Below are 72089 nucleotides of genomic sequence, written 5' to 3' on the forward strand. Positions count from 1 at the left end.
TCTGTTCCATGTGCGTGACATGACAGCGGAGAGACGGTTCAGTTGTCCAGGAGGACTGTAGACATTGGTGACTAGCTCATTGAAGCTTTGGAAGGCATATCCCGACACCTGGCCACCATGGCGGAGTCCTTGGATGCGATAGCCAGGAACACTGCTGCCACAGCCCTCCCAGTGTTCCCAGAGCGCAGCACTCCACCCCTGAATTCCGCACCACCACTACAAACGACAGATGCGAACAAGGACCATCAGAGAATGTTGCCCCCTCGGCACATCCCACTCCTGTACCCGTCCAACCAACGCATCTGCCTTAAACGCCCCCAATGAGGCACCGCCTGACGAGCTCCTTGGCCAGGTGCTGTGGAGCGAGGAGGGGAAGGGATAGAGGTGGGGAGAAGAAAGAAAGGGGGGAAGGAAAGTGAGGTGCATGTGCGCAGGTGATGGCTGTTTTATATCTCCATCTGGGTGTATGCAATTTGTTGCAATGTATGGGGGCTGGGGACCCCGCTCCTGCTTTGCCTTTGTATTCTGTGTTGCTGGACATGTTGACCATGTGATTTATGTCAATGGTGGAAAAAGTGGGATGTGGGCGGGGGTTGGGTGTTATCGGCTGTGTTACTTATGATTTCAGACTAATGTTGGTATTAAACTTTTGTAATTGAACATAACCTTGTTGCGTATTGTCTCAGATAGCTGGACCGTTACACACTGGTGATTCCTTACCGTGAAGGGGTTAAATACAACTTAACATCAATCAATGTAAACTTTAACTGGCACCAAGTTGATGGGCACCATTGATGTTTGAGCTGCACACACACAGCAGTGTGTCAGCATTGTCACTCACATCAGTGCTCTTTCAGGCAAATCTTTCTGATATCAGCTCCTCACGTAAGAGTGGGATTTAACAAATGCCAACCACACCACTGCTGTCCGTCCCGGTTAGTTCCACTTTTGGTGAGCGATTTTTTGAGCAGGCGATATTCTGGGCGACATGTGTGCGAGGTAGTGAAATTGATGGTGGGCGATCTCCATGGTCGCTAGTTTGGGTAAAATGACCAAAAACAGTCGCTGGGCGTTATTATTGAATCTTGGCGTTAAGTCCATGAGGAAAGAAACGCTGGGCGATAATATGGGTGTTGAAATCGGCAATTCTGCTGATTCCGCCCAAAACAAGTTGGCGGGCGGTAATATTTTTTCTCGGCGTTAAGCACATTGGGAAAGTAACGCTCGGCGATAAGTCTCCAAAAATGCTGGTCAGTTTCCATTTTGTGCCAAAATGGGCGATATCTCGGCCTTATACGTCATTTCAGCAGTTAAATGGGCTTTAAGTGGGTGTTAAGCAGGCAAAAAAAGTGGAGGTTCTAGCCCATGGTCACCATTACTAATCCTAGCTTTTAGAAACATAGAAACAAAGAAAATAGGTGCAGGAGTAGGCCATTTGGCTCTTCGAGCCTGCACCACCATTCAATAAGATCATGGTTGATCATTCCCTCAGTCCCCCTTTCCTGCTTTCTCGCCATACCCCTTGATCCCCTTAGCCATAAGAGCCATATCTAAGTCCCTCTTGAATATATCCAATGAACTAGCATCAACAACTCTCTGCGGCAGGGAATTCCATCGGTTAGCAACTCTCTGAGTGAAGAAGTTTCTCCTCATCTCAGTCCTAAATGGCCTACCCCTTATCCTAAGACTATATCCCCTGGTTCTGGACTTGCCCAACATCGGGAACATTCTTCCCGCATCTAACCTGTCCAGTTCCGTCAGAATCTTATATGTTTCTATGAGATCCCCTCTCATCCTTCTAAACACCAGTGAATAAAGACCCAGTTGATCCAGTCTCTCCTCATATGATAGTCCAGCCATCCCTGGAGTCAGTCTGGTGAACCTTCGCTGCACTCCCTCAATAGCAAGAACGTCCTTCCTCAGATTAGGAGACAAAAACTGAACACAATATTCCAGATGAGGCTATGTACAACTGCAGTCAGAATTTTTAATTCCAGATTTATTTAATTAACTGAATTTAATTTCCCACAGCTTCCATGGTGGGATTTGAACGCACATCTTTAAATTACTAGTCCAATGACATAACCACTATGCTACTGTACCCCCAGTTGGTGAGTGTTGTGTATGGAGAAAGAGTCAGACTGAACACTGTGAGCTCAAAGTAAAGTGTGATCGTAGTCTTTTATTGCAGGTCTCCAGAGTGCCTCTCCAACCTGTGAAGCCTCCTTAAATACCTGTGCTCCCAAGGGATTATGGGATCCCTTGGGATTTCAGGGGATGAGCCCTCTGGTGGCTATACAGAGTAAATACAAGTCCACATATATAACAACACTCCCCCCCAAAGTCAACAGTGTAACTATTTACAATGTGAGTCGATCTGGGGCCCTTCTTGCCCTGGTTGATCGTCTTGGTGTGAAAGCTGGTGTTGTTGAATCATTTGTTGGGCACTCGCTGGGCTGCTGTGCAGTTGGCCTTGCTGGGCTGCCTGGTGTGTTGGGCCCTGCAGGGCTGCTGTGGATGATGGGCTCTGCTTCGTGGTCAACCGTGGTGCCGGTTGCCACTGGTGTGTATGTTGGAGGATCAAAAAAGGTGGGGTCCGTGAATCTGAGTTTGATTTGGTCAAGTGTTTCTGGTGAATGAGTCCATTTGAAAGTTTGACCCGAAACACCCTGCTCCCCTCTTTGGCCATGACAGTGCCGGGAAGCCACTTGGGACCTTGTCCATAATTTAATACAAATACAGGATCATTGAATTCAATCTCGCAGGACACATTTGCGCTATCATGGTATGCACTTTGTTGAGGCCGCCTGCTCTCTACCTGTTCATGTAGATCAGGGTGAACTATAGAGAGCCTTGTCTTAAGTGCTCTTTTCATGAGTAGTTCAGCAGGTGGGATCCCAGTGAGTGAGTGGGGTTTTGTACGGTAGCTAAGCAGGACTCGGGATAGGCGAGTCTGCAGTGAGCCTTCAGTTACCCTCTTCAAGCCTTGCTTGATGGTTTGCACTGCTCTCTCTGCCTGACCTTTGATAGCTGGTTTAAACGGGGCAGATGTGACATGTTTGATCCCGTTACAGATTATGAATTCTTTGAAATCAGCACTGGTAAAACATGGCCCGTTGTCGCTCACCAGGACAATGGGTAAGTCGTGAGTGGCAAACATGGCCCGCAGGCTTTCAGTAGTGGCAGTGGACGTGCTAGCCGACATTATCTCACATTCTATCCACTTGGCGTGTGCATCTACAACCACAAGGAACATTTTACCCAAGAACGGGCCTGCATAGTCGACGTGTACCCTCGACCACGATTTGGAGGGCCAAGACCATAAACTTAGCGGCGCCTCCCTGGGTACATTGCTTAACTGCGATCATGTATTACATCTGTGAACGCAGGACTCTAAGTCCGTATCGATACCAGGCCACCACACGTGGGATCTGGTTATCACTTTCATCATTTCGATGCCTGGGTGGGTACCGTGGAGGTCATTGACGAAGGTGTTTCTGCCCTTCTTGGGGACCACTACTTGATTGCCCCACAGAAAGCAGTCTGCCTATATGGACATTACATCTTTGCGCCGCTGGAATGGCTTTATCTCTTCCTGCATTTCTACTGGGACATTGGACCAGCTCCCATGAAGCACACAGCTTTTGATTCGAGATAATAAGGGGTCCTGACTTGTCCAGGCTTTGATCTGCTGGGCAGTGACGGGTGATTGCTCACTCTCAAATGCTTCCATAACCATGGCTAGATCTGTGGGCTGCGCCATTTCCACCCCCGTTGTGGGCAATGACAGCCTACTGCGAGCATCGGCGTAGTTTTCGGTGCCTGGTCAGTGGCGGATGGCGTAGTTGTATGTGGACAACGTGAGCGCCCATCTCTGGATGCGGGCCGATGCATTGGTATTTATCCCTTTACTCTCGGGAAACAGGGATATAAGTGGCTTATGGTCAGTTTCTAATTCGAATTTTAGCCCAAACAGGTATTGATGCATTTTCTTTACCACATAAACACACGCTAACGTTTCTTTTTCAAACATGCTGTCGGCTTTCTCAGTCTTATACAGACTCCTGGATGCATAAGCAACCGGTTGCAGTTTCCCAAAATCATTAGCTTGTTGCAATACACACCTGACGCCATATGACAATGCATCACCTGCTAATATCAAACGCTCACATGGATCATACAACACAAGCAATTTGTTTGAGCATAACAATTTTCTTGCTTTTTCAAAGGTATTTTCTTGGCTTTTGCCCCAAACCCATTCGCCCCCTTTTCGTAGCAAGAAATGTAGTGGTTCTAGCTGAGACCTGGTAAGAAGTTACCAAAGTAGTTCAAGAGTCCCAGAAATGACCGCAGCTCCGTCACGTTCTGTGGCCTTGGTGCATTCTCGATTGCCTCCGTCTTTGCATTGGTGGGCGTTATGCTGTCCGCCGCAATCCTCCTTCCCAAGAACTCCACTTCAGGCACCAGGAAAACGCACTTTGAGTGTTTTAACCTGAGCCCCACGCGGTTGAGTCGATTAAGAACCTCCTCCAGGTTCTGCAGGTGCTCGACTGTGTCCCGACCTGTGATGAATAATTCGTCCTGGAAGACTACGGTGTGCGGGACCGACTTCAGTAATCTTTCCATGTTTCTCTGGAATATCACCTCTGCTGATTGGATTCTAAATGGGCATCTGTTATAAACAAGAAGACCTTTTTGCGTGTTGATGCAGATGAGGCCCTTCGATGATTCCTCCAGTTCCTGCATCATGTAGGCTGAAGTCAGATCCAACTTCGTGAACATCTTTCCTCCCGCCAGCGTTGCAAAGAAGTCATCGGCCTTTGGTAGTGGGTATTGGTCCTGCAGGGAGAAACGATTGATAGTTACTTTGTAATCGCCACAGATTCTGACTGTGCTGTCTCCCTTGAGGACTGGAACGATAGGACTGGGCCACTCGCTGAACTCGATCGGTGAAATGATGCCCTCTCTTTGCAGCCGGTCTAGCTCGATCTCTACCCATTCTCTCATCATGTACGGGACTACTCTCACCTTGTGATGGATGGGTCGTGCCCCCAGAATTAGGTGGATCTGCACTTTTGCTCCTTGGAATTTCCCAATGCCTGGTTCGAACAGCGAAGGAAATTTGTTTAAGACCTGGGCACATGAAGTGTCGTCAGCGGGCGATAGCGCTCGGATGTCGTCCCAGTTCCAGCGTATCTTTCCCAGCCAGTTCCTGCCGAGCAGCGTGGGACCATCACCCGGTACCAGCCAGAGTGGTAGCTTGTGCACTGCTCCATCATGGGAGATCTTTATGGTAGCACTGCAGATGACAGGAATCAGTTCTTTTGTGTAAGTTCTTACTTGCGTGCGAGCTGGAGTTAAGACTGGTCTTGAGGCCTTGTTGCACCACAACCTTTCGAAACACTTTTTGCCCATGATGGACCGGCTCGCGCCCGTGTCCAGCTCCATTGACACCGGGAGCCCATTTAGTTCAACATTCAGCTTTAACGGGGCACAATTCGTGGTGAATGTGTGCACCCCATGTACCTTAGCCTCCTCGATCTGAGGCTCTGGTTCATCGTGATCCTCCGTGGATCTGTCCTCCTTTGCAACAGGTTTAACAGGCTTTTCAGCTTGCCTGCACACTCGTTGGAGGTGTCCCATTGTTCCACAGCCCTTGCAAATGTACCCTTTGAATCGGCATGAATTGAAACGATGATCACCCCCGCAGCGCCAACAAGGTGTTAATGGCCTTGCATTCATCACCCTTGATGGTGGACTCTGAGACATCTGCGGACGTGCAGCTGCAGGCATGTGTGACCTGCCCTGTACGTTACTATTCGAAAACAACATCACTTTGTTCATAGTACTTGTAGCAGCACTTGTGTGCTGAGAGATTTGCTTTGTATTGTTACTGGTGGCAATGAACGCCTGGGCTATCGCTATGGCCTTACTCAAGATTGGGGGTCTCTACAGTCAAAAGTTTGTGAAATATGGTTTCGTGGCCAATGCTAAGTACAAAAAATTCTCTGAGCATGTGCTCCAAATGTCCTTCAAATTCGCAATGTCCTGCAAGGCATCTTAGCTCGGCGACATAACTCGCCACTTCCTGGCCTTCAAACTTTTTGTAGGTGTAGAACTGGAATCTCACCATCAGAACGCTTTTCTTTGGGTTCAAATGCTCTCGGACCAGTGTGCACAAATCATCATACGATTTCTCCGTGGGTTTCGCTGGAGTGAGCAGATTCTTCATGAGGCCATATGTTGGTGCCCCACAGACGGTGAGGAGGATCGCCCTTCATTTGGCAGCATTCTCTTCCCCATCTAGCTCGTTGGCCACGAAGCATTGGTCGAGTCACTCCACAAAAGTTTCCCAATCATCTCCCTCCAAGAATTTCTCCAGGATGCCCATTGTTCTCTGCATCTTTGTGTTCACTATCTGCATCTCGTCACCAGTTGTTGTGTATGGAGAAAGAGTCAGACTGAACACTGTGAGCTCAAATTAAAGTGAGACTTTAGTCTTTTATTGCAGGTCTCCAGAGTGCCTCTCCAACCTGTGAAGCCTCCTTAAATACCTGTGCTCCAGGTATTTAAGGCATCCAGGGGATGAGCCCTCTGGTGGCTGTACAGAGTAAATACAAGTCCACATATATAACAGTGACTGCATGTGATTATGTGCACTAGTGGTTATTTATATATGTGTATTTAAACATATGTATGTATAATTCTATGGCGGAATTTTACTGGTGATGAGAGGACAGGATCGGAAGCGGGTAAGCTGTCAAATTTGAAATGATTGATAGCGGGTTGGGACCCCGCTGTCAACCCACCTCCACGCTAATCTCCCAGGTGTCGGGTCTGTCAGCGCTGAGCAGACCCGACACCAAGCAGGGTGGGGAAGGCAATTTAGATTATTAAGAGCTTGTTAACAGGTCATAGAGTGCATAAGGGACGGGTTCCTTGAGCAGTATGTAATGGAGCGAACCAGGGAGCAGGCTATCTTAGATCTGGTCCTGTGTAATGAGACAGGATTAATAAACAATCTCCTAGTAAACGAACCCCTTGGAATAAATGATCATAGCATGGTTGAATTTCAAATTCAGATGGAGGGTGAGAAAGTTGGATATCAAACCGGCCTACCAAGCTTAAATAAAGGAGACTACAAAGGTATGAGGGCAGAGTTGGCTAAAGTGGACTGGGAAAATAGATTAAAGTGTAGGACGGTTAATTATTTAAGGGGATACAGGGTATTTCATAACTCTCAAGAAAAATATATTCCAGTGAGGAGGAAAGAGTGTAAAAGAACAGATAACCATCCGTTGATAACTAAAGGAATAAAGGATGGTATCCAATTAAAAACAAGGGCATACAAAGTGGCCAAAACTACTGGGAGGACAGAAGATTGGGAAGCTTTTAAAAGCCAGCAAATAATGACTAAGAAATGATTAAGAAAGGGAAGATAGACTATGGGCTAGATTTTACACTTTTGTGCATATTGCCCAAAAATGGGTGTTATTTCCGGTGTGGGCAGTAAAAATGAGTTTTCAGCTCACTGGCATCTCGCCCATTCTCAAAACACTAGTTTCCATTTTTGAAATTGGGCATTACCGCGAGCAATATGAAATGGGCAACAGCGTTAAATCTCTCTGACCTTCCGCCGTAAAGTGTCGCCGTCCTTAGCAATGGCATGGCAACGCTCGATTCCCGTGATTCAGAAGGTTAAGGTCATCATGACATGTGCAGAAGAGGAGACAGAGAGAGAGGGAGCTGAGAGGGACTGAAACCGTGTGTGGCTGTGGTGTGTACTTGTTTGGCTGTTGTGGGAGGCACAAGGGAAATTCACCAGCAGCAAAAAGCCTTTAAGCACCAAGAACATAGTTGGCACCTAGTTTTTGTCCAACAAATAAGATTTAACATGGAAGGGATGGAGGAGGCCCTGGAGCTGGTAGCCAGGCACACTGGTGGCAGAGGGCTCCCAGTGATCCCGGTGCATGGCATTGCACCCCAAGTTGCCGCACCCCTATTGACAACCACATATGAGAGCCAGGAGCAAAATCTTACTTCTGGCCCGGAGCATGTTCTCACCTCGGGACCATTCTCCCCCGTATCCGTTCAAGCAGCGGTTCGGCCGTCATCCCACCCACCCCCCGCAATGAAGCATCGCCTGAGGAGCTCCTCAGCTAGGCGGCTTGGAGTCAGGAGGGGAAGGAGAAGGGGTAGAGATGGGGAGGAGAAGCACGGGGGCGGCGGCGGGGGCTGGAAAGGGTTGGTTTTTACAGAAATACTGAAGATTTCAGACAAATGTTTGGTTTTGTTAGATCTCTTAATTTCCAATGAAATACGAACTCCGATTGCAGTTTTAATGTAACTTTATTCTGGCAGCAGCAACAAGCTTCTGGCTTTAAGCCAGGCCTTTGTCCTTCTGAGACCACATGGCTAAAATGGCTATACTTATACCTTGTTCAATTTACAGAAAAGAACTCTCCTTCTTTGACCTTATTGGCTCAATTGATAGTCTGTTAACCTTTAATTGGCTCGCTACCCAAGGTCCTAAAATGTCAAGTTGATTGATGACTTAATGCAATGTGGTCTGTGTTTTCTCAAAACTGCAGCCAGGCTGCAGAGCTTGAATTCTCTATCAATCCCCCCTTTGATTCTTTCACAAACTGAAGCATAAAACATCAGGTATCACTGGTTAAACATTCTACAAAATAATTTCATACATGTTAATAGAGTTTCCTTCTAAAATTTGTTGATGTGTTTCGCCACATGTCCGGACTAGTAGCTTCCACACAAATTTACACCAATCCGAGTTCCATCGTGGCCACAATGGAAGTCTGGTTTTAGTAGGTTAATTAACCTTATTCCAATTTAATCCAAATCAATATCTTAATTCAACCAGTAACCAACCTTCCCTTAAGCATAACATACCCCTGTGCCACATACAGACGGTCTGCTGGGACCTGCAAGGTGTCTCACATGTGGCACAGTAGCTACAGCCACCTGGTTGCAACAACATTTAATCAACATAAACGAACAATATAAAAGTAAAACAATTACAACAAATAGAATTAAACCTTCGACCAATGAAGTTCCCATTGAACCTAGCCATAACAGACCAAAGTCGTGAGCGACTCCAAAAGCATAACGCGAATCTGTGTAGACATTAGCTGTCTGTCCTTCTGCTATTCGACATGCTTCTGACAGGGCCCGTAACTCAGCCTGTTGTGCTGACGTTCCTGAGGGTAAACATCCTTTTGCCACTACCTCATATAAGGTTGTAACTGCCCATCCTGCTTTTCTAGTACCATTGTCAACAAAGGAGGAACCATCTGTAAACACGATGAGATCTGGGTTGTGCAGAGGCTCCTCTGCTGCTAAGGCTGCTTCTTCTGTTTCTTTTAAAATCTCCACGCAGTCATGCTCTTCATATTCTCCGCTCTCTTGTTCTCTCGATTCTGACATCGGGAGCATAGTTGCGGGATTAACCGGGCTGGCCCGGACGATATGGAGATTAGGAGCTTCCAAAACTGCTGTCCAGCGGGTCCATCTAGCTGCCGTCACCTGAGACATTCTATTCATAGACAGCAAAGCGTGTACGGTGTGGGGACACTTGACAATCAGCTTTTGGTCGAGGGCAAGACCCGCAGTGATCATTACCGCTCGACATGTAGCTTCCATGGCCCTTAGGCAACTTCCCCATCTGAGGGCTACCGCATCCAGTTTTGCCGAATAATAGCCAATAGGTCTTTGCCGATCCCCATGTTCTTGTGTCAGTATAGCTGTCATATATCCTTCTTTCTCATGGACAAACAGGGTAAATGGCTTACCACTGCCGGGGATTCCCAGAGCCGGTGCCGAACACAAAGCCTTTTTCAAACTCAGAAAGGCCTCTTGCTGTTCCTTAGTGAGAGTGATGGCTTCTTTAGAGGCACGTTTCCCCTTTAAGGTATCATTCAATGGCTGAGAAAGCTGTGTGAAGGAGTCAATCCAATTTATGTTAAAGTTACACAATCCTAAAAAAGACCTTAGTTCCTGAATAGTGGTGGGTTTTTTTAGCAGCCCGAATGGCTGCAGTTCTATCTTGGGTAAGTTCTCTCTTTCCTTGTGAAATCTTTTGTCCCAGGTATACAACCTCTTCTTGGAATATTTGTGCTTTGCCGATGCTGGCTTTATGTCCTTTCAGCCAAAGGTGGTCCAGCAAAGCTCTTAAATCTTGTTCATGCTGTTCTTCCGTGTTTGAAGCTAGCAGGATATCATCTACATATTGGATGTCAGTGGATGACAGGGGAGGTAATTCTCGCAAATAGCTTTGTAAAGCCATGTGGAATACCGTAGGGCTGTTGTGGAAACCCTGCGGTAACCGGGTCCAAGTATACTGTTGTCCTTGGACAGTGAAAGAAAACCACTGTCGAACCACCGATGCCAGAGACACCGACCAAAATCCGTTGGCCATATCCATAACCGAGAAATATTTATGTTCCGGTTTGAGGGCATTAAAAGTGGTGGAGGGATCTGCGACCAAAGGAGCTTTTTGATCAATACACTGGTTAGCTTTCCTATAATCGACAGTCAAACGCCAAGTCTCATTAGATTTCTGTACCGGCCACACGGGGCTATTGGAGGAGCTATGCGTTTTAATAAGCACCCCTTGTTTCTCCAATTGCTGAATAACCGGTAAGATTCCCGCGATGGCAGTTGGACTGACGGGATACTGTTTAGTGCATGGAGGCTTGGTCCTGGTAAATGACGCAGGCTCCATCTGGAGTAGGCCACAATCGTTCTTATCTTTAGCCCATATCGGGTGTTCCTTCAATTCTTCTTTCTTCAAAGTTCTAATTGACCATGTCACCTGACCATCCTCGAAATGCAACGATGAATCTACTTGGATTAGAACGTCCATTCCCAAAAGGGGTTGATCTACTGGGCCTATCCAGACTGGCATGTGGACCCAGCCCTATAAGTACCGGTGTTGTCCTTTTAATTTCCATTTTATGGCCCCCAACTCCATAGGCTGTACGTGCCCTACCATCCAATGACAAAAAGTCTCCATATTGTAGGGGTAAGCATGTTAATTCCGACCCTGTGTCTAAAAGACAGTCCACATCCGTATCGCCCACCCTCACAGTTATATATAGCCCATCTCCCCTTTGTTGTATTAGTGCGAGGAGGTGGACCAGGGTGGGCTCTAATCGTTTTTTGCTATCCCAAGTAACTCCTTCTGTTGTTGTATTGTCAGTCGCTTAAATGCTTCTATGATGTCGTTATCTTGTGACAAGCCTGGTTTGTTGGCTGAATTGTATCCCTGGCTGCGTCCTCTTCCCCGGCCATGACCTTGCTGTTTTGCCCTGCACGTCTTGGCCCAGTGACCTTCTTTCCCACAATAATGACATTTTCCGGGTAATTTTCCGAATGACTGTTTATCGGAATCCTGGGATTTCCATCCCACAGCCTGCAGAGCTCAGACTTTAGCTCCCCTATCCCGATCTAATTGGTTACATCGATCCACCAATGCTGCAAAGGTAGTTCCTCTACCTTCCCAGTCCGGTCACACTATCTTAAGCATTTTGGACAGTTCTGGCTTTAGACCTGCCACGAAAGCTGCTTTCAGGGGTCCAAACACTTGTTCATCCATTTCCTCATCCGTATTATTCATACCCGAATGTTCTAGCCACGTGCATCTAAACCGCTCGTCATACTCCAGGACCTCCTCTGTTCCTTTCTGTTGGCAGGCTGATTTTTCCCCAGTCTGTCTTAGCTGGACTGAAGGCTTGCAGCCAGTGTTTAATCACCTCCCATCCTGCGTTTAATTCTTGCTCATCCTGCCCCAAAGCTTCTTCTACCTTGTCGTGCAATTTTCTTCCTTGTGTTTTTGGCACCATTATGGTCAAAATTTGCACTCCGTCCCAGGGATGAAGTTGATATTTATTTCTTAAGCGGTCAAATTGGTCCCACGTTTTCACTCCCCCTTTCTTTGGATTGGGCAACTCCTTGGACCATTTATCAATTTTCTCTGGGTCTGCCGGATCATGAACTAAATATTGTGCATACACCCTTTTCTTCGTTTTTTTGGTTCCGCCCTCATCCGCAGTCTCTTCTGATTTGACTACAACTCATCTTTTTTTAAATGGGGCAAAGCGCACCCTGTATCGTCGGAGGGTTCAGAATCCGTATCTATTCCTCGGTCGTGTCTTCAGGTTTGCGCTTTTAATTTATCCAAACATGGGTACCCTGGGAATTGACCGATACATTTTCCTTTTCCATTCTTTAATTTCACCTTTAAGATCTTTAACTTCCGCTTCCGATTTTTCAAGTTCAAGTCTTGTCTGTCGCAGCTGTGCACAAACAGCTTGCAATTGGTCCTTTGTACTGGTCAGTTCTCGATCATGTTGGGAACGCATTATAATTTCATTCCGCTTTCAGATCTGTCCCATAACAGCTAGGGACCATCTAGTTCGCTCTTTATTTTTCATACGGGTCGTTTTTCCCCAGACCCTTTTAATCTCGTCCAAGGACCATTGTCCTTTGGAGGTTCTGTATTTTTGTTCGATCTTAATACAGGTTTTAGATAAGTTGAATTGTTGCTCTATGTATTCTTTCAACTGTTCGAGGATTTCATCTATCGAAACCTCAGGTGGCGCCCGCCCGCCTTTAACAGTTGTAGGCAATTCTTTGCTCTTATCTCCTGCTGCCATAATACTGATTTCTTTACTGGGGTCCCGAGTCATATGCTTTCCAGCTGAATTAACTAACACACCGCTGAAGTTAGACGTCTATGGGACCTCGAGCCGACTACCAACTGGAGGGCTCGCAAACCGGAGGCTTTCGGAATTGCGTAGAAGGAGAGGCGAATTTAGACTTTTGACCGAGGACTTTTATAAAGAGGAGTCCTTACCTCAGTATGTAGGTCCGATGTCCAAAATTCAATTTCTTCCCTCAGCGATCCGGTTCATGATGCCAAAATTGTTAGATCTCTTAATTTCCAATGAAATACGAACTCCGATTGTAGTTTTAATGTAACTTTATTCTGGCAGCAGCAACAAGCTTCTGGCTTTAAGCCAGCCCTTTGTCCTTCTGAGACCACATGGCCAAAATGGCTGTACTTACGCCTGGTTCAATTTACAGAAAATAATTCACCTTCTTTGGCCTTATTGGCTCAATTGATCGTCTGTTAACCTTTAATTGGCTCGCTACCCAAGGTCCTAAAATGTCAAGTTGATTGATGACTTGATGCAATGTGGTCTGTGTTTTCTCAAAACTGCAGCCAGGCTGCAGAGCTTGAATTCTCTATCAGGTTTAAATGTTTTTTATTTAACAAAACCTTGTTGCGCATTGGCTCAGATAGCTGCACCATTACACGCTGGTGATTCGTTAACATCAAAGAGTATAATTACACTTAACTTCAATAAACTTTAACTTTATCTGTCACCAAGGTGATGCCCGCCATTGATGTATCACCTGCACACCCAGCAGTGTGTCAGCCTTGTAAATACCACAAACGTTCTTTCAGGCAAAGCACTCATTGATGAGCTCCTTATGTAAGGCTCTTCCAGCTCACATACCACCATGGGCCCTTTCATGCAGTCTACAGGGGGGCAGGGGCATGGCTTCAGCAGTAGCCTGATTGTCTGGGCCGATGTCAGTGTCTGCCTCCTCGTCCTCCTCTTCCTCTCTGTGTTGAGGTGGACTGTCAGACTCTTCAAGCAATTCTTGTCCCCTCCTGATAGCCAAGTTGTGCAGCATGGAGCACACCACCAGGAATTGAGCTACCTGCTCAGGTAGTATTGGAGGTCGCCTCCTGAGTGGTCCAGGCATCTTAAGTGCTCCAATGGTTTTCTCCATGATATTGCGAGTGGCTCTGTGGTTCTCATTGTATCGCCTCTCGGCTTCGGTGTGGGTGTCAATTAGGGGGTCTTCAGCCAGGTGGCGAGGCCATATCTTTTGTCACCAAGCAGCCAGCATTGACCTTGTGGCTGATTGTTAAACAAGTCAAATACAGTGCTCTCTCGCAGGATGCGAGCATCATGGAAGCCGCCTGGAAATTTAGCATTTACTGCCATAATTATTTGCTGGTGGTCGACAACAAGTTGGACATTCAGGAAGCAGAATCCCTTGCGGTTCTTGAAAACCTCTGCATCCTGAAAAGGTGCCCGCATCGCGATGTGCATACAGTCTTTTGCTCCCTGCACCTTGGGAAAGTTTGCAATTCTGGAGAAACCTAGAGCCCTCTCACTCTGTGCCTCCCTGGTCATAGGGAAGCTGATCAAGTCCCTCCTGCATGTGTACAGGGCTTCAGTGACCTGTCTAATGCAGTAATGTGTGGCATGCTGAGACAGACCGCAAATGTCGCCAGCTGTGGCCTGAAAAGAACCCGACACGTAGAACGACAGTGCCGCAGTGATTTTGACCTCAATGGACAGTGCAGTACTGATGGTGCTGGCAGGCTGCAGATCTCTCCTTATGAACTGGCATATCTCAGTGATAACCTCTTTGTGGAAGCGCAGTCTCTGAAGGCAGGTGGCGTCAGGCAAGTCGAGGTAAGACCGCTTGTCTCTGTACTTGTGGGGGATGTAACATCTGGTCCTCGTCATCAGTCTGGCACGTGTTACATTGGTCACATAATGCTGTGGAGCGTACCTTCTGCCATCTCAAGTCTGCAGCATGTAATTGGTCATCAAGAGAGGGGGAGAAAGGACAGGCCCCATTGCAATAGCTCTCTGTTTTCCACCGGTCACAAAGATTGAATGTCCCGACTGTTATATTTGTAAACTTGTATCTACCTTGTACAGACACCAGAGGGCTCATCCCATGGACTCCAAAGGGATCCCACAATCCCTTGGGAGCACAGGTACTTAAGGAGGCCTCACAGGCTGGAGAGGCACTCTGGAGACCTGCAATAAAAGACTATGGTCACACTTTACTTTGAGCTCACAGTATCCAGTCAGACTCTTTATTCGTACATAACAACTGGCGATGAGATATAGATGATGAACCCAACGATGCAGAGAACAGTGGGCATCCTGGAGAAATTCTCGGAGGGAGATGATTGGGAAGCCTTTGTGGAGAGACTCGACCTATCCTTTGTGGCCAATGAGCTGGAAGGAGAAGCGAATGCTGCCAAACAAAGGGCGATTCTCCTCATCGTCAGCGGGGCACCAATGTATGGCCTCATGAAAAATCTGCTTGCTCCAACGAAACCCACAGAGAAATCATATGATGATTTGTGCACACTGGTCCGGGAGCATCTGAACCCAAAGGAAAGCACTCTGATGGCGAGGTACCGGTTCTACACCTACAAAAGGTCCGAAGGCCAGAAAGTGGCGTGTTATGTCACCAAGCTAAGATGCCTTGTCGGACATTGCGAATTTGAAGGACATTTGAAGCACATGCTCAGAGACCTTTTCATACTTGGCATTGGCCATGAAGTGATACTTCGCAAACTTTTGACTGTAGAGACCCCAACCTTGAATAAGGCCATAGCGATAGCCCAGGCATTCATTGCCACCAGTGACAATACTAAGCAAATCTCTCAGAACATGAGTTCTGCTACAAGTACTGTGAACAAAGTGATGTTGTTTTCAAATCGCAACGTACAGGGCAGGCCTCACATGCCTGCAGTTGCACATCCACAGATGTCTCAGAGTCCACCATCAAGGGTGATGAATGTAAGGCCATTAACACCTTGTTGGCGCTGCGGGGGTGATCATTGTTTCCATTCATGCCGCTTCAAAGGGTCCATTTGTAAGGACAATGGGACATCTCCAACGTATGTGCAGGCAAGCTGCAATCACTGTTAATCCTGCAAACCACCATGTTGCAGAGGAGGACAGATCCACGGCGGATCACGATGAATCAGAGCCTCAGACCGAGGAGACAGAGGTATATGGGGTGCACACATTCACCACAAAGTGTCCCCCCGATAATGCTGAATGTTGAACTAAATGGACTCCCTGCGTCAATGGAGCTGGACACGGGTGCGAGCCAGTCCATTATGAGCAAAAAGACTTTCGAAAAATTGTGGTGCAGCAAGACCTCAAGGCCAGTCTTGACTCCCATTCACACGAAACTGAGAACTTACACAAAGGAACTGATTCCCGTAATCGGCAGTGCTACTGTAAAGGTCTCCTACAATGGAGCGGTGCACAAGCTACCATTTTGGGTGGTACCAGGTGATGGTCGCACGCTGCTCAACAGGAGCTGGCTAGGAAAGATACGCTGGAACTGGGATGACATCCGAGCGCTCTCGTCCGCTGACGACACTTCGTGTGCCCAGGTCTTGAACAAGTTCATTTCACTGTTCGAACCAGGCATCGGGAAATTCCAAGGAGCAAAAGTGCAGATCCATCTAATTCCAGGGGCGCGACCCATCCATCACAAGGTAAGAGCAGTACCGTACATGATAAGAGAAAGGATCGAGATCGAGCAAGACCGGCTGCAAAGAGAGGGCATCATTTCGCCGATCGAATTCAATGAGTGGGCCAGTCCAATTGTTCCAGTCCTCAAGGGAGACGGCACCGTCAGAATCTGTGGTGATTACAAAGTAACTCTCAATCGTTTCTCCCTGCAGGATCAATACCCACTATCAAAGGCTGACAACCTTTTTGCTACGCTGGTGGGAGGAAAGATGTTCACGAAGGTGGACTTGACCTCGGCCTACATGACGCAGGAGCTGGAGGAATCATCGAAGGGCGTCACCTGCATCAACACGCACAAAGGTCTCTTCATTTATAACAGATGGCCGTTTGGTATTTGATCAGCCAAGACGATATTCCAGAGAAACATGGAAAGCTTACTGAAGTCGGTCCTGAGCACGGTGGTCTTCCAGGGCGACATCTTAGTTACAGGTCGGGACACAGTCGAGCATCTGCAGAACCTGGAGGAGGTTCTTAATCGACTCAACCACGTGGGGCTCAGGTTAAAACGCTCGAAGTGAGTTTTCCTGGCACCTGAAGTGGAGTTCCTGGGGAGAAGAATCGCAGTGGATGGCATCAGGCCCACCAATTCGAAGACGGAGGCAATCGAGAACGCACCGAGGCCACAGAACGTGACGGAGCTGCGGTCGTTTCTGGGACTCCTGAACTACTTTGATAACTTCTTACCGGGTCTCAGCACACTGTTAGAACCACTGCATGTCTTACTGTGTAAAGGAGACGAATGGGTATGGGGCAACAGCCAAGAAAATGCCTTTGTAAAAGCTAGAAAACTGTTATATATCAAATTGCTTGTGTTGTATGATCCATGTAAGCGTTTGGTACTAGCATGTGATGCGTCATCGTATGGCGCTGGGTGTGTATTGCAACAAGCTAATAATTCTGGGAAAATGCAACCAGTTGCTTATGCATCCAGAAGCCTGTTTAAGGCTAAGAGAGAGCCGACAGCATGATTGAAAAAGAAGTGTTAGCGTGTGTCTATGGGGTAAAGAAAATGCATCAACATCTGTTTGAATGCATTTAAATTGGAAACTGACCATAAAACACGAATATCCCTGTTTTCCGAGAGTAAGGGGATAAATACGAATGCATCGGCCTGCATCCAGAGATGGGCGCTCACGTTGTCCGCATACAACTACGCCATCCACCACAGGTCAGGCACAGAGAACTGTGCCGATGCTCTCAGTAGGCTGCCATTGCCCACCACGGGGGTGGAAATGGCGTAACCCACAGATTTAGTCATGGTTATGGAAGCATTTTAGAGTGAGCAATCACCCGTCACAGCCCGACAGATTAGAACCTGGACGAGCCAGGACCCCTGACTGTCCTTCATAAAAAATTGTGTGCTTCACGGGAGCTGGTCCACTGTCCCAGTGGAAATGCAGGAAGAGATAAAGCCGTACCAGTGGCGCAAAGATGAAATGTCTATACAGGCAGACTGCCTTCTGTGGGGCAATCGGGTAGTGGTCCCCAAGAACGGCAGGGACACTTTCATCAGTGACCTCCACAGAACACACCCAGGCATCGTAATTGTTAGGCATGGAGAAAGAGTCAGACTGAACACTATGAGCTCAAAGTAAAGGACAAAGGGTGTTAAAAAAACAAGCCTGAAGGCTTTGTGTCTTAATGCAAGGAGTATCCATAATAAGGTGGATGAATTAACTGTGCAAATAGATGTTAACAAATATGATGTGATTGGGATTACGGAGACGTGGCTCCAGGATGATCAGGGCTGGGAACTCAACATCCAGGGATATTCAACATTCAGGAAAGATAGAATAAAAGGAAAAGGAGGTGGGGTAGCATTGCTGGTTAAGGAGGAAATTAAGGCAATAGTTTGGAAGGACATTAGCTTGGATGATGTGGAATCTATATGGGTAGAGCTGCAGAACACCAAAGGGCAAAAAACGTTAGTGGGAGTTGTGCACAGACCTCCAAACAGTAGTAGTGATGTTGGGGAGGGCATCAAACATGAAATTAGGGGTGCATGCAATAAAGGTGCAACAGTTATAATGGGTGACTTTTACATGACATAGATTGGGTTAACCAAACTGGAAGCAATACGGTGGAGGAGGATTTCCTGGAGTGCATAAGGGATGGTTTTCTAGACCAATATGTTGAGGAACCAACTAGGGGGGAGGCCATCTTAGACTGGGTGTTGTGTAATGAGAGAGGATTAATTAGCAATCTCGTTGTGCGAGGCCCCTTGGGTAAGAGTGACCATAATATGGTGGAATTCTGCATTAGGATGGAGAATGAAACAGTTAATTCAGAGACCATGGTCCAGAACTTAAAGAAGGGTAACTTTGAAGATATGAGGCGTGAATTGGCTAGGATAGATTGGCGAATGATACTTAAGGGGTTGACTGTGGTTGGGCAATGGCAGACATTTAGAGACCGCATGGATGAACTACAACAATTGTACATTCCTGTCTGGCGTAAAAATAAAAAAGGGAAGGTGGCTCAACCGTGGCTATCAAGGGAAATCAGGGATAGTATTAAAGCCAAGGAAGTGGCATACAAATTGGCCAGAAATAGCAGCGAACCCCGGGACTGGGAGAGATTTAGAACTCAGCAGAGGAGGACAAAGGGTTTGATTAGGGCAGGGAAAATGAAGTACGAGAAGAAGCTTGCAGGGAACATTAAGACGGATTGCAAAAGTTTCCATAGATATGTAAAGAGAAAAAGATTAGTAAAGACAAACGTAGGTCCCCTGCAGTCAGAATCAGGGGAAGTCATAACGGGGAACAAAGAAATGGCGGACCAATTGAACAAGTACTTTGGTTCGGTATTCACGAAGGAGGACACAACAACCTTCCGGATATAAAAGGGGTCGGAGGGTCTAGTAAGGAGGAGGAACTGAGGGAAATCCTTGTGTTGGGGAAATTGATAGAATTGAAGGCCGATAAATCCCCAGGGCCTGATGGGCTGCATCCCAGAGTACTTAAGGAGGTGGCCTTGGAAATAACGGATGCATTGACAGTCATTTTCCAACATTCCATTGACTCTGGATCAGTTCCTATCGAGTGGAGGGTAGCCAATGTAACCCCATTTTTTAAAAAAGGAGGGAGAGATAACAGGGAATTATAGACCGGTCAGCTTGACATCGGTAGTGGGTAAAATGATGGAATCAATTATTAAGGATGTCATAGCAGTGCATTTGGAAAGAGGTGACATGATTGGTCCAAGTCAGCATGGATTTGTGAAAGGGAAATCATGCTTGACAAATCTTCTGGAATTTTTTGAGGATGTTTCCAGTAGAGTGGACAAGTGAGAACCAGTTGATGTGGTATATTTGGACTTTCAGAAGGCTTTCGACAAGGTCCCACACAAGAGATTAATGTGCAAAGTTAAAGCACATGGGATTGGGGGTAGTGTGCTGACATGGATTGAGAACTGGTAGTCAGACAGGAAGCAAAGAGTAGGAGTAAATGGGGACTTTTCAGAATGGCAGGCAGTGACTAGTGGGGTACCGCAAGGTTCTGTGCTGGGGCCCCAGCTGTTTACACTGTACATTAATGATTTAGACGAGGGGATTAAATGTAGTATCTCCAAATTTGCGGATGACACTAAGTTGGGTGGCAGTGTGAGCTGCGAGGAGGATGCTATGAGGCTACAGAGCGACTTGGATAGGTTAGGTGAGTGGGAAAATGCATGGTAGATGAAGTATAATGTGGATAAATGTGAAGTTATCCACTTTGGTGGTAAAAACAGAGAGACAGACTATTATCTGAATGGTGACAGATTAGGAAAAGGGGAGGTGCAAAGAGACCTGGGTGTCATGGTACATCAGTCATTGAAGGTTGGCATGCAGGAACAGCAGGCGGTTAAGAAAGCAAATGGCATGTTGGTCTTCATAGCGAGGGGATTTGAGTACAGGGGCAGGGAGGTGTTGCAACAGTTGTACAGGGCCTTGGTGAGGCCACACCTGGAGTATTGTGTACAGTTATGGTCGCCTAACCTGAGGAAGGACATTTTTGCTATTGAGGGAGTGCAGCGGAGGTTCACCAGACTGATTCCCGGGATGGCGGGACTGACCTATCAAGAAAGACTGGATCAACTGGGCTTATATTCACTGGAGTTCAGAAAAATGAGAGGGGACCTCATAGAAATGTTTAAAATTCTGACGGGGTTAGACAGGTTAGATGCAGGAAGAATTATCCCAATGTTGGGGAAGTCCAGAACCAGGGGACACAGTCTAAGGATAAGGGGTAAGCCGTTTAGGACTGAGATGAGGAGGAATTTCTTCACCCAGAGAGTGGTGAACCTGTGGAATTCTCTACCACAGAAAGTTGTTGAGGCCAATTCACTAAATATATTCAAAAAGGAGTTAGATGAAGTCCTTACTACTAGGGGGATCAAGGAGTATGGTGAGAAAGCAGGAATGCGGTACTGGAGTTGCATGTTCAGCCATGAACTCATTGAATGGCGGTGCAGGCTAGAAGGGCCGAATGGCCTACTCCTGCACCTATTTTCTATGTTTCTATGGGCCCCAGTTTCCACATGATTCGCACCTGATTTTTAGGAGCAACTGGTGGAGAACGGACTATTTTAGAAATCGCAATTCTCCACATTTTTTTTTCTGCAGTTCCAGTCAGGTAGAACAGTTCTAGTTTAGAACAGAATTTTTTCTTCAAAAGGGGGCGTGTCCGGCCACTGACGCCTGATTTGAAAGTTTCCACAGTGAAAATGTACTCCAAACTAAAGTAGAATGGAGCCAGTGAAGATTTTTGGAGAACTGAAAAAACCTGTTCTACACATTAAAAAATCAGGCGCAGGTTACAAATTAGGCGTCCAGAACGAGGTGGGGGGGAGCGATGGGGAAGGGAACTCATTAAATTCGACAATAAATCCTTATTTATACTTCTACAAATATTATACAAATAAATCCAACCTGAATAAACATTTATAAGCCAAGAAAAGATTAAATAAACCATCTTCCTACTTGTGTGAAAGTGCTTCAGCCAGGGAGAATTCTGCAGCCGTTCGTGCCGCTGAGCGGGAAGGGGAGAGAGAGAGAGAGAGGGAGGGAGCGAGAGAGAGAGACGGGGGGGGAGGGAGAGAGAGAGGGGAGGGAGAGAGAGGGGGGGGAGGGAGGGGGAGAGAGAGAGAGAGAGAGGGAGGGAGGGAGAGAGAGAGAGAGAGAGGGAGGGAGGGAGAGAGAGGGAGGGAGAGGGAGGGAGAGGGAGAAAGAGAGAGAGAGGGGGAGGGAGAGAGAGAGAGAGAGGGGAGGGAGGGAGAGAGAGAGAGGGGGAGGGAGAGAGAGAGAGGGGATGGAGGGAGAGAAGAGAGAGCGGGGAAGAGAGAGGGGGGGGCGGGTCTGGTCGGGGAACAGGAGCGCGGGTCGGGTCGGGTCAGTCGGGGGGGGAGCGGGTGTCGGGTCTCGGGTCTGGGCGTGGGGGGAGCGGGTCTCGGATCTCAGGTCGGGGCGGGGGGTGGGGGTGTGGGTGTCGGGTTGGGGCGGGGGGGGGTGGAGCGTGTGTCGGGTCTCGGGGCGGGGCGGGGGGGGAGCGGGTGTCGGGCGGGGCGGGGAGGGGGAGCGCGTGTCGGGTCGGGTCTGGTCGGCGAGGGGGGTGGAGCGGGTGTCGGGTCTTGTCGGGGGCGGGGAGCAGGAGCTGGCCGTGGGAGGAGCCTCATTCACGCAGCCCCAGTGAGGCCATTCAGCCAGGGCTAGGGGCTGCGTGCTTCGGGCCCCTCCCCAACAGTTCGGCGCCTGGAGCTACTGCACTTGCGTGCCGACTGTAGCGCGCATGTGCAGAGGTCCCGGCACTGTTTTTAGCACCGGGACCTGGCTCCGCCCCCCCCCCCCACAGCTCGTGCTGGCTGCGCCGAGGGCCAGAGGACCTGCAAGTAGGTGGAGAATACCGAGGATTTTTTTAGGCGCCGTTTTAGACGCGAAAAACGGGCGCCCAGCTCGGAGGGGTGCCCGTTTTTTTTCTTGTGGAAACTTGGGCCCTATGTTTCTATGTAGTGTGAATTTAGTCTTTTATTGCAGGTCTCCAGATTGCTCTCCAACCTGTGAGGCCTCCTTAAATACCTGTGCTCCCAAGGGATTAAGGGTGGCTGTACAGAGTATATACAAGTTTATATAACAACACCCCACCGCCAAAGTCAATAATGTAACTATTTACAATGTGAGTCGATCTGGGTCCTTCTTGCTCTGATTGATCATCTCGGTGTGAAAGCTGGTATTGTTGAGTCATTCATTGGGACCTCGCTGGGCTGCTGTGCAGCTGGCCCTGCTGGGATGCCTGGTGTGTTGGGTCCTGCTGGGCTGCAGTGGATGATGGGTTCTGCTTCGTGGTCAACCGTGGTGCCGGTTTCCACTGGTGTGTACGTTGGGGGATCAAAAAAGGTAGGGTCCAAGGTGGGTTGCTCAGGATAGTCCGTGAATCTGAGTTTGATTTGGTCCAAGTGTTTCCAGTGAATGAGTCCATTTGAAAGTTTGACCTGAAACACCCTGCTTCCCTCTTTGGCCGCGACAGTGCCGGGAAGCCACTTGGGACCTTGTCCATAATTTAATACAAATACAGGATCATTGATTTCAATCTCACATGACACATTTGAGCTATCATGGTATGTACTTTATTGAAGCCACCTGCTCTCTTCCTGTTCATGTAGATCAGGGTGAACCAACGAGAGCCTTGTTTTAAGTACGGTTTTCATGAGCAGTTCAGCAGGTGGGATCCCAGTGAGCCAGTGGGGTCTCGTGCGGTAGCTAAGCAGGACTCGGGATAGGCGAGTCTGCAGTGAGCCTTCAGTTACCCTCTTCAAGCTTTGCCTGATGGTTTGCACTGCTCTCTCTGCCTGACCATTGGACGCTGGTTTATACGGGGCAGATATGATATGCTTGATCCTGTTATGGGTCATGAATTCTTTCAATTCAGCACTGGTAAAACATAGCCCCGTTGTCACTCATCAGGACATCGGGTAGGCCACGTATGGCAAACATGGCCTGCAGGCTTTCAGTAGTGGCAGTGGACGTGTTAGCCGACATTATCTCACATTCAATACACTTGGAGTACGCATCTGCAACCACAAGGAACATTTTACCCAAGAACGGGCCTGCATAGTCGACATGTACCCTAGACCACGGTTTGGAGGGCCAAAACCATAAACTTAGCGCCGCCTCCCTGGGTACATTGCTTAACTGTGAGCATATATTACATCTGCGAATGCAGGACTCTAAGTCCGCATCGATACCGGGCCACCACACGTGGGATCTGGCAATCGCTTTCATCATTACGATGCCTGGGTGGGTACTGTGGAGGTCATTGATGAAGGTGTCTCTGCCCTTCTTGGGAACCACTACACGATTGCCCCACAGAAGGCAGTCTGCCTGTATAGACATTTCATCTTTGCGGAAAACAGCAATATGAGTGGCTTATGGTCAGTTTCCAATTTGAATTTTAGCTCAAACAGGTATTGATGCATTTTCTTTACCCCATAGACACACGCTAACGCTTCTTTCTCAATCATGCTGTAGGCTCTCTCAGCCTTAGACATACTCCTGGATGCATAAGCAACCAGTTACAGTTTCCCGAGATCATTAGCTTGTTGCAATACACACACGACGCCATATGACGACACATCACATGCTAGTATCAAACGCTTGCATGGATCATACAACACAAGCAATTTGATATATAACAATATTCATGCTTTTACAAAGGCATTTTCTTGGCTTTTGCCCCAAACCCATTCATCCCCTTTTCATAGTAAGACATGTAGTGGTTCTAACAGTGTGCTGAGACCCGATAAGAAGTTACCAAAGTAGTTTAGGAGTCCCAGAAACAACCGCAGCTCCGTCACATACTGTGGCCTCGGTGCGTTCTCGATTGCCTCCGTCTTCGCGTTAGTGGGCCTGATGCCATCTGCCGCAATCCTCTTTCCCAAGAACTCCACTTCAGGTGCCAGGAAAACGCACTTTGAGCGTTTTAACCTGAGCCCCACGCGGTTGAGTCGACTAAGAACCTCATCCAGGTTCTGCAGATGCTCAGCTGTTTTCCGACCTGTGACGAAGAATTCGTCCTGGAAGACCACAGTGTGCGGGACCGACTTCAGTAAACTTTCCATGTTTCTCTGGAATATTGTCGCTGCTGATTGAATTCCAAATGGGCATTTGTTATAAATAAAAAGACTTTTGTGCGTGTTAATGCAGATGAGGGCCTTCGATGATTCCTCCAGTTCCTGCTTCATGTAGGCTGAAGTCAGATCCAGCTTTGTGAACGTCTTTCCTCCCGTCAGCGTTGCAAAGAGGTCGTCGGCTTTTGGTAGTGGGTATTGGTCCTGCAGGGAGAAACGATTGATAGTTACTTTGTAATCGCCACAGAGTTTGACGGTGCCATCTCCCTTGAGGACAGGAACGATCGGGCTGGCCCACTCGTTGAACTCGATCGATGAAATGATGCCCTTTCGTTGCAGCCAGTCTAGCTGAATCTCTACCCTTTCTCTCATCATGTACGGTACTGCTCTCACCTTGTGATGGATGGGTCGCGCTTCCGGAATTAGCTCCTTGGAATTTCCCAATGCCTGGTTTAAACAGCGAGGGGAAGTTGTTTAAGACCTGGGCACATGAAGTGTCATCAGCAGGCGATAGCGCTCGGACATCATCCCGGGTCCAGCATATCTTTCCCAGCCAGCTCCTGCTGAGCAAAATGGGACCATCGCTCGGTACCACCCAGAGTGGTAGCTTGTGCACCATTCTATCATAAGAGACCTTTACGGTACCACTGCCAATTACGGGAATCAGTTCTTTCGTGTAAGTTCTTAGTTTCGTGCGAATTGGAGTTAAAACTGGCCTTGAGGCCTTGTTGTACCATAGTCTTTCGAAAGTCTTTTTGTCCATGATGGACTGGCTAGCGCCCATGTCCAGTTCCATTGACACTGGGAGTCCATTTAGTTCAACATTCAGCATTATCGGGGGACAATTCGTGGTGAATGTGTGCACCCCATGTACCTTTGCCTCCTTGGTCTGAGGCTCTGGTTCATCCTGATCCTCTGTGGATCTGTCCTCATCTGCAACATGGTGGTTTGCAGGTTTAACAGGATTAGCAGCTCGCCTGCACATACGTTGGAGGTGTCCCATTGTTCCACAGCCCTTGCAAACATACCCTTTGAATCGGCATGAATGGAAACGATGATCACCCCCGCAGCGCCAACAAGGTGTTAATGGCCTTGCATTCATCACCCTTGATGGTGGACTATGAGACTCCTGCAGACGTGCTGCTGCAGGCATGTGTGACCTGCCCTGTACTTTGCGATTCGAAAACAACATCACTTTGTTCACAATGCTTGAAGCAGCACTTGTGTGCTGAGAGATTTGCTTCGTATTGTCACTGGTGGCAATGAACGCCTGGACTATCGCTATGGCCTTACTCAAGGTTGGGGTCTCTACAGTCAAAAGTTTGCGAAGTATGGTTTCGTGGCCAATGCCAAGTACAAAAAAGTCTCTCAGCATGTGCTCCAAATGTCCTTCAAATTCGCAATGTCCTGCAAGGCGTCTTAGCTCGGCGACATAATTCGCCACTTCCTGGCCTTCAGACCTTTTGTAGGTGTAGAACCGGTACCTCGCGATCAGATTCCTTTGGGTTCAGATACTCCCGGGCCAGTGTGCACAAATCATTGTACGATTTCTCTGTGGGTTTCGCTGGAGCAAGCAGATTTTTCATGAGGCCATATGTTGGTGCCCCGCAGACGGTGAGGAGAATCGCTCTTCGTTTGGCAGCGTTCGCTTCTCCTTCCAGCTCATTGGCAACGAAATATTGGTCAAGTCGCTCCACAAAAGTTTCCTAATCATCTCCCTCCGAGAATTTCTCCAGGATGCCATTGTTTTCTCTGCATCATTGGGTTCGTCATCTGTATCTCATCGTCAGATGTTAAGTATGGAGAAAGAGTCAGCCTGAACATTGTGTGCTCAAATTAAAGTGTGACTTTAGTGTTGTTTTGCAGGTCTCCAGAGTGCCTCTTCAACCTGTGAGGCCTCCTTAAATACCTGTGCTCCCAAGGGATTATGGGATCTCTTGGGATTCCAGGGGATGAGACCTCTGGTGGCTGTACAGAGTAAATACAAGTTTACATATATAACAGTTATGATGAAAGCGATAGCCAGATCCCACGTGTGGTGGCCCGGTATCGATGCGGACTTAGAGTCCTGCATGCACAGATGTAACACATACTCGCAGTTAAGCAATGCACCTAGGGAGGCGCCACTAAATTTATGGTCTTGGCCCTTCAAACTGTGGTCCAGGGTCCATGTCGACTATGCAGGCCCGTTTTTGGGTAAAATTTTCCTTGTGGTTGTAGATGCGTACTCCAAATGGATTGAATGTGAGATAATGTCTGCAAGCACGTCCGCTGCCACCACTGAAAGCCTGAGGGCCATTTTTGCCATGCACGGACTACCTGATGTCCTTGTGAGCGACAACGGGCCATGTTTTACCAGTGCCGAGTTCAACGAGTTCATGACCCGTAATGGAATTAAATATGTTACATCTGCCCCGTTCAAATCAGCATCCAATGGTCAGGCAGAGAGAGCAGTGCAAACCATCAAGCAGGGTTTGAAGAGGGTAACTGAAGGCTCACTGCAGACTCACATATCCCGAGTTCTGCTTAACTACCACACGAGACCCCACTCACTCACTGGGATTCCACCTGCTGAACTGCTCATGAAAAGGGCACTTAAGACAAGGCTCCCATTAGTTCACACTGATCTACATGAACAGGTAGAGAGCAGGTGGCTTCAACAAAGTGCATACCATGATAGCGCAAATGTGTCATGCAGAATTGAAGTCAATGATCCTGTATTTGTATTGAATTATGGACAAGGTCCCAAGTGGCTTGCCAGCACCATTGTGGCCAAAGTGGGGAGCAGGGTGTTTTGGGTCAAACTTTCAAATGGACTCATTCGCCGGAAACACTTGGACTAAATCAAACTCAGATTCACGGACTATCCTGAGCAACCAACTTTGGACCTTACCTTCTTTGACCCCCCAACATACACACCAGTAGCAACCGACACCGCGGTTGGCCACGAAGCAGAACCCATCACCCGCAGCAGCCCAGCAGGACTCACCACATCAGGCAGCCCAGCATGGCCAGCTGCACAGCAGCCCAGCGAGGGCCCAACAAACGATTCACCAAAACCAGCATTTACACCGAGACGATGAACCAGGGAAAGAAAGGCCCCAGATCGACTCAGATTGTAAATAGGTAAACTGTTGACTTTGCGGGGGAGTGTTGTTATATATGTAACTTGTATATACCTTGTACAGCTACCAGAGGGTTCATCCCCTGGAGTCCCAAGGGATCCCACAATCCCTTGGAAGCACAGGTACTTAAGGAGGCCTCACAGGCTGGAGAGGCATTCTGGAGACCTGCAATAAAAGACTACGGTCACACTTTACTTTGAGTTCACAGTATCCAGTCAGACTCTTTATTCACACATAACATTGACAAAGATAACTATTAAATTCTAATCAGTCACAGTATGGTCAAGATGTTTGTACAGATGTTCACATCACCTCCAACGACCTCCAGAATACATCCCCCAAGGTTGAAGCAGGACAGTCTTTTAAAGGATGCAACATGTGATGTAGAACATGACGTCCATGACGCTCTGATTAGTTCTGGTTAGTTTCACTTTTTCCGGGCGTTTTTTTGGGCGAGCAATATTGTGGGCGATATGTGTGCGAGATGGTGTAAGTGATGCTGGACGATCTCATGGCCGTTAGTTTCGGCAAATGTGATCTTTACGACAAAGAAAAGTGGGCGGGCGGTGTTATTGATTCTTGGTGTTAATTCCATGCGGAAACTAATGCTGGGCGATATTATGGACGTTGATTTCGCCCATTCTGATGATTCCGTTCCAAAAAAGTGGGCGGGCGGTCTCATTTTTTCCAGGCATAACACACATGGGGAAAGTAACGCTCAGCGATAAGTTTCCGAAAAATACCTGTCAGTTTCCATTTAGTGGCAAAATGAGAGATATATGGGCGTTATACGTTATTTCAGCGGTAAAATGGACATTAAGTGGGCGTTAAGCATGCAAAAAATGTGGAAAATCTAGCCCTATGAACGTAAACTCGCACGAAATATAAAAACAGATAGCAAGAGTTTCTACAGGTATATAAAAAGGAAAAGAATGGCTAAAGTAACTGTTATTCCCGTAAAGGACGAAACCGGGGAATTAGTGATGGGGAAACATGGAGATGGCAGAAACTCTGAACAAATATCTAGTATCAGTCTTTAGGATAGAGAAACATAGAAACATAGAAAATAGGTGTAGGAGTAGGCCATTCAGCCCTTCGAGCCTGCACCGCCATTCAATAAAATCATGGCTGATCCTTCACCTCAGTACCCCTTTCCTGCTTTCTCTCCATACCATTTGATCCCTTTAGCCATAAGGGCCATATCTAACTCCCTCTTGAATATATCAAATGAACTGGCATCAACAACTCTCTCTGGAAGAGAATTCCACAGGTTAACAACTCTCTGAGTGTAGAAGTTTTTCCTCATCTCGTTCCTAAATGGCTTACGACTTATCCTTAGACTGTGACCCCTGGTTCTGGACTCCTGCAACATCGGGGACATTCTTCCTGCATCTAACCTGTCCAGTCCCGTCAGAATTATATATGTTTCTATGAGATCCCCTCTCATTCTTCTAAACTCCAGTGAATACAGGCCCAGTCGATTCAGTCTTTCCTCATATGTCAGTCCTGCCATCCCGGGAATCAGTACGGTGAACCTTCGCTGCACTTCCTCAAAAGCAAAAAGGTCCTTCCTCAGATTAGACCAAAACTGAACACAATATTCCAGGTGAGGCCTTACCAAGGCCCTGTACAGCTGCAGCAAGACCTCCCTGCTCCTACACTCAAATTCCCAAGCTATGAAGGCCAACATGCCAGTTGCTTTCTTAACCGCCTGCTGTACCTGCATGCCAATCTTCAATGATTGATGTACCATGACACCCAGGTCTCGTTGCACCTCCCCTTTTCCTAATCTGTCACCATTCAGATAATAGTCTGTCTCTCTGTTTTTACCACCAAAGTGGATAACCTCACATTTATCCATATTATACTTCATCTGCCATGTATTTGCCCACTCACCTAACCTATCCAAGTCGCTCTGCAGCCTCATAGCATCCTCCTCGCAGCTCACACTGCCACCCAACTTAGTGTCATCCGCAAATTTGGAGATACTACATTTAATCCCCTTGTCTAAATCATTAATGTACAATGTAAACAGCTGGGGCCTCAGCACAGAACCTTGCGGTACCCCACTAGTCACTGCTTGCCATTCTGAAAAGTCCCCATTTACTCCTACTCTTTGCTTCCTGTCTGACTACCAGTTCTCAATCCATGTCAGCACACTACCCTCAATCCCATGTGCTTTAACATTGCACATTAATCTCTTGTGTGGGACCTTGTCGAAAGCCTTCTGAAAGTCCAAATATACCACATCAACTGGTTCTCCCTTGTCCACTCCACTGGAAACATCCTCAAAAAATTCCAGAAGATTTGTCAAGCATGATTTCCCTTTCACAAATCCATGCTGATTTGGACCTATCATGTCACCTCTTTCCAAATGCGCTGGTATGACATCATTAATAATTGATTCCATAATCACTTATCCTCTTGGCTGTGACGTCACAGAGGTGATCTTATCAAAACGTGTAAGATTATGAGGGGGCTTGACAAGGTGGATGCAGAGAGGATGTTTCCACTGATAGGGGAGACTAGAACTCAGAAGCATAATCTTAGCATAATGGGCCACTCATTTAAAACTGCGATGAGGAGGAATTTCTTCTCTCAGAGGGTTGTGAATCTGTGGAATTCGCTGCCTCATAGAGCTGTGGAAGCTGGGTCATGGAATAAATTTAAGACAGAGATAGACAGTTTCTTAACCGATAAGGGAATAACGGGTTATGGGGAACGGACAGGGAAGTGGACCTGGGTCCATGATCGGATCAGCCATGATCGTATTAAATGGCGGTGCAGTCTCGAGGGGCCATATGACCTACTCCTGCTCCTATTTGATATGTTTTTATGTTCTTATAAACTAATTTAAACTCATCTTTCGATTTTAAAAGCTTGCTAACGGCTTTCCCACTGCTCGGGGATCACGTCAGGTCAGTAGCTCCATGTGTGTCAGCATGAGATGATTTACTAATGTGACAGCTGCAAATTGTCTATAAAATCTCACTTTTCAAGGCTTGAAATTGTTGCTTGCTGCATTTGGAAGACAGATTGAGCTTTATGTAGCTAGCAAGTGTTTGGAGCAAACTCTCTATCCACTCTCACCTCATTGGAACAACCTCTCTCACCATTGAGAGATTGCTTCTGCCACCTCAACCTCACCTCCCATCTATTCCATCAGCATCATTGCCCTTGAAAAAAATCTCACCTTGGTCCTCAGAATCCCACCACGATCAGCCCCAACACCAGCATCACCAGGCACACCAGCATCACTATCAACGACACCAACCTGCTCTGCAATCACCCGATGCTTCACAGGACACAGGGCATCAGTAGTCAACAACATTACTGTCCGGAACGCTAGGACAAGGGGTAGCCATTTAGGACTGAGATGAGGAGAAACTTCTTCACTCAGAGAGTTGTTAACCTGTGGAATTCCTTGCCGCAGAGAGTTGTTGATGCCGGTTTATTGGATATATTCAAGAGGGAGTTAGATATGGCCCTTACAGCTAAGGGGATCAAGGGGTATGGAGAGAAAGCAGGAAAGGGGTACAGAGGAAATGATCAGCCATGATCTTATTGAATGGCGGTGCAGGCTCAAAGGGCCGGCTGGTCTACTCCTGCACCTATTTTCTATGTTTCTATGAATGGCCTCACCATGGTCAGATTTACTTCACTTGATGCTGTACACCTTGGCTGCCAGGTTGGCACCAACCCATACCAACAAGATAAAGCATCCCTACAATGCCCAAGCCATTCCTTTCACACTCATCAACACTGCAGGGGGTGCAGTTATATCTCACCATTCACTGCAACTCACTAAGCCACTTCCAAAGGTGCACAAAAATCTGTCCAAGAACGCAAAGTGTTGAAAATAAAGATTTCAATGTTTGACAACACATTAACAGAAACTTTACATGAACATTGGCGATAACAACCAAGTGCCTATCCTTGTGGGTTGTTAACTGATATGATTGGACATGGATGAAGGTGAGTGTAAGGGGTGGCTAGTGAGATGGGGAAGTGATAATCTAGATAGAGAGATTGGGATGGGTGGAAGGTCAAGGTAAGTTGGTGTGACTAAAGATGTACAGGAGTAGGGTAGGGAAGGCTGAGTGATGGCGATGTGATGAGTGGCACAGCAGGATGAGGTTGAGTGTGGCTTTGCAGTAATTTTTCGTGATCTACTGAGATCATTTCTCCACTGCAGCCTAGTCCTCCTAACGACATCCCTGCTTGTGCCCTCCTGTACAATATGCACGCTGTGTTGGTCTCCGGGAGACCCATTGGAAGGGAAGAGACCTCCCTGCGTGCTGTGACTCCCTTCATAAGCATATGGAGGGAGTCATGGGAGGGAGGGCCTGGGTGCAGCTGTGCACGTTTGTGCAGTGCTTGTCAGTGTTTGCAGCACCTCAATACTGTAGAACATTGATGTAGAACATAGCACAACAGTCAAATTAAATTTGGACATGGTCCCTTTAAGGAAACCGGCTGATGAGGAGTCATCAAATGTCGTCATCTGACCCGCTTCCTTTTAATTGGCGAGTACCTCACTGGTCAGGCTTAACAAGCCCAATTATCTTAAGCTCACTTACAGAGCAGGATGGAACAGGCAGCAGGCTGGGACCGCGCTACCAAGCCCGGCTGCCCTGGACCCACCTTGGTAGGCGAAATCGCAGCCTATGTGTATGTAGGGCTGATTTTTCTGCCTCTGCCTGGGCGCCAAACACACAGAGGCCAGAATCCACCACCAGCAAAGCCACGGAAATCCTGGGGCAGCATTAAAGTGCTGTAGATCTAGCAATCCAGATCTCCACCTCCTTTTCTTCATCTTTGCGCCTGGGTAGATGGCAGTTGATTTCGTTTTGTTCGATTTTGTCTCTGGTCAGGCATTGAATCCAGTGATTTTCTATGTTTTGGACCATCATCAGAAGCCTGTTGGCTTACACAGAATGGGATATCAATAATCAATGATTAATTCATATTGAAATGTTTCCTCTCATTGTCCCATGCCCACATATCCATGTACTTCTCTCCAGCTTTGACATCATGTAACTTTGAGTCTGCAGGTGATGCTTCCAGTGACATTACAGACTGATTCCATCAATGCACTGCTAAATGTATGGCAAAATGTTCTGAATTCATGGCAAAAACATATGTTCCAAAAGATGGAAGCGTTTATTTTTCCTGGTGAAGTGGCAATTGAAATACTGCTGATTAATAGCATAATGTAAGATCTGCATTTCGAACAGCAAGTGCAAAATAAATAATTTTTGGACCAATTGTGTTGTCTGCACTTCAATAGTCAAAAGATCAATGATTATACTGAGTTAGCTGTGGCTCAGTGGTAGCACTCTTGCCTCTGAATCAGAAGGTTGAGGGTTCAAGTTCTATTCTCGATACTCGAGCCCATAATCCAGGCTGACACTCCAGTGTGGTACTGAGGGAGTGCTGCACTGTTGGAGGTGCCGTCTTTCGGATGAGACATTAAACTGCTCGGCTGGACTTATAAGATCCCATGGCACTCTTTTGAAGAAAGCACATGAGTTCTTCCCGGTTTCCTGGAAGAATTATTTACCACTCGTTAAAAATAGATTATCTGGTCATTATCAGATTGCTATTTGTGGGAGCTTCCTGCGTGCAATTTGGCTGCTGTGTTTCCTACATTACACCTCAAATGTACTTTTTTGGCTGTAAGAAGCTTTGGGATGTCCTGAGGTTGTGAAAGGTGCTGTATAAATGCAATTCTTTCTTTAGGGTTTTGTGAGAAATGTTAAAATGGGTTCCCTCAGGTCTGTTCGACACAACGACACAGTGGGAAAGAGAAGTACTCCATTCAGAAGGCAAGCTGCAATCTAATATATTGTAAAAGGTGAAACTTAAAGAAAGGCAGCTTTGTATCGAGAATTCTGCACGAGTAGAAAAAAAAAGGAAATCCGAAGTAAGTCGCACCGATGAAAGAATGTCACTTGGTGATACAGTGCCTCGTTTAAGTCCTCTTCATTCTGCCAGCAAGCAGTATAGAGTACATATTTCCAAAACATTAATGAACACCAACTTTAAACACAATTGCGCTATCTTGGTAATAATAGATCAAGTTGACATTTAGAGAGGAATAAAAATAAACATTTAAAATACCAAGTGCACTTGAAAATAACCAGATGGTTTTCTATTCTTCCAGATAGCGCAACTTAGTTTGGCTCTGTTTGAAACACCTGTTGCTGAATTGAAGATTAATTATTTTCTGAAGAATTGCCTAACTTCTCACAGTCAATTTTGCGGCAATTTGTAAACAATTACTGAGCCAACATACACAAGGGAACATCACAGCATGACTAACTGTATGTAAAAGAGCCTCTGGTGACTGCTACAAGACATATGTTAGGCAGTTATTGCGTATGATACTTTTTTACTGTGGAAATCTGACAGAGGCCATTGCTCATGTATTATCCTAGTGGGATCCACTGGATCAATGCAATGTCTTAACAGGAACCCAAAAACACACCTTCAATTTAAGCAGAAAATAGAAATGGGAAATCATAACTAAAGTTATTAATTGACAAAGGAGACATAGTGGGCTTTACCCGAACATTAATTCAATGGAACAGTAGGATATGGCATCATGAAAATTCAAACTATATCCTGTCACTGTTATCTGATAGTCAGGACAAGGCAGCCAATCATACATAAAAGGAAATCTTAAACTGACAACATAAAAATCAACTCAAAACTCAAAGTAAACAAAATGGTGACAAAATTGAGCACGGCATAGAGGAATAGTTTCTCATGAAAAGGACATGGGGAGATCTCACCTGCTGTTCTTCGAAATAGTGCCATGGTATATTTTACATTCACCTGAGAGGACAAATGGGACCTCGGTTTAATGTTTCATACAAAAGACGGCACATCAGACAGTGCAGCACTTCCTCAGCACTGCACTGGAGCATCAGCCTAGATTATAGGCTCAAAACTCTGACAAATGCCACCTCAAAATTGTTAAGCTAATAATAAAGTAATTTAACGAAGTACTGTGGACATGAGTAAGTGTGACCTTATCTCCTTTATTCAAACTCCAGAGTGTTGGTACAGCATGGGAGGCCTGCTTATATACAGTGCTTCCCAAGGGATGCTGGGATCCCTTGGGACTCCAACAGGTATGTCCTCTGGTGGCGGTATGATACAGGTTATCTAGGGTTGCATACGTAACATCACTCCTTCCCAAAGTCAATACTACACTTATTTACATGGTGAGACGATCTGGGGCTTTTCGCTCCCTTGTCGATCGTCTTGGTATAAATGCAGGTGTGGGTGAGTTGGTTGGTTCTTCGCTGGGCTGCTGGGCAGCTGGCCTTGCCGGGCTGCTGGGGATAGAAACATAGAAAAATGTTTTTCTATCGAGCCTGCACCACCATTCAATAAGATCATGGCTGATCATTCACCTCAGTACCCCTTTCCTGCTTTCTCTCCATACCTCTCGATTCCTTTAGCCGTAAGGGTCATATCTAACTCCCTCTTGAATATATCCAATGAACTGGCATCAACAACTCTCTACAGCAGGGAATTCCACAGGTTAACAACTCTCTGAGTGAAGAAATTTCTCCTCATCTCAGTCCTAAATGGCTACCCCTTATCCTAAGATTGTGTCCCCTGGTTCTGGACTTCCCCAACATCGAGAACATTCTTCCCGCATCTAACCAGTCCAGTCCCATCAGAATCTTATACGTTTCTGTGAGATCCCCTCTTATCCTTCTAAACTCCAGTGTATAAAGGCCCAGTTGCTCCAGTCTCTCCTCATACGTCAGTCCAGCCATCCCTGGAATCAGTCTGGTGAACCTTCACTTCACTCCCTCAATAGCAAGAATGTCCTTCCTCAGATTAGGAGACCAAAACTGAACACAATATTCCAGGTGAGGCCTCACCAAGGCCCTGTACAACTGCAGTAAGACCTCCCTGCTCCTACACTCAAATCCCCTAGCTATGAAGGCCAACATGCCATTTGCCTTCTTCACCGCCTGCTGCACCAGCATGTCAACTTTCAATGACTGATGAACCATGACACCCAGGTCTCGTTGCACCTCCCCTTTTCCTAATCTGCCGCCATTCAGATAATATTCTGCCTTCGTGTTATTGCCTCCAAAGTGGATAACCTCATATTTATCCACATTATACTGTATCTGCCATGCATTTGTCCACTCGCCTAACCTGTCCAAATCACCCGGCAGCCTCTTAGCATCCTCCTCACAGCTCACATCACCACCCAGTTTAGTGTCATCTGCAAACTTGGAGATATTACATTCAATTCCTTCATCCAAATCATTAATGTATATTGTAAAGAGCTGGGGTCCCAGCACTGAGCCCTGCGGCACTCCACTAGTCACTGCCTCCCATTCCGAAAAGGACCCGTTTATCCCGACTCTCTGTTTCCTGTCTGCCAACCAATTCTCTATCCATGCCAGTACATTACCCCCAATACAATGTGCTTTGATTTTGTACATCAATCTCTTATTTAGGACCTTGTCAAAGGCCTTTTGAAAGTCCAAATACACCACATCCACTGATTCTTCCTTGTCGAATCTACTAGTTACATCCTCAAAAAAATTCCAGAAGATTTGTCAAGCATGACTTCCTCTTTATAAATCCATGCTGACTTGGACCGATCCTGTCACTGCTTTCCAAATGCGCTGCTATTTCATCCTTAATAATTGATTCCAACATTTTCCCCACTACTGATGTCAGGCTAACCGGTCTATAATTACCAGTTTTTTCTCTCCCTCCTTTTTTAAAAAGTGGTGTTACATTAGCTACCCTCCAGTCCATAGGAACTGATCCTGAGTTGATAGACTGTTGGAAAATGATCACCAATGCATCCACTATTTCTAAGGCCACTTCCTTAATTACTCTGGGATGCAGACAATCAGGTCCCGGGGATTTATCGGCCTTCAATCCCATCAATTTCCCCAACACAATTTCCCGCCTAATAAGTATATCCTTCAGTTCCTCCTTCTCTCTCTCTCTCTCGAGATCCTTGGTCCCCTAGTACATCTGGAAGGTTATTTGTGTCTTCCTTTGTGAAGACAGAACCAAAGTATGAGTTCAATTGGTCTGCCATTTCTTTGTTCCCCATTATAAATTCACCTGAGTCTGACTGCAAGGGACCTACGTTTGTCTTCACTAATCTTTTTCTCTTCACATATCTATAGAAGCTTTTGCAGTCAGTTTTTATGTCCCCGGCAAGCTTCCTCTCGTACTCTATTTTCCCCCTCCTAATCAAACCCTTTGTCCTCCTCTGCTGAATTCTAAATTTCTCCCAGTCCTCAGGTTTGCTGTTTTTTTTGGCCAATTTATATGCCTCTTCCTTGGATCTAACACTATCCTTATTTTCCCTTGTTAGTCACGTTTGAGCCACCTTCCCTGTTTTATTTTTACTCCAGACAGGGATGTACAATTGTGGAAGTTCATCCATGTGATCTATAAATGTTTGCCATTGCCTATCCACCGTCAACCCTTTAAGTATCATTTGCCAGTCTATTCTAGCCAATTCATGCCTCATGCCATCGAAGTTAGCTTTCCTTAAGTTCAAGACCCTAGTTTCTGAATTAACTGTGTCACTCTCCATCTTAATAAAGAAGTCTACCATGTTATGGTCACTCTTCCCCAAGGGGCCTCGCACAACAAGATTGCTAATTAGTCCCTTCTCATTACACATCACCCAATCTAAGATGGCCAGCTCTCTAGTTGGTTCCTCGTCATATTGGTCAAGAAAACCATCCCTAATACACTCCAGGAAATCTTCCTCCACCACAGTGCTACCAGTTTGGTTAGCCCAATCTATATGTAAATTAAAGTCGCCCATGATAATTGCTGTACCTTTATTGCACACATCCCTTATTTCTTGTTGGATGCTGTCCCCAACCTCACTACTACTGTTTGGTGGTCTGTACACAACTCCCACCAGCGTTTTCTGTCCTTTGGTATTCTGTAGCTCCACCCATACTGATTCCACATCATCCAAGCCAATGTCCTTCCTTACGATTGCATTAATTTCCTGTTTAACCAGTAATGCCACCCCACCTCATTTTCCTTTCTGTCTATCCTTCCTAAATGTTGAAAAGCCGTGGATGTTGAGTTCCCAGCCTTGGTCATTCTGGAGCCATGTCTCTGTGATGCCAATTACATCATATCCATTAACTGCTATCTGTGCAGTTAATTCACCCACCTTATTCTGAATACTCCTTGCATTGAGGCACAGAGCCTTCAGGCTTGTCTTTCTAACATGCTTTGCCCCTTTAGAATTTTGCTGTAATATGGCCCTTTCTCTGCCCTCCACTTTTACTATTCTCCTTTCTATCTTTTGCCTCTGTTTCCCTTTTATTTTCTTCTGCCTCCCTGCATAGGTTCCCATCCCCCCGCCATATTAAATTAACTCCTCCCCAACAGCACTAGCAAACATTGAGTTTGGCAGTGAGTTCAGCTTCGTGGTCAACCGTGATGTCGGTTACTACTTGTGTGTGTGTTGGAGGGTCTAGTTGTTGGTGTCCTCTTCGGGTTGCTCGTGGCTGTTTGTGAATCGCAGTTTGGTTTGGTCCAAATGCTTCCTACAAGTTAGTCCATTAGCAAGTTTGACCTGAAACACCCTACTCCCTTCTTTGGCTATGACGGTGCCAGCAAGCCATTTGGGACCATGTCCATAGTTGAGTACAAATACAGGGTCATTGACTTCAATATCATGTGACAAGTTTGCGTGATCATGGGACATGCTTTGTTGATGCCGCCTGCCCTCGACGTGATCATGGAGATCAGGTGGACAAGGGAGAGCCTTGTTTTGAGCGCACTTTTCATGAGCAGCTCAGCTGGGGGAACCCCGGTGAGCGAGTGGGGTCTGGTGTGGTAGCTGAGCAGGACTCGTGACAGGCGGGTCTGCAGGGAACTTTGCTTGATGTTTTGTGCTATATATGTAAACCTGTAAATACCTTGTTTAACCACCAGGGGGATCATCCCCTGGAATCCAGGGGATCCCACAATCCCTTGGGAGCACCTGTACATAAGGAAGCCTCACAGGCTGGCGAGGCACTCTGGAGATCTGTAATAAAGGACTACGGTCACACATTGCTTTGAGCTTACAGTATCTGGTCAGATTCTTTATTCAAGATATAACAACTGGCAACGAGATACAGATGACGAACCCCACCGCAACAATGCAGAATACCGTGGGCATCCTGGAGAAATTTTTGGAGGGAGATGATTGGGAAACCTTTGTGGAGCGATTCGACCAATACTTCGTGACCAACGAGCTGAAAGGAGAAGCAAATGCTGCCAAACAAAGGGCGATCCTCCTCACCGTTTGTGAGACACCAACGTATGGCCTCATGAAAAATCTGCTCGCTCCAGCGAAACCCACAGAGAAGTTGTACGATGATTTGTGCACACTGATCCCGGAGCATCTAAACTCGAAGGAAAGCGTTCTGATGGCGAGGTACCGGTTCTACATGTACAAGAGGTCTGAAGGCCAGGATGTGGGGAGCTACGTCGCTGAGCTAAGGCGCCTTGCAGGACATTGTGAATTTGAAGGACACTTGGAGCACATGCTCAGGGACTTTTTTGTACTTGGCATTGTCCATGAAGTAATACTTCACAAACTTTTGACTGTAGAGACCCCAACCTTGAGTAAAGCTATAGCGATAACCCAGGCATTCATTGCCACCAGTGACAATACCAGACAAATCTCTCAGCACACGAATGCTGCTGCAAGAACTGTGAACAAAATAATGTTGTTTTTGAATCGTAACGTACAGGGCAGGACACACATGCCTGCAGCTGCACATCCGCAGATGTCTCAGAGTCCACCATCAAGGGTGATGAATGCAAGGCCATTAACACCTTGTTGGCACTGCGGGGGTGATCATCGTTTCCATTCATGCCGCTTCAAAGGATACGTTTGCAAAGGCTGTGGAACAATGAGACACCTCCAACATATGTGCAGGCGAGTTGCAAACCCTGCTAATCCTGCAAACCACCATGTTGCAGAGGAGAACAGATCCATGGTGGATCACAATGCACCAGAGCCTCAGACTGAAGAGACAGAGGCATATGGGGTGCACACATTTACCACAAAGTGTCCCCCGATAATGCTGAAGGTTGAATTAAGTGGACTCCCAGTGTCAATGGAGCTGGTCATGGGCACGAGCCAGTCCATTATGAGCTAAAAGACTTTCGATAAATTGTGGTGCAGCAAGGCCTCAAGGCCAGTCCTGACCCCCATTCTTACTAAACTGAGAACGTACGCAAAGGAACTGATTCCCATAATCGGTAATGCTAGCATAAAGGTCTCCTACAATGGAGCGGTGCACAATTTACCACTCTGGGTGGTACCGGGCGATGGCCCCATGCTGTTCGGCAGGAGCCGACTGGGAAAGATATGCTGGAACTGGGACGACGTCCGAGCGCTCTCGTCCATCAACGACACTTCATGTGCCCAGGTCCTAAACAAATTCCCCTCGCTGTTCGAACCAGGCATAGGGAAGTTCCAAGGAGCAAAAGTGCCGATCCACTTGATTCCGGGCGTGTGATCCATCCATCACAAGGCGAGAGCGGTACCATACATGATAAGAGAGAGGGTGGAGATCGAGCTGGACCGGCTGCAACGAGAGGGCATCATTTCGCCGATCGAATTCAACGAATGGGCCAGTCCAATTGTTCCAGTCCTCAAGGAGTATGGCACCTTCAGAATCTGTGGTAATTACAAAGTCACTATCAATCGTTTCAACCTGCAGGATTAATACCCGCTACCAAAGGCAGACGACCTATTTGCGACGCTGGCAGGAGGAAAAACATTCATGAAGCTGCACTTGACCTCGGCCTACATGAGGCAGGAGCTGGGCGAATCATCGAAGGGCCTCACCTGCATTAACACACATAAAGGTCTCTTCATTTACAACAGATGCACGTTTGGGATTCAATCAGCCATGGCGATATTCCAGAAGAACATGGAAAGCTTGCTGAAGTCGGTCCCGCGCACCGTGGTCTTCCAGGATGACATCTTGGTTACAGGTCAGGACACCGTCGAGCACCTGCAGAACCTGGAGGAGGTTCTTAGTTGGCTTAATCGTGTGAGGCTCAGGTTAAAATGCTCGAAGTGCATTTTCCTGGCACCTGAAGTGAAGTTCCTGGGGAGAAGAATCACAGTGGACAGCATCAGGCCCACCGATTCGAAGACGAAGGCAATCAAGAACGCACTGAGACCACAGAACGTGACGGAGCTGTGGTCGTTTCTAGGACTCCTGAACTACTTTGGCAACTTCTTACCGGGTCTAAGCATACTGTTAGAACCATTGCACTCTTTACTGCGTAAAGGAGATGAATGGGTAAAAGCCAAGAAAATGCCTTTGAGAAAGCTAGAAAACTGTTATGCTCAAACAAATTGCTTGTGTTGTATGATCCATGTAAGCGTTTGGTACTAGCATGTGATGCATCGTCATACGGTGTCGGGTGTGTATTGCAACAAGCTAATGAATCTGGGAAATTGCAACCGGTTGCTTATGCATCCAGAAGTCTGTCCAAGGCTAAGAGGGCCTACAGCATGATCAAAAAAGAAGCGTTAGCATGTGTTTATGAGGTAAAAAAAATACATCAACATCTTGTTGGGTTCAAATTTGAATTGGAAACCGACCCATAAGCCACTTATATCCCTCTTTACTGAAAGTAAGGGGATAAATACGAATACATCGGCCCGCATCCAGAGATGGGCGCTCATGTTGTCCGCATACAACTATGCCATCCGCCACAGGCCAGGCACAGAAACCTGTGCCGATGCTCTCAGTAGGCTGCCATTGCCCACCACAGGGGTGGAGATGGCACAGCCCGCAGATTTAGTTATGGTAATGGAAGCATTCGAGAGTGAGCAATCACCTGTTACCGTCCGACAGATTAGAACCTGGACAAACCAGGACCCTTTACTGTCCTTAGTAAAAAACTGTGTGCTCCACGGGAGTTGATCTAGTGTCCCGTTAGAGATGCAGGAAGAAATAAAGCCGTATCAGCGGCGCAGAGATGAAATGTCCATATCGGCAGACTGTCTAACAATGGGGTAATCAGGTAGTGGTGCCAAAAAAGGGCAGGGACACTTTTATTAGTGACCTCCACAGCACCCACCCAGGCATTGTAATGATGAAAACGATAGCCAGATCCCACGTGTGGTGGCCCGGTATCGATGCAGATGTTCACAGTTAAGCAATGCACCCAGGGAGGCACCACTAGGTTTATGGTCCTGGCCCTCCAAACCGTGGTCCAGGGTCCATGTCGACTATGCAGGCCCATTCTTGGGAAAAATGTTCCTTGTGGTTGTAGATGCGTAATCCAAATGGATTGAATGTGAGATAATGTCGGCAAGCACGTCCGCTGCCACCGTTGAAAGCCTGCGGGCCATGTTTGCCACGCACGGCCTGCCTGACGTCCTTGTGAGTGACAATGGGCCATGCTTCACCAATACCGAGTTCAAAGAGTTCATGATCCGCAATGGGATCAAACATGTCACATCTGCCCCGTTTAATCCAACATCCAATAGTCAGGCAGAATGTGCAGTGCAAACAATCAAGCAGAGCTTGAAGAGGGTAACTGAAGGCTCACTGCAGACTCACCTATCCCGAGTCTTGCGCACAAGACCCCACTCGCTCACTGGGGTTCCCCCCGCTGAACTGCTCATGAAAAGGGCAATTAAGACAAGGCTCTCGTTAGTCCACCTGATCTAGGCGAACCGGTAGAGAGCAGGTGGCTTCAACAGAATAAATATCATGATCGCTCAAATGTGTCACGCGAAATCGAGAGTAATGATCCTGTATTTGTGTTGAACTATGGACAAGGTCCCAAGTGGCTTCCTGGCACTGTTGTGGTCAAAGAGGGGAATAGGGTGTTTCTGGTCAAACTTTCAAATGGGCTCACCTGCAGAAAACACTTGGACCCCAAACCAAACTCAGATTCATGGACTATCCAAAACAACCCACAATAGACTCTACCTCCAACACACACACAAGTGGCAACCGACCCAACGGTTGAACACGAAGCAGAACCCATCACCTGCAGCAGCCTAGCAGGACTCACCACACCCAGTAGCCCTGCAAGGCCAGCTGCACAGCAGCCCAGCGAGGGCCAAACAAACGACTCACCAAAACTAGCATTTGCACCGAGACCATCAACCAGGGAAAGGAAGGCCCCAGATCGACTCACTTTGCAAATAGTTACACAATTGACTTTGAGGGGGAGTGTTGTTATATATGTAAACCTGTGAATACTTTGTTTAACCAACAGAGGGCTCATCCCCTGGAGTCCCAAGGGATCCCACAATCCCTTGGGAGCACCTGTACATAAGGAGGCCTCACTGGTTGGAGAGGTACTCTGAAGACCTGTAATAAAGGACTATGGTCCCACGTTGCTTTGAGCTGACAATATCTGGTCAGATTCTTTATTCAAGACATAACAGTTTGGACTGCTCATTCTGCCTGGCCATTGGATGCGGGCTTGAACGGGGCAAATATGACATGCTTGATCCCATTGCTGGTCATGAATTCCTTGAATTCAGCACTGGTGAAGCACAGCCCATTGTCGCTGACAAGGACATCAGGCAATGCGTGGCAAACATGACTCGTAGGCTTTCGATGGTGGCCGTGGTCGTGCTTACAGACATTATTACACACTCAATCCATTTTGAATAAGCATCCACAACAACCAAAAACATTTTGCCTTGAAACGGGCCCGCATCGTCAACATGGATCCGAGATCACGGTTTGGAGGGCCATGACCTCAAACTTAGTGGTGCCTCTCTGGGCGCATTGCTCAGTTGAAAGCAAGTGTTGCATTGGCACATGCATGACTCCAAGTCTGAGTCATTGCCGGGCCACCAAAGATGGGATCTGGCCAGAGCTTTCATTATTACTATGCCTGGGTGGGTACTGTGTAGGTCGCGTATGAACATTTCCCTTCCTTTCTCAGGCAAAACCACGCGATTGCCCCACAAAAGACATTTCGGCTTTGCGCTGCTGGAACGGCTTGATCTCTTCATGCATCTCTCATGGAGGACAGTGTTTTTTACAAGGGATAGTAAAGTATCCTGGCTGGTCCAGATCCTGATCTGGTGGGCCGTAACGTGTGACTTTTCGTTTTCAAATGCATCCATCACCAAGAGCAAGTCTTCAGGCTGTGCCATTTTCATCCCGGTAGTGGACAATGGTAGCCGACTGAGAGCATCAGCGCAGTTCTCTGTGCCTGGTCTGTGGCGGATTACATAGTTATATGCAGACAGGGTGAGCGCCCATCTTTGGATGCGGGCAGAGGCATTGGTGTTAATCCCTTTGCTCTCTGAGAATAGTGATATGAGCAGCTTATGGTCAGTTTCTAACTCAAACTTGAGACCAAACAGATACTGGTGCATTTTTTTCACCCCGTAAACGCATGCCAGAGCTTCTTTTTCAATCATGCTGTAGGCCCTTTCGGCTTTGGACAAACTCCTGGATGCATAGGCGACCAGTTGCAATGTTCCTGATTTGTTAGCGTGTTATAACACACACCCGACCCCGTACGAAGACGCATCGCAGGCTAGCACTAAACGTTTACATGGGTTATACAGAACAAGCAGTTTGTTGGAACATAACAGATTTCTGGCTTTCTCAAAAACAGTTTCTTGTGATTTCCCCCATACCCAGTCATCTCCCTTGCCTAGCAGCACATGTAGGGGTTCTAGCAAGGTGCTTAACCCGGGTAGGAAATTACCGAAATAGTTGAGGAGTCCCAGGAATGACTGCAGCTCCGTCACGTTCTGTGGTCTCGGCGTGTTTTTGATGGCCTCTGTCTTGGCATCGGTGGGTCTAATGCCGTCTGCTGCGATTCTTCTCCCTAAGAACTTGACCTCTGGCACCAGGAAAACACACTTCGAGTGGTTCAACCTGAGTCCCACATGATCTAGCTGACTTAGAACCTCTTCCAGGTTCTTCAAGTGTTCAATGGTGTCCCGACCTGAGACCAGTATGTTGTCCTGGAAAACTGACTTTAGCAGGCTCTCCATGTTCCTTTGAAAGATTGCCGCGGCCGATTGAATCCCAAACGGGCATCTACTGTAGATGAACAGACCTTTGTGTGTGTTGATGCAGGTGAGGCCTTTCGAAGATTCCGCCAGTCCTGCGTCATGTAGGCCAAGGTGAGGTCCAACTTGGTGAACGTCTTTCCTCCAGCCAGGGTCGCAAATAGGTTGTCTGCCTTGGGTAGCGGGTACTGGTCATGTAGCGAAAAACGGCTAATCATTACTTTATAGTCCCCACAAATTCTGACCGTGCCATCGTCTTTGAGAACCGGAAGAATCGGACTGGCCCATTCATTGAACTCCACTGGTGCGAGGATGCCTTCTCGCTGCAGCCTGTCCAGCACAATTTCCACTTTCTCTCACATCATTTTAGGCACCGCCCGTGCCTTGTGATGGATGGGTCATGTACCGGGAACCAATTAGATCTGCACCTTCGCCCCAAGAAACTTCCGATGTCTGGCTCAAACAACGATGGGAACTTGCTCAGAACCTGTGCACATGAGGCATCGTTGATGGACGAAAGCACTCGGATGTCGTCCCAGTTCCAGCGGATTTTTCCCAGCCAGCTTCTGCCGAACAGTGTGGGGCCATCTCCTGGTACAATCCATAGTGGAAGTTCGTGCACCGCTCCATCATAGGAGACTTTTACTGCTGCACTGCCAATAACAGGGATCAGCTCTTTAGTGTAAGTTCTTAGCTTGGTATGAGTGGGGAGAAGCTTGGGCTTGTGTGCCTTGTTGCACGACAGCTTGTCGAGGGCCTTTTTGCTCATGATAGACTGACTCGCACCAGTGTCCAGTTCCATGGACACTAGAATTCTGTCCAGTTCGACTTTTAGCACGATCGGTGGACATTTCGTGGTGAAGGTGTGTATCCCGTACAGTTCTGCCTCCTCAGTTCGAGTCTCTCATTCAGCCTGATCCACCATGGATCGATCCTCCTCTGCAACGTGGTGGTTTGCACGGTTTACAGCTCGTCAGCACCTTCACTGGAGGTGTCCTATTGTTCCACAGCCTTTGCATACATAGTGTTTGCAGCAGCATTGATGGGCTCGATGATCACCTCCGCAGCGCCAACAAGGTGTTAACTGCCTCGCATTAATGTTTGATGGCGGACTCTGGGTCATCTGAGGTCGTGCGGCTGCAGGCGTGTACGTTCTGCCACATGCATTTCTGCCTGAAAACGACGTTACTTTGTGTACAGTACTTGTCAAAACCTCTTTATGCTGCGAAATTTCTTTGATGTTATCGCTGGTGGACATAACTGCCTGGGCTATCGTTATGGCTTTGCTCAGGTTCGGTGTTTCAACAGTCAATAGTTTGTGAAGGATAACCTCATGGTCAATGCCAAGCACAAAGAAGTCTCTTAGCATTTGCTCAAGGAATCCATTGAATTCACAATGTCCTGCAAGGCGCCTTAGTTCAGCGACATAGCTCGCCACTTCCTGGCCTTCAGACCGTTGACACGTGTAAAATCGATACCTTGCCATCAGAACACTTTCCTTCGGATTTAGGTGCTCCTGGACCAGCGTACGCAGATCTTCATATGATTTGGTTGTTGGTTTCACCGGAGCTAGCAGATTCTTCATGAGGTTATAAGTTGTTGCCCCACAGATGGTGAGGAGGATCGCCCTTCATTTGGCAGCATTCTTGTCCCCTTCCAGCTCATTGGCCACGAAGTATTGGTTGAGTCGCTCCACGAAGGCCTCCCAATCGTCCCCTTCTGAGAATTTCTTCAGGATACAGTGCAAGGAAGGTAGTGCAGGGGTCCCCTGTGGTCATCCCCCTGCAAAACAGATACACTTCTTTGGGGAGGGCAGCAGCAGCCAAGTTCATGGCACCGTGGCTGGCTCTGTTGCACAGGAGGGCAGGAAAAAGAGTGGGAGAGCGATAGTGATATGGGATTCAATTTTAAGGGGAATAGATAGGCGTTTCTGCGGCCGCAACCGAGACTCCAGGATGGTATGTTGCCTCCCTGGTGCAAGGGTCAAGGATGTCTCAGAGCGGGTGCAGGACATTCTAAAAAGGGAGGGAGAACAGCCAGTTGTCGTGGTGCACATTGGTACCAACGACATAGGTAAAAAAAGGGATGAGGTCCTACGAAACGAATTTAAGGAGCTAGGAGCTAAATTAAAAAGTCGGACCTCAAAAGTAGTAATCTCGGGATTGCTACCAGTGCCACATGCTAGTCAGAGTCGGAATCGCAGGATACGTGGCTTGAGCAGTGGTGCAGCAGGGAGGGATTCAAATTCCTGGGGCATTGGAACCGGTTCTGGGGGAGGTGGGACCAGTACAAACCGGACGGTCTACACCTGGGCAGGACCGGAACCAATGTCCTAGGGGGAGTGTTTGCTCGTGCTGTTGGGGAGGAGTTAAACTAATATGGCAGGGGGATGTGAACCAATGCAGGGAGACAGAGGGAAACAAAAAGGAGACAAAAGCAAAAGACAGAAAGGAGATGAGGAAAAGTGGAGGGCAGAGAAACCCAAGGCAAAGAACAAAAAGGGCCACTGTACAGCAAAATTCTAAAAGGACAAAGGATGTTAAAAAAACAAGCCTGAAGGCTTTGTGTCTTAATGCAAGGAGTATCCATAATAAGGTGGATGAATTAACTGTGCAAATAGATGTTAACAAATATGATGTGATTGGGATTACAGAGACGTGGCTCCAGGATGATCAGGGCTGGGAACTCAACATCCAGGGGTACTCAACATTCAGGAAGGATAGAATAAAAGGAAAAGGAGGTGGGGTAGCATTGCTGGTTAAGGAGGAGATTAATGCAATAGTTAGGAAGGACATTAGCTTGGATGATGTGGAATCTATATGGGTAGAGCTGCAGAACACTAAAGGGCAAAAAACGTTAGTGGGAGTTGTGTACAGACCTCCAAACAGTAGTAGTGATGTTGGGGAGGACATCAAACAAGAAATTAGGGGTGCATGCAATAAAGGTGCAGCAGTTATAATGGGTGGCTTTAATATGCACATAGATTGGGCAAACCAAACTGGAAGCAATACGGTGGAGGAGGATTTCCTGGAGTGCATAAGGGATGGTTTTCTAGACCAATATGTCGAGGAACCAACTAGGGGGGTGTTGTGTAATGAGAGAGGATTAATTAGCAACCTCGTTGTGCGAGGCCCCTTGGGTAAGAGTGACCATAATATGGTGGAATTCTGCATTAGGATGGAGAATGAAACAGTTAATTCAGAGACCATGGTCCAGAACTTAAAGAAGGCTAACTTTGAAGGTATGAGGCCTGAATTGGCTAGGATAGATTGGCGAATGATACTGAAGGGGTTGACTGTGGATGGGCAATGGCAGACATTTAGAGACCGCATGGATGAACTACAACAATTGTACATTCCTGTCTGGCGTAAAAATAAAAAAGGGAAGGTGGCTCAACCGTGGCTATCAAGGGAAATCAGGGATAGTATTAAAGCCAAGGAAGAGGCATACAAATTGGCCAGAAATAGCAGTGAACCCGGGGACTGGGAGAAATTTAGAATTCAGCAGAGGAGGACAAAGGGTTTGATTAGGGCAGGGAAAATGGAGTACGAGAAGAAGCTTGCAGGGAACATTAAGACGGATTGCAAAAGTTTCTATAGATATGTAAAGAGAAAAAGGTTAGTAAAGACAAACATAGGTCCCCTGCAGTCAGAATCAGGGGAAGTCATAACGGGGAACAAAGAAATGGCGGACCAGTTGAACAAGTACTTTGGTTCGGTATTCACTAAGGAGGACACAAACAACCTTCCGGATATAAAAGGGGTCAGAGGGTCTAGTAAGGAGGAGGAACTGAGGGAAATCCTTATTCGTCGGGAAATTGTGTTGGGGAAATTGATGGGATTGAAGGCCAATAAATCCCCAGGGCCTGATGGACTGCATCCCAGAGTACTTAAGGAGGTGGCCTTGGAAATAGCGGATGCATTGACAGTCATTTTCCAACATTCCATTGACTCTGGATCAGTTCCTATGGAGTGGAGGGTAGCCAATGTAACCCCACTTTTTAAAAAAGGAGGGAGAGAGAAAACAGGGAATTATAGACCGGTCAGCCGGACATCGGTAGTGGGTAAAATGATGGAATCAATTATTTAGGATGTCATAGCAGCGCATTTGGAAAGAGGTGACATGATAGGTCCAAGTCAGCATGGATTTGTGAAAGGGAAATCATGCTTGACAAATCTTCTGGAATTTTTTGAGGATGTTTCCAGTAGAGTGGACAAGGGAGAACCAGTTGATGTGCTATATTTGGACTTTCAGAAGGCTTTCGACAAGGTCCCACACAAGAGATTAATGTGCAAAGTTAAAGCACATGGGATTGAGGGTAGTGTGCTGACATGAATTGAGAACTGGTTGTCAGACAGGAAGCAAAGAGTAGGAGTAAATGGGTACTTTTCAGAATGGCAGGCAGTGACTAGTGGGGTACCGCAAGGTTCTGTGCTGGGGCCCCAGCTGTTTATACTGTACATTAATGATTTAGACGAGGGGATTAAATGTAGTATCTCCAAATTTGCGGATGACACTAAGTTGGGTGGCAGTGTGAGCTGCGAGAAGGATGCTATGAGGCTGCAGAGTGACTTGGATAGATTAGGTGAGTGGGCAAATGTATGGCAGATGAAGTATAATGTGGATAAATGTGAGGTTATCCACTTTGGTGGTAAAAACAGAGAGACAGACTATTATCTGAATGGTGACAGATTAGGAAAAGGGGAGGTGCAAAGAGACCTGGGTGTCATAATACATCAGTCATTGAAGGTTGGCATGCAGGTACAGCAGGCGGTTAAGAAAGCAAATGGCATGTTGGCCTTCATAGCGAGGGGATTTGAGTACAGGGGCAGGGAGGTGTTGCTACCGTTGTACAGGGCCTTGCTGAGGCCACACCTGGAGTATTGTGTACAGTTTTGGTCTCCTAACCTGAGGAAGGACATTCTAGCTATTGAGGGAGTGCAGCGAAGGTTCACCAGACTGATTCCCGGGATGGCGGGACTGACCTATCAAGAAAGACTGGATCAACTGGGCTTATATTCACTGGAGTTCAGAAGAATGAGAGGGGACCTCATAGAAACTTTTAAAATTGTGATGGGTTTAGACAGGTTAGATGCAGGAAGAATGCTCCCAATGTTGGGGAAGTCCAGAACCAGGGGTCACAGTCTAAGGATAAGGGGTAAGCCATTTAGGACCGAGATGAGGAGAAACTTCTTCACCCAGAGAGTGGTGAACCTGTGGAATTCTCTACCACAGAAAGTTGTTGAGGCCAATTCACTAAATATATTCAAAAAGGAGTTAGATGAAGTCCTTACTACTAGGGGGATCAAGGGGTATGGCGAGAAAGCAGGAATGGGGTACTGAAGTTGCATGTTCAGCCATGAACTCATTGAATGGTGGTGCAGGCTAGAAGGGCCGAATGGCCTACTCCTGCACCTATTTTCTATGTTTCTATGTTTCCATGATACCAACAATTCTCTGCATTTTCGCGTGATTGTTCACTACCTTGTCGCCAGTTGTTATGCTCATAATAAGATAATGTAACGAAGCATGTGGACATGAGTAAGTGTGACCTTAGCTCCTTTATTCAAACTCCAGAGTGTTGGTACAGCATGGGAGGCCTGCTTATATACAGTGCTCCCAAGGGATGCTGGGATCCCTTGGGACTCCAACAGGTGTGCCCTTTGGTTGCGGTATGATACAGGTTACCTCGGGTTGCATACATGACAAAAATTCTGGCATTAAATTACAGATTTACAAGCATCACTCATATGTGATCTACTTTTAATTATAAACACAGCTCCGTAGCTTAGAAATTACTAAATCAAAATACTGCGGATGCTGGAAATCTGAAATAAAATCAGAAAATACTGAAAATACTCAGCAGGTCAAGGAGTATGATGACTTTTAATAAAATAAAAGGGAAGGTCTGTGATTGGGTGGAAGGCAGGAGAGATTAAATGACAAGAGGTGCAAGGCAAAAGGGGAGGGTAATGGGACAACTAAAGAAACAAAAGATGGGTCTCGAGAAGGAGAAAGTGGCAATAGCAGAATCATTACTAACAGCAGCTGTCCGAAAAAATGGGATCTAACTCATAAATGGTTATGAGTTGAAATTTTTGAACTCCATGTTGAGTCCGGAAAGCTGTAAAGTGCCTAATCGAAAGATAAGGTGCTGTCCCTCGAGCTTACATTGAGCTTCATTGGAACAGTGTAGGAGGCAGAGGACAGAGAGGTCAGAGTTGGAGTGAGGTGGAGAATTCACATAACAGGCGACCGGAAACTCGGGGTCACGCTGGTGGACTGAATGGAGGTGTTCAGCAAAATGGTCACCCAATCTGCGTTTGGTCTCTCCGATGTCGAGGAGACCACATCGTGAGCAGTGAATCCAGTTCCCTGGCTCTAACTGTCTCCTTTTCACTATGGATGTCCAATCCCTCTACATTTTTATCCTACAGAAGGATGGCCTGAGAGCCCTCCGCTTCTTTCTTGAATGTAGGCCCAACCCCGTGAACGTAGGACCTCACATTGAACAACTTCTCCGTTGACTCCACTCACTTCCTCCAAATAAAAGGTGTTTGCTATAGGAACCCGCATGGGTCCCAGCTATGCCTGCCTTTTTGTGGGATATATGGACTATTCTTTGTTCCAGTTCTACTCAGGTCTTCTGCCTCACCTCTTTTTCCTGTACATTGATGACTGTATTGGTGCCATTTCCTGTTCTCGCCCCGAACTGGAAAATGTCATCACCTTTTCTTCCAATTTCCACTCTTCCCTTGCCTTCACATGGTCTATCTCCGACTCTTTCCTTCCCTTCCTCCACTTCTCTATCTCAATTTCAGGGGATATGCTGTCGGCCAATATCTACTATAGAATAATATTTTTCAATGCAGCCTTATCTATATTTCTCTTTCCATTACATGGTGTATAGGGATTTTATTAAACTAGAGTAAATCTTTTTCTCTGTGTGCAAAGTTAAAGAAAAATTGCTTAACCTGGGGCAGAATAATGAAAATGTTATTTTTGGGTCACACACGGAGTAGATATACCCAAGTGTGATAAACTCCTGTACATGGATTGTGTGATTAAGTCACACCTGCTCAGTGTAAATTGGTGAGAAATTGAGAGCGAGAACTCAACTGTGAAACTGCACGAGCTGCCTGCACAAAGTATGCATGTACATACTACACATCACGGTGGAGTCAGGCCTATCTTACAGGGTCTGCTGGAGGCTGCAGAAGAACATGTAGGTAAGCTTTGTATACTCACCTTCCTGTGGAGACAGGCGGTGCAGCTCATTGAGATGGGAAAATGCAATGGCAGTGGATGAGCAGCACCAAAGCTGCTGTGAAAGCTGCTGACAGTGCCTGGCAGCACAGCAGGTTCCTAGTCTGTGTACGCCCCTCGATAAAAGATGTGTACAAGCCAATGACCTGGCATAATAACAATGTAAGTAAAGAACAGCTAAAACCAACTGACATTTTTATGGTTGCATGCAGGCATGATCCAAGAAGTGAATAATTGCACTATGTTTAAATTATTGAATGATCCTGAAAAATGTCAATGGGATTGTTTGTAGAGGTGGAAAGATTACTTCAAATATGCGATTTCAAAATGAAAAATAGCTAAATATAAATTGATTGGAATCTGTAATGTCGAGTTTGCAATTTGCAGGCAACCCACAGTGGGATTAACCTGTATGATAAACAGCTGTGCTTGCTTTGTGACCACACGAGCTGAATACTTAAACATGTCAGCATTGGCTCAGAGGTAGTTCTCTCGCCGCTCTCTCAGAGACCTAAGCACATGATTTAGGCTGGCACTTCAGTGCAGTACAGAGGAATTGCTGCACTGTCGGATGTGCCATCTTTCAGATGAGAAGTTAAAGCAAATCCCCATCTACCTTCTCGGGCGGATGTAAAAGATCCCATGGCACTATTTTGAAGAAGAGCAGAAGGGTTCTAGGCAGACGCTCCAGTGCAGGACTGAGGGAGAGCTACACTGTCGGAAGTGCCATCTTTTGGATGAGATGTTAAACTAGGCCCTGTCTGCCCTCTCAGGTGGATGAGAAGATCCCTTGGCACTACTTTGAAGGAGAGCAGGGGAGTTATATTTATCCCTCAATCAACATAACAACAACAGATTATCTGGTCATTATCACATTGCTGTTTGTGGGAGCTTGCTGTGTGCAATTGGCTGCTGCGTATCTGACATTAAAACAGTGATTACACTTCAAAAGTACTTAATTGGCTGTAAAATACTTTGGCACATCCTGAGGTTGTGAAAGGTGCTATATAAATGCAACTCTTTCTTCTTTATCAAGTCTAAGTCCATCCATGACTTAAATATTAATCTCAATTCTGGCGAGCCTCTTTTAACGTGGTTTTGAATTTCTGAATAGAATAAAAGAGAAAACTTGCCATCTGATAGACCATCATGCTGCCATGTCGAGCTTCTAATCTTGCTTTCCCTCTTTTCTTGTCTCTCCATTTTATTAATACTTCTATGATCTATGCTCATCAATGCTTTCCTTCTATGCTCCAATATCACTCCTCATTGCATCTCCGCTATTTTGAAATCCAGACTCATTATAGTATCCTACTCCTATTAATTCCTTTCTCAAAAGTGTGGGACTCCTCACATCTCTCAGTCATCCCTCCTTCCTGCAATCGTCAGGCTTTTAAAGACCAAGCTCCCTAATTACTATTTCCTGGGGTACCCCGTCCTTTCCCTTCGAGCTCGGATAATGGCCTGCACTGCAGGGCCTTGAACCTTCACCTGCTTTCCCTAAATAAAAATGACCACATTAAAATGTAAAGCCAACTAGTCATATGAGAAGTCAAAAGAACTTTAAATGTTTTTTAAATGTTTGAAAAAAATGTGTTTTTAAAGGGATAATGCTTTCCTGAAAGAGATTTTGGCCCAAAAAATTATTTCTTATGGGGAATAAGGAGAGTCAGAAGAACAGTAAAGTCATTGTTGTCAGGATAAAAACAAACCTAACTGAGGTGCTGATGCATTTCAATGCAATTTGGGTCCTTGCATCATGAGTTTGGGCCATTAACTTCCCAGCACTGAGTTCAGCTGCTCACTCTGCCTTATGTGTTAAAAATGACAGCCCTGAGTTGCAATGAATTGCATGTTGATTATAAGTTCATTAAGCTGCACTTAACATCTTCTCATGTCAACTAGCAATGGGCAATAAATGCCAGCCTTGCCTGCGATGTAACTTCCCGAGAATGAATTAGAAAATTCGTAAACCGTACCTTATCTTGAAGGTAAGTGAGCCCCCAAAATTTGCAGGAATGGAAGCAGGCAAGTAGTAGCAAGGTGCACCTGCCTGGAACCTCTGCAATGACTTTGCCAAAGTTCATTGAGTAAGGAAGAGTTCCCTTCATCAAAACAGCAATGACTGGAGCCCTCATCACTCGGGGTGCAACTAGAGTGCCCATCTGCTGAAGAGGCTGGACAGCACAGTGGAAGAGCGGCCTGCCCAGGGGAGAAGTGTGGCTAGGTCCTCCGTCTTCCCCACCCCAGAAAAATAAACATTATGGTGCCCCCAGTTGCACCCTTTGTAAAATATTAAATATTTCAAAAATTTAGGCTGCGATTTTGCAGACCTCGGTGGGTCCATGGTGGGTGATATCGGTGGCAGGTCCCGACACTGCTGCTGGCTCCTTTGATGGGGCTTGCTAAGTCTGCCCAGCGTGTTTCCAAGCCAATTAGAGGAAGCGGGTCTGGTGATGTAATTTGATGACGCGTCATCAGCCGATTTCCTTAAAGGGACCATGGCCAACTTTATTTTGAAATTTGTGCTGTCAGTATTCTACGGCATTGAGGTGCTGCAAACACTGACAAGCACTGCACAATGGCTGCAAGTGCTGCACCCAGGCTCTCTCATTATCCCCTTCATGTGCTATGGAGGGAATCACAACATGCAGGGACGTCCTATTCCCTACTGGTGGGCGGAAAAGACCTCCCCAAGAGATCAACACAGTCTGCTTGTTCATTGCACTGGAGATCACAAGCAGGTATGTCATCAGGAGGCCCTGGCTGCAGTGGCGCAAATATTTCAATGATCTTAGTTAGTTCAAAGCCACACTCCACCTCATCCTGCTGTGCCTCTCATCACATCCCCATCACTCTGCCTTCCCAACCCTATACCTGCACATTCTTACTCACACCAACGTACCTTGCACCTCCGCCCATTTCTCACTCTCTCTATCTACATTATCACATCACCATCTCACTAGCCACCCCTAACAGTCATCCTCATCCTAGTGCAATCATATCAACAAACAACACACAAGGGTAGGGATGTTTTATGCAATATCCATGTAAAATTTCTGTTAATGTGGTGTCAAACGGTAAAATCTTTATTTGCAACACTTTGCGTTCTTGGACAGATTTGTCTGCGCCTTTGGAAGTGGCTTAGTGAGTTGCAGTGAATGGTGAGACATAATGGTACACCCCGCAATGGTGATGAGTGTGAAAGGAATGGCTTGGGTATTGTAGGGATGCTTTATGGTGTTAGTGTGGGGTGGTGCCAAACTGGCGCAGCATGTGGCAGCCAGGGTGTACAGTGTAAAGTGAAGTAAATCTGGTCATGGTGAGGCCATCCCACACCTCCCAGGCAGCAATGTGATCGGGTGCTGATGACCTATGTCCTCTGCAACATCAGGCGAAGGTTGATGTTGTTGGTTTTGCTGGTGATGCTAGTGTTGGGGCTGATCGTGGTGGGATTCTGCGGAACAGATGAGAGAGTATAAAATGCATTAGTGCTGATGGAATAGATGGCAGGTGAAGTAGAGCTGACAGAAGCAATCTGTCAATGGTGAGAGAGGTAATGAGGCCTAACTAGATGGAGATTTGTGTAAAGACTTGCAGCATGGTGAATCTGTTGTGGGAATGCAGTGAGCAAGAGCTTGGGGCTGAGGGAAGATATCTCTTTAAGGTGGGAGCTTTTATTTGACAGTTGAAGCTGTTAACTCATCAGCTGATTCAATGGCCAATGAACTCGCGCCTCAGCTTCACAGATGTGGTCTAGCAACAGCATGAAACCCGTGGGCGGGTTGTCAAATTCAAAAGGTAAGTTTAAAACCAATGTTAACTGGCTGCAAATAAGCCGCGAATCATTTAAATTGGCTCCACTGCCACAGAGCAGACCTGACATCGGGAAAGGAACCACATTTCACATTTAACTGCCGACCCATCTCCGAGCCCATCTGCTGAGCACGGGAAAATATCAAGCCAACATAGCTCTGCAGGGGTGGTCCCAGCCTGAATTTCCAGTTGGGTCCCACTAGGTGTACCTCTATTTACCCTCTAAGGGCCTGGAAAGTAAGAACACTCAACCACGGGAGTTCCTGCCCCTGCCCACCCTCCTCACGCTGATAACCTATTTGAGGTGAACAGAGGCTCTGCCTCACAAGTCCAATCGGGAACCCTGATGTTAGACAGGGACCAGATGTATCATAGTCCCAAGCTAGTTTGTTGCCTTTCTGGCAGACTCCTGCCAAAATTACAGTGTGAATTTTCCAGTAGGATTTCTGCCCCATGCTATATAACAGCTGCACTTTGCTGCAGAGGAGGCTCTTGAGGAATAATTCTGTGACCTTGTGCTCCCAGCAGGAAGTTGCCCTCACAGGGAGAGTGGACTATCTCTGATCTACAGTCTCTTTGTGCATAACTTGCCCAAGGGAGCGCAGAATCACAGAATCACCCCTTAATGTCAAGATTGCACTGGAATTATAATCAGGGCTTTCATTTATGGACTGATCCTAATATTAAATCCAACTTTCATTTATGCCTTGATCCTAATATTAATTCCAGTAGTCAACTTGTGACTCCTTCAGAGGCAGGTGGGATATAGGCTGGAGAAACAAAAGCTTTCCTCCCCAGTGCCACAGTCGCCATGGCAATGTTCAGTGGGAGTTACTCCTGCGCGAATGGAATAGTCCCTGGAATTTAAAATGGAAATCAGGGTCCTAAGATGTCCATCAGACCCCGGTTGACATGTTTGGACTAAACCTGGTGGAGCATGTGATGCGTTGGCTTCGACTGGTTTCAGCTGGTGCCTAGCCAAAGAGGAACCCAAAGGTGAGTTCCTCTTTCTTTTTTTTGGCTGGGAGGAGCAGGAGTGCTCGTCCAGGCTTCACAAATCCAACTTGGACCACTGCCACTTTGACTCTTCACCTTCAAACATTGGGGTCGCCTCCACCCAATGGACCTACCTTCTTCGACCCGGAGGCTGGCCGAGCAGCCCGAGATTACTGAAAATGGACCGGGCTTCCCACCGTGACTACCTAGCGAACAGCTGGCATGTTCTGCTGTCCAGTTGCCGCAGGTGTGTTTGGGGGAAGATTCACCCCAATGTATTTACTGAGCAATATACATTCATGTATTGTTATACTTGATAACATTACATTGATGGTGAGAATATGAGAGATAACCTCAGCTTACATTCATTGAAGGTGAAATTGGTCTTTGGCGGTGGAGCAACATTGGGATAGCAAATGGCAGCTGGTTTTACACTAGCCTGTCAATCGTGCTGGTGACTCACTATCCCCTGCATTGTGCTATTGCTAAAGACCAATTGCACCTCCTTTAATTCACATCTATTATTATTGATATGTCAACAAGACTGGATATCTATTCAGAAGTATGGCGCGTGAATGCATTAAAGTGGATAGAGAAATAAATATCAGCAACACGTAGTTCTTGCAATTAAAGGAGAATTATCCTCCAATGGTCCTTTCAGAAATTAAAATGGATGTATCTTTTCAATTTAAGATGACAGAGGATTAATGCTGAGCTCTAGGATTACATTTCTGTAGTTTCTCCTTTTGTTTGTGTGGTATTTAGATGACATAACAGCAAGACACAGCCAGGGACAACTGCAACAAAGGAATCACGGCTCAGGAATATGATCATGGTGCTCACTGGATGCACAATGAAGAATGGAGAAATTATACAGGGATTTCCAGCAGCAACAGTCTTGCTATTGTTTTATGCAACATCCAAACAACCACGGTTCAGTAGGTAATGATTAAGTGTGTCTGGGTAGAGTTCCAGGTGATGACATTGTCTGGAAAAAAAATCAATGGACATAAGTAGTGCAACGTTGTTGTGGGTCTTCTGTGCAGACTTCCGGAATAATAGAATGCTGAAGTGAAGCTGAGGCAGCTCCTGTGTTCAGGGTATAAACATGAAGGCTTGGTTTAAAAAGTTTGCAGCTTGTTAAATGTTTAGGGTCTTGCCTTGGATATTCTCTCGGTTACAGTAGCACGCCCATAAGTTGTCTGAGCATCCTTACATCGAGGAGAGTGCTTCGAAAAACATACTGGATAAATATTTGTCTGGCGGAGTGGATCAATAAAATGAATGTTGGGCAGGTTCTATAACGGGCAGGTGACTTGCTCCACCAGATTATCGCTCATGTGGCCCAGGCGTAAATTTCAACCACTTAAACATTTGGGATGGCAGAATTCCTGTCTTGTGGATTGGGCGCTTGACCTAATTGTGTGATTCCACGAGGTGCACGCAGAATGCATGGGTGTGTTTTCTGCACATCGCAGTGGAATTGCTCCTGGCAGGGAATTCATGTGTAACAACCCACAATCAGCCCCTCTACCTACAGTATGTGTTTTTATTGGACCTGCTTGGCTAATCGTGTGATATGTAATAGGTCAGCTCATGTTATTGTTAAATATTTAAAACTTCATTAAAAGCATTCATCGTGACTTATTGATGACCTCTTGTCACACCTTTCTGACATGAACTGAATCAGTTAAGTTGAAGTCTAAGTAATTTTCAAATGTTTTATTATTTGTTAAAATTATAGGTATAACTTCTATAGTATCAGGAGCTGTATCATCAGATTCATTAGAAAAAAATCCCACCATTAATGTACTTAGACAAAGCCCCTCTTGTTAGTGAGAAGTAGACACTCACTAATAACCTTTATGGTCAGGAATCTGTCACATTGCCTGATTAGAAACATATCGGTCACAAAATTGAAACCAAAATATCGAGAGAGATTGACAAAGTGTAACTTCTACTGACATGAAGGTTATGATATCTAAAAATATTTGTGTGCAGATTTAAAGCATAAATCGAACATTGTCCATTCAGTGACAGCCTCCAGTCAGGTTTTACCATGTGGTTTACTCACATACAATTCTGAAAAATCCCAAGATATGTTACATTAATAGCTCAATAGATTGACCCTTTAAAGTACTGAATATTCATTACAGTTTTCAAGAAATAGACCCATTTTCCACCATACCTTTGAAGAATACATTTTGTGTCAATTTATAATGCAGTATTAAATATTAGCATAATCTATTGAACCAAAGGAGCATTAGTAACTTCATAATGAGCAATTGGATTATTGGAATCTTGTATTTTATGGATTTGATGGGAAGCGCTTCAAGCCACTGGATTAACAATGACCTGGAAATTGGCCTCGTGCAAAGTGTGCAGCTTGTCCGTGCCTGATAATGGAGGCTATAGGCTCCCTTGAATTTGGCCTCGACTTCATCTACATAATGAGCTATAAATGGGCCTACGCTACAACAGTGTCTATACTACAAAAAAAGTAAGTCAGTGGCTGTGAAGTACTTTCGGATGTCCTAAGGTTGTAAAAGGTGTGCTATAAATGCAAGTTCTTTCTTGTGTTCCAGGTGGTCTATGGAAAATGTAGCACAGTCCTTCATCTTCTCGTATCCCTGCAGTCCGGCAGTCTAATGCGGGTTGATAAGGCTGTGGAATTCGCTGCCTCAGAGAGCTGTGGAAGCTGGGACATTGAATAAATTTAAGACAGAAATTGATAGTTTCTTAAATGATAAGGGAATAAGGGGTTATGGGGAGTGGGCAGGGAAGTGGAGCTGAGTTCATGATCAGATCAACCATGATCTTATTGAATGGCGGAGCAGGCTCGAGGGGCCATATAGCCTACTTCTGCTCCTATTTCTTATGTTCTTATGTTCTAAAGCAGAGATGATGTTAGGAGGCCATCTCCTTACTCATGTACCATCTCGCTTTTGAATGTTGCATTCTGAATATGAATCCAAATTCTGGACTTTAATTAGGGCTAGAAATTTGTTATAGCCAAGGAATGGACGGTGTCAGTAGAAAAGTTGGAGAATTAGTGGCAGACGCAAATGCTTTAGACTGCATAACAATTTGTGCTCACTCCTCAATAAAGTGATTGGAGTCCTAATTCAAGTCTTAAAACCCAAGCTCATTGACGTTAAACTTAAAGGGTAGACCAATATCGGGTGCAGTCTAATCGCAAGTCATGATTGCCACATTATTTCATTACTTTTAAAGGGGAGGTTCATTGATATCGCAGTACCTCATTCGTAGCATTGCTAGCTGTGCAGCTGTCGCAGCAAGCAGAAGCAGAACAAGGAGGAGGTGCCAAAGGACTGAACCAGATGTGCTCATGGCAGGTCCACGCCCCAGGGAGAGAGCCTGCAGATTCACCAATGAATCATTGGAGGCATTGTTTTTCACTGTGGAGAGACAGAGAGCAGTGTTCTACCCGGCAAGTGGCAGGAGGCCCTCGCCACAAGTCTTCTGCACCATGTGGAGGGAGGTAGCGCAGCACGTCATTGGCAGCACTGTGGTGCCCAGGACCCACACACAGTGCAGGAAGAAATTTAATGACCTAATTCGGGTGGTCAGGGTGTGTGAATGCTTCCAGAAATGCTACGAACCACCTTCTGTACCACAGTCTTCACACACTATTCAAAGCACCACAGCCCCCAGCACTCACCCACCAACAATCTCTACCCACCAACACTCACACCCACATCTCAACACCTTGCACACAATGACAGCTATTCAACCATGGCAGGCACATTACCCAAGCACATTGCTCCACGCTCACTCACACACTTTCCTTTCTGTTGCAGGCCAAGGTGGCTCACAACAGGAGGGAGAGGAGCTCACGGACGGGGACAAGCCAACACCTAACCACTGCCTGCGCTGGAGAATCGAGTGCTGCAGATTATTGGGTGCCAGGTGGTGGGCGCTGTGGCCATCGGTGACATTGACCCCCTGGGGGACATCAACGCTACGTTCAACCCTACTCCTTCTTTTCACATCTCACTTCTCCCCTCACCCCACAAGCATTTCGCACTTTTCAGCTAATCATGCTGTATACATGCATTTTTCCCTTCCTGCTCCTCTCCCCTCACCTAAACCAGACTCTTGTGCCATTATGCTTTCAGATAATCAGCAAGCACCTGAGCAGCCTGTCCCTGGGTGCAAGGTGGGAGAAGAAGAGGAGAAAGAACACACTGCATCTTTCACCCGCAGATACCAGCTCAGGTACTGGCACTACATGTTCTTTAGAGGCCAGCATAGTAGCGGGATCTGCACTGGTTGAGGTACCGGGGACGAGTGGGCTGCAGCAAGATCAGGGGGACAGGGTAGCTCGGGGGCCAGCTCCAGACCTGATGTAGCATGTGATAGGCAATCTGGCAGCCTCCATTGCAGCACAGGCAGAAGCAATGCAATGTAATGCAGTCTATGCTTGGTGGCATCCAATTTCAGACTGCTGTTATGCAGTGTCAGCTTGATGCCACACAAGCTCTGATTGCTGTGATTATGGCTGGGTCTACCACCCTTGACCGGGGCTTACACGGTGTTGCAGCAGGCCAGCAATCTGTACTCCAACAGATTGCTAAGGATGCTGTGGTACTACCCTGGGGGAATAGCAGTGGATCAGTGGAGCAGGAACCTGCTGTCCTCTCTCAGGATGATAGCATTCCTGATCCCACCACTGCCACTCCCCAATGCCCTTGTCGTGCCTGTCGCCAGACTACCGCCGCCCATCCTGTGGTGCTGCAGTCTACAGGCGGGCCTTCAAAGCCCAGAACTGGTCGAGGGCATCCTGCAAGGTCATCTGAAGTCTCTGGCACCAATACTCAGCAGCCTTCCACCAGCTGTGCTGCCGCCATTGGGCCAAGGCTTTGTAGGAGCACCAGAGCAGGAAAAAGCACAGTAACGACAGTACTAAGGGATTGCACAAGGGTGAAAAGGAAATATTTTTCGTGTAAATGTGTGTCCACTACTTTTTGGTAAATTTATTACTTCACTTAACATTCTTTTGTGGTGTATCTGATTTCAGTGTTGCGCTGTGTTATGCCCTGCCAGAGGGATGGAACGATGGGGATGTGATGAGGAAAGGGCATCTGGGGTTTAAGTCATCTTGATGTGAGGCTGGAGGTCTGTTCAGAGGAGGTGGCAGAGTTCTGTGACCACCTCCTTGGTGAAGCGGAATCATCTTATACACTGTTCCACGCTTCATTGAATATAGGAGAAGTACTCTCAGAATACCCTTGGGTAAGGCCTCCTGGTGAGAACCCTGATGTCCTTCCTCATCTCTCTGAACACATGTTCCCGTATTTCTCACTGCCTACACTCCCTCCGCCGTAAATCCTGGAAGGCGAGGTGGCATGCCAGTACAGCCCACATTAATGTTACCAAGTATAGCAGTTTGAATCTTTGAAGAATAAATATAGCTCCTTTTTAGTTTCCAGAAGATTCCTGATACAAAAGAATATTGAAGTTACTAAATTGAACTCTTGTAGTGGGTGAAACTAACAAAAAAACACTTAAACTGCACTAACCTGACAGCTGCGAGTGATTACTGATGATCCTTTTAAATAACGTCCCTGGAGCTTCCTGGTGCTGCACACCAGCTCTTCCTTTCAGTGTTTACTCCAGGCGGTGAGATAAGTGGCAAGAATCAATTTTGAAAATCAGGCGGTCAGTGAGCATTGCACACTCACTGACATCACAATGTACTTGCCATTGACATTCTCGGCAATCCCTCTTACCGGCGGCGCTACCGGGGGCTGGATTTGACATACGATGCTGGATTTGCCTTGCCCCGGTGATACTGGTCTAGCATCCCATTAGTGCCTATTGGCACTAATGGGAGGCGCTAAAGGGACAAATTTTTCCCCATAGTCCAAATTTATATCAATGCTTAAGCCAATTAATCAAAATCATATCTTATGACAGCACATTATACAACTGAAATACTGGTAAACATCAAAGTGTCACTTTTGCAATGCCAAAATTCCATCTCAAACATGTTTGAACATTACTTACTTCGAATTAATGTAAATTCTTCAAAGGCTTCCTTCCTTTAAGAGAATCTAAGCACTAGGCTACAAGACCGACTATTATATACATCATCAGACCTGCAAACTGTCAGTTTTTGGCAGTGACACACTCAATTTGCATTAACATTTAACCTATTTCAGTACATAGCCTGTCTGGAAATAAAAAATGAAGTATAATAAAATAAATCAAAGTGTTTGAATGGGTTTCCAATCTTTGTCACTCTCCCTGACAATAAATCTGTCTCTTCACATTTTCCCAATATTGAGAGTCTTGCATTCGCAGTAGAACAGACTGCCAAATCATGGTCTGTTGAAAACAGAACATAGGCTAATAAACCTGTGAATGATTATGAAACAATGATTCAGTGCAATTTGTAAAGCTTAAAGTGGTTTGTGAAAAACAAAATGGAAAAAAAAACACAGCACTTTCATTATTTTTAGCCTACTGTGGCCTTTGAAAAGATGCAAACTCTGAACATGAAATTAGAGATTTATTGCTGGAGGAGAGCATTGTATTTCCACAAGGTCAAAGTTTTGGAGGCCTTTTTTTCTCATGTAGGTTTATTTTCTTCATGTCACTTGACATATCTTTCATTCTCTGGGTTGAGCAAGATCAATCAGACTTGAGTGGGGCTTTGACCCCACCTACCTTTACCTCATCATCATCATAGGCGGTCCCTCGAAGCAAGGATGACTTGCTTCGACGCCAAAAAGAGATGAGTTCACGGGGTTTCAATGAAGGACCTAATATTCCAGGTCCCGAACTACATCCTGAAGGGTGGAAGATACTTGTGCGTGGATTTTTTTAACATGTGGTGGCCGTTGCATACCGGCCACACACGGGCTTGACAGAGCTAGGTTTTGGTCCAGTGGCAAGGATTAACTAAGACGACTTACCGAAAGGAACATTCGCACACAGGAATTGAATTTAAAATGAATCAGCCCTGAGTTTGCTTTGTATTTGGAAATCCATCCACACAGGCACAATCAGAACCCAATCTGAATTCTTTGGGATTCCTTTGGCAGTGATGTCACAACCTCACAACACATGTGCACCAGTTATACTAACTTTTTTTAGGTATTACAATTATTTTAACATTATCTCAAGAGGCGCAACCAATTGAGGAATGCTTTCTGGTATTAGTAAAAGCTTTTTCTCCCTCAGAAAACCATGCTTACACTGAGATCTGCAGTTTGAGCTGAAAACTACTAGTTGCTTAGGACTCCACAATCGAGTGTGGAGATTGATTTGATCTGCCATTGACCATGTTTACACAGCACCTTTAGCTTCGCTGTTAACCACTTCACAGCGGCTCTAAAGACAATGGCCCTGAATTCCCTTGGGAATGCCAGTGAAATGGCAGGAACCCTGATACGTTGGTTCTTTGCTGGGGCAATTGATGGGATTGAAGGCCGATAAATCCCCAGGGCCTGATGGTCTGCATCCCAGAGTACTTAAGGAGGTGGCCTTGGAAATAGCGGATGCATTGACAGTCATTTTCCAACATTCCATAGACTCTGGATCAGTTCCTATCGAGTGGAGGGTAGCCAATGTAACCCCACTTTTTAAAAAAGGTGGGAGAGAGAAAACAGGGAATTATAGACCGGTCAGCCTGACATCGGTAGTGGGTAAAATGATGGAATCAATTATTAAGGATGTCATAGCAGCGCATTTGGAAAGAGGTGACATGATAGTTCCAAGTCAGCATGGATTTGTGAAAGGGAAATCATGCTTGACAAATCTTCTGGAATTTTTTGAGGATATTTCCAGTAGAGTGGACAAGGGAGAACCAGTTGATGTGATGTATTTGGACTTTCAGAAGGTTTCAACAAGGTCCCACACAAGAGATTATTGTGCAAAGTTAAAGCACATGGGATTGGGGGTAGTGTGCTGATGTGGATTGAGAACTGGTTGGCAGACAGGAAGCAAAGAGTAGGAGTAAATGGGTACTTTTCAGAATGGCAGGAAGTGACTAGTGGGGTACCGCAAGGTTCTGTGCTGGGACCCCAGCTATTTACATTGTACATTAATGATTTAGATGAGGGGATTAAATGTAGTATCTCCAAATTTGCGGATGACACTAAGTTGGGTGGCAGTGTGAGCTGTGAGGAGGATGCTATGAGGCTGCAGAGTGACTTGGATAGGTTAGATGAGTCTGCAAATGCATGGCAGATGAAGTATAATGTGGATAAATGTGAGGTTATCCACTTTGGTGGTAAAAACAGAGAGACAGACTATTATCTGAATGGTGACAGATTAGGAAAAGGGGAGGTGCAACGAGACCTGGGTGTCATGGTACATCAGTCATTGAAGGTTGGCATGCAGGTACAGCAGGTGGTTAAGAAAACAAATGGCATGTTGGCCTTCATAGCGAGGGGATTTGAGTACAGGGGCAGGGAGGTGTTACTACAGTTGTACAGGGCCTTGGTGAGGCCACACCTGGAGTATTGTGTACAGTTTTGGTCTCCTAACTTGAGGAAGGACATTCTTGCGATTGAGGGAGTGCAGCGAAGGTTCACCAGACTGATTCCCGGAATGGTGGGACTGACATATCAAGAAAGACTGGACCAACTGGGCTTGTATTCACTGGAGTTCAGAAGAATGAGAAGGGATCTCATAGAAACATTTAAAATTCTGACGGGTTTAAACAGGTTAGATGCAGGAAGAATGTTCCAAATGTTGGGGAAGTCCAGAACCAGGGGGTCACAGTCTAAGGATAAGGGGAAAGCCATTTAGGACCGAGATGAGGAGAAACTTCTTCACCCAGAGAGTGGTGAACCTGTGGAATTCTCTACCACAGTAAGTTGTTGAGGCCAATTCACTAAATATATTCAAAAAGGAGTTAGATGTAGTCCTTACTACTAGGGGGATCAAGGGGTATGGCAAGAAAGCAGGAATGGGGTACTGAAGTTGCATGTTCAGCCATGAACTCATTGAATGGCGGTGCAGGCTAGAAGGGCCGAATGGTCTACTCCTGCACCTATTATGTTTCTATGTTTCTATGTTTCCAAGAGTTCCCAGTTAACCTTGTAGGAGATAACTTGTCTGTCCATTTCTTACATCGTCAAAGATGCCAAGAAGATGGAGCCAGGAGGGGGGGACTCCCTACACTGGGAATTCTCACTTCTCTGGCTCAGAAGGGACCTGGCATAACACTGTACTCTGAGAGAAGTGAGGCATTTAAGCCAGCAGAGGTCGCAAAGTGGGCCCCAAAGAACTTTTTAAAAAACATGATGGCTAGAAATTCGGTATTGCTCACTCTGAGGCAGTGACGATGCCGGGCGCTACCTTTAGCGCCGGGCGATGTCCACCCCCTCAAAGTGCGATATTCAATTGTAGTGTGCAGACCGTGATCCTTACCAACGGATCCATTACAGACCCAATTCAAGTCTGGACCGGGGTTAAACAGGGCTGCGTCATCGCTCCAACCCTCTTCTCAATCTTCCTCGCCGCCATGTTCCACCTCACAGTCAACAAGCTCCCCACTGGAGTGGAACTTAACTACAGGACCAGTGGGAAGCTATTTAACCTACGCCACCTCCAGGCCAGGTCCAAGATCACCCCCTCTGTCATTGAGCTGCAGTATGCGGACGACGCCTGCATCTGTGCACATTCAGAGGCTGAACTCCAGGATATAGTCAATGTATTCACTGAGACATATGAAAACATGGGCCGTACGCTTAACATCCGTAAGACAAAGGTCCTCCACCAGCCTGTCCCCACCGCAGAGCACTGCCCTCCAGTCATCAAGATTCACAGCACGGCCCTGGACAACGTGGACCATTTCCCATATTTTGGGAGCCTCTTATTACCAAAGGCAGACATTGATGCGGAGATTCAACATCGCCTCCAGTGCGCTGGTGCAGCCTGTGGCTGTCTGAGGAAAAGAGTGTTTGAAGACCTGGCCCTCAAATCTACCACCAAAGCTCATGGTCTACAGGGCTGTAGTAATACCCGCCATCCTGTATGGATCCGAGGCATGGATGATGTATAGAAGGCACCTCAAGTCGCTGGAAATATATCACCAACGATGTCTCCGCAAGATCCTGCAAATCTCCTGGGAGGACAGGCGCACCAACATCTGTGTCCTCGTCCAGGCTAACATCCCCAGTATTGAAGCACCGACCACACTTGCTTCGCTGGGCAGGCCACATAGTTCGCATGCCAGATACGAGACTCCCTAAGCAAATGCTTTATGCGGAGTTCCTTCATGGTAACCGAGCCAAAGATGGGCAGCGGAAGCGTTGCAAGGACACCCTCAAAGCCTCCCTGGTAAAGTGCGACATCACCACTGACACCTGGGAGACCCTGGCCGAAGACCACCCGAGTTGGAGAAAATGCATCCGGGAGGGCGTTGAGCTCTTCGAGTCTCAACGCAAAGAGCGTGAAGAGGTCAAGTGCAGACAGCGGAAGGAGCATGCGGCAAACCAGCCCCACCCACCCCTTCCCTCGACGAATGTCTGTCCCACCTGTGACAGGGACTGTGGCTCTCGTATTGGACTGTTCAGCCACCTAAGGACTCATTCTAAGAGTGGAAGCAAGTCTTCCTCGATTCTGAGGGACTGCCTATGATGATCACTCGCTTTGAGGCAGTGAGGCGCCGAGCGCTATCTTTAGCGCCGGGCGATGTCCACCTCCTCAAAGTGTGATATTCAATTGTATCGCCCCTAGAGGAGTGTGGAGCGTTAAGAGGAGTCTCCTCTTAAGGTGCTAATGGAACGATAGCACAGGAGGCTTACTCAATTTTTGTCGCTAGAATGCCGGCATTCCAGTGCCTGAAGATGAAAAAAAAATCCTGGTGAAAATTTCAATAAACTGCACCCACACTTCCCCACTACTGCAACAAATAAATAGAAGTTTAAAGACTGAGGGCCCGAATTTGCTGAAACATAAGTCCCGCCCAAGTACCGTCCAAAGGATCGGTAAGATTCTGACGGTATTTTGGACGGAAGTTTCATGAAAAAATGTGGGAAAGACCACCCGGCGTCAAAAATAGGCCTTGCACACTGATTCTGGGCGGCAGTGGCCGGTAGCTCCCATTCTGGGTGGCAAATGCGATCCTCGGCAAAGTACTGCCGAGGATAGAGTCAGGCCCAGGGAGGGGGGAACGGATAAAATAAAAAGTATTCAAACCAATAAAAAAAAACACCAGAAATCCTTCAGGGGACCTCATCCACCTAAATCCTTGCAAAAGAAATAAAGAAAAGAAGTGCACTAACCTTTTTTTGCAGGTCTTCATACTTACTTTTCAGGTAAGATGTGCCTCCTCGAAGCGGTCTTTTCCCCTGCTGGAGCGGAGGACCGCCCGGACCAAATTGGGGTCGCAGCGAGCGGGAGGACTCTTGTGGCATTGCATGCTGGCACATACCAGCGGACGCCAGCGGACGGTACCCAGCGGTCTTCTCTTTCCGCCGGCATGAGGACCTGATGAAACTCGCTCGGACGGGAGAGCGCTCAAAAACCATCGAGACCGGTGAGCCGACGGTAAGTCGACCAAACTCGGGCCCTGCAATTTCAGCACTTACTCTGGGATCATCGCTGGACAAATTGCTTTCCCTTGACGGTGTCAGCACCAGATGCTATCGCAGGCAAAAGAGTTAATTTTGCAAATGCGGGACTTCAGGGGAATTGTATACTCGGTGACGCACTGAGCGGGTGGTGCTAGCGAGCGCAGTGCAAGCTGTCAGCGCCGCCGTTAAACCTTCACTGGTTTGCGGCAGGAGCTGACAGCGCTCGGGCGGTAGGTGTTTAGAGGCCCCTTAGTGCCCCTCTCTGGTGCTAATGGTGGCGCTAAACAACCAAATCTCTCCCCGTGTTAGCCCCCTTATACACGGGTCCGATGGCGAGCTTATTGGGGGTAGACTACGCACCTCCCCACAAGAATCCAAGACACAAGACCAGCAGCGGGGATAAAAGAGCACCAACCAGCGCGAGAGCAGACCAGCAGTGGGATAAAAGAGTGCCCGAGACCAGCGTGAACAGAACTGGGTGGGGATAAAAATCAAATCAAATTGTGACATCACAGGAAAGCAGGTAAGTGATTGATTGGTGAGTATTTCTGTCTTTTTTTGTAAATCTGGGCATTGGTTTAAAGAGCTGTGATTACAGATTAAAAATACATATATAGATAATTGAAATTTCAAAAGTTGAAAACCTAATTAGTTAAATAAAATACATTAGAGATGGCAGGGCAGGTGATGTGTTGCAACTGTAGCATGTGGGAGCTGGTGGACACCAGTATGATCCAAGGTGACCACATCGACAGTAAGTATTGGCTGATCGAGGAACTTTGGCTCAGAGTTGATGAGCTGGAGTCTGAGCTTCAGACACTGCGGTACATCAGCGAGGTTGGAGAGTTACCTGGACGCTGTGTTCCAGCAGGCAGTCACACCCCTTAGGTTAAATAATTCAAATTTGGTCCATGGTCAGGGACAGGATGGCGTGATTATGAGTGAGGCAGGTATGGGAATTCAGAAGGTAGCACTGGAGGAGCCTTAGGGCTAGACTTTCCATTAGTGTCCAGATTGCCCAAAAGTAGGCGATATTTCCAGCGTTAGCTTTTATATTGGTTTTTGTGATTGCCGGAATATCGCCCATTTTCAAATCTGCTTGTTTCCATTTTATAATTTGGGCATTAGCGGGAGCAATGTGGACATTAGCGTTTTTTTCAGTTTTTTTCTGTCGTAAAAGGCCGGCGTCCGTAGCAACGGTCTTTTCCTGCGTTTCAGGAGGTCAGGGGTCATCTGCATATGCGCAGAACAGAAAGAGAGAGAGAGAGAGAGTGGTTTTGTTTTGAAAGCTGGTAGTAAGTGATTAACTGATATCTGACAGAAAATAATTGATAATAATTAAAACTAAACAATGGAACACATGGAGGAGGTGCTGGGTGATGCTGTGGAGGTGGAGGAGGTGGGTGAAGGCAGTGATGCGGGTGAGATACGAGAGGAGATGGATGGCAGAAGGCAAGCGAAGCTGTTTTCTGATGAGGCCAATGCTGCCCTCCTCTCAGAGGTGGAAACTCGTTGGGCCCAATTGACCCGGGGTGGTCGTGGCAAACCAGCCCCAAAGGTATAAAGCGAATATGGACGGAGATCGCCGAAGTGGTGTTGTCGGCGACACACGAGGTCCGTGAGGCGAACCAGTGCTTCAAGCACTGGAATGACATTGTTGGTTCTGGAAGAGTAAGTATTACATTTATTCCTATATATTTATGTAATTGTAATTGTAAGTGTAATGATGCAATGATGAATTTAAATTCAGATCTGATGTATTCCAGTTAGACCAGTAATCATTTAATCCAAACCTATGTTGGCGGTGGATTACCATGTGTGTTGTGTTGCATAATAATAATTATAACATGATATTTGTCAGTAATGTGCTATGTGTTGTATGAGTATCTGTAATAGTACCTAGCAATGATCTTACGCCATGCCATGCTGGTGTCACTTTTACAGAAGAAACTTTCGAAGAATAGGACTGAGCAGTGGCGCACGGGTGGCGGCCCAGCGGTCCTTAGCGAGCTGACTTACATTGAGGAATGGGCGCTGGCACTCATGGGTATCCACAACCGGTTGGCTACCCATGTTGTATCGGAACCTGACCGCATGCCATGTGAGCAAAGTATAAACCATTGCGTGATGTAAAGTAAATTAGTGCCACACTCACTCATATCCGTATAATATATAATTGATGATTGATGATATGATGTATTTTATTGAAGCAATGTTATGTAATTTTATGTAATTAATGATGGGATCATGAAAATCATTATAATGCAGATTTTGTACCATCATGATATTCATTAAATGTGATGTCTGTGATTATTTTTATAGCAGTAGTGTTGCTCTCGTGCATATGCCTGTGTAGCGTTTGCATTCCCATGTGACCCGAGCACCCCCTTCTCCTCTAATTACCTCATTTGATGTTTTCTAGCTCAGCCAAGAGTGCAGCAGGCCCTTCAGGAACCGCAGGCGCCTCAGAATCCTGCGGTAGTCATCGTTTCTGCGAGCGAGGAGGCACGTATCTCGCACGTCCTGCTGAAAGTCCTCCTCTTCACTGAGGACAGTAACGAGGTGGAGGAGGAGCCTGTAGCAGCAGCAGCAGTACCTTCCAGTGTTCCTGTGGCCATGTCCTCCTTGACTGTGGAGATAGTGGGGCCAAGCACTTTGCCGCAGGGCACCCCGAGGGAATCCATGCTGGCGCCGACCCCGCGGAGGTTGGTTCGATGCAATCAGTAGATCTGAGCGTTGACATGGTTAATTTCTCCAGGAGGAGCGTTGAAATAGGTCAAGACCTCCTCCAGGCAATGGGCGGAAATCTCAAAAGATGGCCACCCTATCCGGTAACATGAATGAGAAGATGACACGGATAGTGGTGGCCCTGGAGATAATAGCCAGGAACACTGGTGCCAGAGGGCTATCAGTGTTCCCGGAATCCGGCACTGCACCCCAAGATGCCGCACCCCACTTGCCAGAGACACATGTGAGCCAGGAGGAAGCTGTTGCTTCTGGCTCGGAGGACATTTCCTCGGAAACCTTCTCTCCAGCATCGGCCCAAAAAACAGATCTGCCGTCATCCCCCCATCGAAGCAGCGCTTGAGGAGCACTGCAGCAAAGCAGCTTGGAGATGGTAGGGGAAGAACATAAGAACATAAGAAATAGGAACAGGAGTAGGCCATACGGCCCCTCGAGCCTGCTCCGCCATTGAATAAGATCATGGCTGATCTGATCATGGACTCAGCTCCACTTTCTTGCCTGCTCCCCATAAACCCTTATCCCCTTATCCCCTTATTATTTAAGAAACTGTCTATTTCTGTCTTAAATTTATTCAATGTCACAGCTTCCACAGCTCTGTGATGCAGCGAATTCCACAGATTTACAACCCTCTGAGAGAAGAAATTTCTCCTCATCTCATCTTTAAATGGGCGGCCCCTTATTCTAAGATCATGCCCTCTAGTTCTAGTCTCCCCTATTTCTGCATCCACCTTATCAAGCCCCCTCATAATCTTATACGTTTCTATCAGATCACCTCTCATTCTTCTGAATTCCAATGAGTAGAGGCCCAACCTACTCAACCTTTCCTCATAAGTCAACCCCCTCATCCCCGGAATCAACCTAGTGAACCTTCTCTGAACTGCCTCCAAAGCAAGTATATCCTTTCGTAAATATGGAAACCAAAACTGCTTGCAATATTCCAGGTGTGGCCTCATGAACACCTTATATAGCTGTAGCAAGACTTCCTTGCTTTTATACTCCATCCCCTTTGCAATAAAGGCCAAGGTACCATTGGCCTTTC

The sequence above is a fragment of the Pristiophorus japonicus genome, chromosome 1, assembly GCF_044704955.1.
Source record: "Pristiophorus japonicus isolate sPriJap1 chromosome 1, sPriJap1.hap1, whole genome shotgun sequence".
Lineage (NCBI taxonomy): Eukaryota > Metazoa > Chordata > Chondrichthyes > Pristiophoridae > Pristiophorus > Pristiophorus japonicus.